General features: G+C 37.5%; 1 protein-coding gene across 3 annotated transcripts; it reads right to left on the reverse strand.

Moving 5' to 3' along the window:
* Positions 1-11,937: 11,937 nt before the first annotated feature.
* On the reverse strand, positions 11,938-55,263 carry NOX3 (NADPH oxidase 3). Of its 3 annotated transcripts, XM_035322455.1 has the most exons (14): positions 54,871-55,263; positions 54,100-54,195; positions 53,767-53,877; positions 51,911-51,995; positions 42,568-42,713; positions 39,425-39,606; positions 36,537-36,666; positions 33,436-33,528; positions 32,010-32,263; positions 28,494-28,656; positions 20,321-20,467; positions 17,464-17,588; positions 15,133-15,262; positions 11,938-13,086 (listed from the first exon to the last, which is right to left on the reverse strand). In XM_035322455.1, the coding sequence occupies exons 1-13, from the start codon at positions 54,913-54,915 to the stop codon at positions 15,136-15,138; spliced, it is 1,704 nt and encodes a 567-aa protein (XP_035178346.1). In that variant the 5' UTR covers positions 54,916-55,263; the 3' UTR covers positions 11,938-13,086; positions 15,133-15,135. The 3 variants fall into 3 exon arrangements, with proteins under 3 accessions (XP_035178346.1, XP_035178345.1, XP_035178347.1); XM_035322454.1 differs by lacking the exon at positions 11,938-13,086 and having other exon boundaries at positions 14,955-15,262; XM_035322456.1 differs by lacking the exons at positions 11,938-13,086; positions 42,568-42,713; positions 51,911-51,995 and having other exon boundaries at positions 14,955-15,262.
* Between the last annotated feature and the right edge of the window lie 16,826 nt (positions 55,264-72,089).

A 72,089-nucleotide genomic window follows, 5' to 3' on the forward strand; every position in this document is an offset into this window, starting at 1 on the left:
ATCTGTTCTAAGAAGAAAGAATTACATTTAATGTTAAATTTTACATAATTTCTTTCCTGATAAAAAAATAAGTAAAGTATATTTTACAGTATTATACAACATGTAGAATAAAATGTAGTGCCTCTGCTTGAACTTTGACTTGCTTGCGTCATGAGGGTTTTGTAGCTGCCCCTGTCTTCTGACCATGCATTTCTGAGGCAGCAAACAACCACCATTACTGTAGTGATGAGCGGTGAAGAGTACAGCTAACTGGAATGATTTTACTGTCAGGACAAAAGGAAGTGCTCTACTGAAATTAAAAATCATCCACAAGAAGTTGCTCTCCAACAGTGTGAATATTCTCAACATATATTGTGCTCGGACTTTTTACTGCTGTAAATTGCTACAGTTCTGTTAAAGCCATGGTGACTGTGGTGATTTTCACCAGATGGGAATACATTTTAATTCTTTTATGTCTTGTTGGTTTGATTTGCTTTTAAACCAAGATACTCTATTATCTTTGAAAACATAGCATTTGTTTTGCTTTGCTTTTGATTTGCTTACTTCTAGATACTTGCTGTCATACTGTAATCTGAAAATTGAGGTAGATAGGGTAAACTGATTTCTTTCTTTCTCTTCACTTCCAGAGCTTGTTTGAAGTTAATTTGGAGTCACATCTCCATTCAGACTGCTAATGAATGTGTCTGTTCAGCCTTGTGTATTAAATAGACACTATTCAATGTTGTGTTCAAAACTTAGAATGAATTTTTTTTTTATATTGCAATTACACCCAGAGGCCCCCAGCAGAACACCAGCATGTCAGACTGGGGTCTAGCACAGCAGAAAATATAAACTCTGTCTGGAAAACCTTGCTGTGTATGTGTAAAAGAATAAAGAAAATGTGGATAGTGACAGATGAAGAGAATAAGTTAGTCATTGTCAGTGTGGCAAGCTGTGGCCTCAGCAAGTCAGCGTTTTTCTTACTGCATCACAGAAGAAGGATCTGAAGGGCACGATAAGGGATCTTTGTGGATGTTTACAGGGAAGGCAAAGGGGAGAAAACATCAAGGTGCTTCACTGAAACATGGGCTGCTCTCATGAACCAGATGGCCCCTCAACAATGAGTAGGTTTTTGGGAAGCAGACTCAGAGAGCTTTGTAAAGGGGTGAGTGAATGTGAGGATACACAACATATGCTGCAATATAAAAGAAGAGGTAATGGAAAATACAAAGAAAGGAGGGATCTGGCCAGAGTGAGAGGTTGAAAGATGAAGGATGAGTAATTTTTGCTGGTTATGACAAGTGATGCAAGGAAGCATTTAAGAAGGCCAGAAATCAATACAAAATGCAGATACTATAAACTAATGCAATTGGGAATTTTCAAAGACGCTTAAATGAACTAATTTCTGCAACTATTTCTGGATTGTCTTTGATAACCATCTTGCAAGGGGCTTTCTTACACTTAGGCAGTGATTCTAAGTCATACACTTAGAAAGATAAGGTGCTTGCCTTGCCTCTTTATAAACACATCTGGCAACTTCTTAACTAGCCACGTTGCTTCCTCTTTTGGATCTATGATAGGTTTTCTCTGAGGAGCCATTTAGGTCCTCTACCAGGATACAACTTTGAATCCTTATGGTTAGTTTGGACAGCACTTTTCCATAATTTCAGTTGATTATCTTGGCCACATTCCCCTACTAAACAAATGATATTTCCAGCTTTGCATCTCACCTTGGTATTTGAATAATGGTTTAAATAAACAATTGGATTTGGTGATCAAAGAGTTTTTTGTTGTTGTTGTTGTTGTTGTTGTTGTTCTTGTTGTTGTTTTTCATCAGAAAGCAAAATCCAACCACATTTTTGGCAAGTAACATTAAACACTGAGTTATGTTATTATTGAGAATACTACATGACCTGTAGATTCTTTTCAAAGTATGCAACTCCATCAAACATACCCTTCAGACTGAGGGTATATTCACATTTTCACTTTTTTATTTTTTCCCCTGCATCTTCAATATTTTTAGTGCCCCTGTATGTATAACTACAGAAAGGGAGAAAAGTCCATAGATCACCCTGTGACTTATTAAATGCCAAACGAAATACAGCAACATCTTTACAGTATCACAAGATTGTGTAGGTAAGAAGAGAGCTCTTGAGATAATTTAGTTCAACCCCCCTGTTCAAACAGGGTCAACAAGAGCAGGATGCTCAGGAGCATGTTGAGTCAGTTTTTAAATGTATTCAAGGATGGAGACTCCAGAACCTCTCTGGTCAATCCATGCTAGTGTTGGACCACCCTCACAGTTAAAAAAGTTTTTTTCTTGTGTTTAGAGGGCAATATATGTGTTGTTTCAATTTGTGTCTTTTGCCTCTTGTTCTGTCACTGGGCACCACTGGCTCTCTTGTCTTCATTCCCTTCCTTCAGGTATTTATACATGCTGATAAGATCCCTCTGGGGCTTTTCTTCTGCAGGCTGAACAGTCCCAGCTTTCTCAGCCTGTCTTGTCATGAAAGATGTTCGAGTCCCTTATAAATGTCTCTGTGGTCCTGTGTTGGACTCACTCCAGTAGCTCCATATCTGGGTAGCCCAGCACAGCAGACTGAGCACTCCAGGTGTGTTTGAACAATGCTGAGTGGAAAGGAAGAATCACCTCCCTCAACCTGCTGGCAGTAATGCAGCTTGGGGTGTTACTGCTTTTGAATGACCTTGTCTGACTAGAAATCAAGATCTGGTGTTGGGAAGCCCTGATCCCTTCCTCATGTGCTATCTTCAGTGGGACGTTTACCTAAGATACTAGGAATCCTAGATGAGCGGGCATCCCCATTGCTGGTCATCTGTAGAGTGACCTTAAAGCCTGGTGAGCTCTCTTGGAATTTTACCTGCCCCAGAAACAAGTTGTTTTCAAGTCAACCTGCAGAGACTGTTTTTTCTGGGGTACACCTCCAGTGATCCACCATTTTGGGCAAAATTTTAACTATTTTGAAGAAATATGAGGAAAATTTGCTTTCTTCTAGGCAGTCTCTGTGGCCACGTGATAGGGTCCACAGCTGCACCTCATAAACTAGTGTTGGGCTTATTGTTTAGGTTTGGGAGCCGAATTGTCTGCTACCCGTGTCCCTCCCATTGTAATTCTAGAAGCTTTCCAACAACCTTGGTGATACAGATAAATGTATACAATGTGATGTTTGTGACCTCTTCACAGTGAAATAAAGTAAGGATGTCTCCTTTCTGCTAAGGTGCTTCCTTCTATATCTCTTCTGGTATCTGCCATGACTCTCAATGTCAATGTGGACATTAAAAACTAGACACAGCTCAGAGTGGAGCCCAGCTTAGGAGTTCAGGAGGAGTTGACAAACTTGAGTTAAGGTTCTTAGTTTTTTGACTCTTCTGGTTGTCTAAAGACCAAGTCAAAATTCCTAGAAGTTTTCTGTATATTATATCATTTCCTCAGGGCTAGAGACATTTCTGGAAGCAAAACTTTTTTTGTATGGTGCCAGACAGAAGTTATTACAAAATCACTGATTCAACAAGGAAACATACGTGTGGGCGAGCTGCACAAATTTCTGGGCTGCATTGATGTTGTCCTGAACACAAGTCTGAAAAACATGTTTTTAGCCTAAATTATCAGTATCTTTAGTAAGCATCTTCACTGGCATTGCTACAGGAATAGATGGCAGTGTTATACCCTGTGCCATTCACTGTGTCCATCACAGAGAGAGAGACCGTATATGGCTGCTGCATTCATGGGCCTTGCAAATCACTTAAACATCTGTAGAGGAGCTGCTGCCATATTAGTATTCACTTGTGTGTGCCACTACCTTGTGTATCTGAGCCTAGTCCAGTTAAAATAATTGTTGCTCAGCGTCTGCTTGCCTTACTGCCTCCTGGAACTCCTGCTAACCTACCACCCATTTTGCCACAACTTTTGGAACCATTTTGCTCACCAGTCATACCCTCATTGCCCATATTTGCCCCACTACAGAACTGATCTTATCTTCAGACTATGACAAGTGACTGCCAAAGCCATGTTGGTTTGAGTCTTACAAGCTGGCAGTTTGCATGACTTGTAATAAATTCTAAGGTAATCCACACACCAGACAGAAGAAAACAGCAGTGCTCCTTCAGGCAGCACAAGCAAGCCTTGCAGCTATTCCTGGTTGAGGGCAAGACCACGCTTCACTTAACAGTCGGAACTACACATTCTGTGTCCTCTTACACTTCCTCTGCCCCTCCTTTGCTTAAGGCCTTTGGCTTTTTCTCAGTTCAAATGTGCTCCTGCCCAACACAGTGAAAAGCTTCACGCCTGTGACATGGGTCAGTATTGAAAATACTAATCTATATGTCACATATTTATGTCACGTAGATGCCTACATTGTGTTGAAAGTCAATGTGATTTAGTCTCCTAACTCAATTCCTTTTGAAATGTTACCATTGATAATACCATGTATTTGATGAAAAATCCAGTTGTAAATATAATTTTGATTCAGTTGATAACATAGATGAGTAAATGTTATGATTTTAAGCAGCTGTAGCATCATTTAAAGACATTAGCAGATGTGGTTTTATAGCCATATACATTTGATCATCGTCTCCCAGCCTAAACACACATAGAAATCTCATTCTTGTCTATTACAGAAAGCAAAGTATACAAACAATAGCAAATAGGAATTCATATAAACTGGAAGAACACAAAAGTGCAGCCATGGAGAACATCCCAAGTTAAAGCCATTTTGTAAAATGTAAAATTAACTTGCAAATATTCCAAATTTGTATCCTCTTTAAGAGTGATCTCAGCTATTTCCTATTCTAAAAGTAAAGGCATCAGCTCCATCTACCCTTGGTTTTCATTTCCACGTCATTCCAGATACCTGCATGAACAAATTGCTCTGATTTTAAAAAATTGCATAGTTCATGCTGTCAGCTTTCTGTGTTGTGCTTTAATATTAGGATATTCAACTTTGCTGAAGTGGCTATGTAAAAGTGAGATGACAAAGGTGCTTTTTCTAGAGCTTCCAAATGTATTAGGGCAGGACTAACTCTGCAGATAATTAAAAGATTTTTTTTTTTTTTTTTTTTTTTTTTCAGAAAGCGTTTTGCAAGTCAGTCTGTATTTAAATACTTTAGGTCAGCTTTGTTTTTAGGAGATTTTAATTGTTCATCTCTTCCCTTCCCAAAGAACAATTTAATCATGTGCTCAATCCTTTTAAAGTGACTGGGTGGAATTTTAAGTGGCAGAATACTAAAAAAGTAATTCAGCTGTGGAGCTGCTATCATTATGATGGTTTGGGTTCAACCCTACATGAGAGCATTAATTAGCTTCAGTTCATGAAGCAAGCTCTCAGTGACTGAATTTCTAGATTGATATTGTCTTTTAGAGTAGTTTTCATTCTTCTGTTTAACAGTGTGTTCCAGTGCCTTGTGGACTTGAACTTACCTGGTAAGGTATGAATTACTTTTTTTCCCCCTACGGATGGGAAATTTTGAAAATTCATAGATTCATTTCCCTAGATGAGCTTTGGATATTTTATTTATTTATTTATTTATTTTTCAGTAGTTAACATCAGAAAAAAAAATAGGATAAGAGCAGTATAATAAAATTCTTTCTGTTCTATTCCTCCTATCACAACTGCAAGTGTTCATAAATATTTTCTGATTACTTCTGCAGGACATGAAGTGTACTAAATCCTTCCTCCCCTAGCATTAATTTAATAGAAAATATTAGTGAATGGAATGAGAAGGAATGAATTTACTCTTGTAAATGGCATTATTGCAGACACAGCTTTAATGTACCTTTAAGCAGGGCAATAACTAAATACCATTAGCTTGGATTACTATGGAGCCAATAATGCAGAGGTGATAAAGAGTCAGGATGAAGACATCATCTCTGTTTCTGTTAGAACTTAATTTATGCTGTTAATGGGAGATATAAGAAATAAACGGGTCCACCTTTGCAATCTCAGAAAATTCTCTAAGTATGAGCAAGGTGGCAGAAATCAGAAAGCAAACAAATGCAGTGTAGGCTCAAATAGTCATAAAGGGGATAAGTGCATCCCAGGAAACTGAAGCAGACTGTTATTTATTTACCTAGCTTTATTCTTTGTTATTGTTTGCTCTTCACATGAAGTATTTAAAGAGGAGCTTTAAAATTTTCTGATCTATTGTACTTGAAAATGAAATCTTGGCCTTCCTGACAGCCCATTACTGTGCCATGCTGTGCTGTGTGGTGTTTAGTTGGATCCCCTTATTATGTGAGGCAACAGGCATTTTCTTGTGTTCTTTGCTTGTAGTACAATCAAGCTTGAGTCCAGTATCAAAATCTGTACTAAAATATTTGGACACTATTGCTTAGTAGAAAACTCTAAATCCTGCTTCTCTTTTGATACTTTTTTGATTTTTCTCTTAAATCTCCCATTTAATCACAGAAATCACTCATTGTATGTCAGAGGACCTACTTCTCATGTAAATACTTTATATCATGCATGCTACTCTTAGAGCAAGCAAGCATGTATCATCCAATTCATGGGAATCAAAATATTTGCCTTTCAAGTTGTACTGTCTAACAGCGATGTTAATGATTGCCATTAGTAAGAAAATCATTCATTTCTGTTTCATGGTCATTCAGAAAGCTTGCTCTGAGATATTTTTAAGGGCCATGTCAAATACACAAAATGAGTTTATAGGAGAAGAAGATTGCTGTAGCAGTTCAAGCAATAGTCTTGGTCCTGGAAGCTTGTGTTTTTTTCCTTGTTCTGCCATTTTTTTGAGAGCTGAAGTAAATGTCTTAGCATTTCCATGTCTCAGTCCCCCATCTAAAGCTGGAAGTCCTAATTTTTCCACCTGACAAGGATATTGTGAGAAAACATACATTCAGAGCATATTGAACACTAAAAGGACCACTGCACCTTTTTCCTTTGATGCTTAAGTAGCAGCAGCCAATATTTGGCACCTTGTTACTCAGTTGCAGCAATACACCCATTTAATTGAGCCTAACTTGTATCTGTCCAGTATGAAGATGTACAGGATCTTCTAGAGTTGCACCCAGACTTGATGGGATGACAACAAGAGATAGAAGTTTTACCAGGTCCTATGACAGTGTCTTTCCAGTAGCTATACTGCTTGTCTTTTAACAGTACCCACATTGTTTCCTATATGAAATTGCTCATTTTGCTAGATTAAAGAGCCTGCTGGTGCCTAGATTTCTCCACATGAAGGTGCTTGCACACTGTTATAGAGTCAACTCTTAATCTAAGTTTTCAAAGGCTAAGCTGATTGAGCCCTTTAATTGCAACGTATTTTCTGAAGTCCTTGTGGCTTTTTCCTCTACCCTCATTTCTTAACATTCTAAGATGTACAACAGAACAATTTGCAATATACCAATACTAGTCTCATCCCTCCTGTGTACGAAGAAACAATTATCTCTCTTGCTGCAATACTTTAAAGTGAGTGTGATGGGATGTTTGTCTGGTAAAGCTTTGATTTCTTCTTTAGAGTCACTAATTCCCACGATGCAGTACTATGCTATGAGCCTGGAATGCCTTCCATACTCTGAGGTATGCAGCTCCTCAGTCAGGGGTGTTCAGACACTTTGTTTCAGTGACTGCTCAGTGGCATTGCTCACTTGTCAAGCTTTTGAGGTATTCAGACCATTTTGGTTATATAGATTATATAAGAGTTCAGATTAATATTATATATCTTATATCTTGGTTGAAATTGGTTGGTAAATTAAACAGTATTTGCTGAGGAAGAGAGAGGCTGGAAATGGAACCAATAGGCAGGCAGACAGACAGACAGCATAGCTGCATGAATCTTTTTTCTTTAGGGAACCATATTACAACCAGTTATTACAGGAAAATGCAAATCTAAAAATTGAGGTTGGTCCTACTGGATCCCCAGAAAAGAGGACAACCAATTTCATGCCTGTCTTTAATGATATGATTTATTTGGAGAAAAAAAGCCCAGGAGAGTCACAGTTTCTTCAGTAACCCTGTGAGAAGAGTCTTGTATTTTGGAAGCACTGCCACATGGAGGCATTTGGGGTCTCACTTGAAGAAAGCTTTCAAGATATGGATGAAGCCTTGAGCATGTGCTAACCTCCTTGAAACACGAAGCCTTGAGCATGTGCTAACCTCCTTGAAACACAGAACCCATCTTGTATGCCTTTAATTAAGCATAAGCACAAATGCTTAGCTGAACTGGAGCCTAGTGCAGTAACAGTAATGTCTGGATATAATGGCAAGCTTCCCAAAAGAGATGTCTTCCCTCTTACGGACTTCATTATTGATGGCTATCTATACCTATAGTAATAAGACTATCAGCATGTAGTAAAGCATTGGCTATGTAACTATAAACAAAGCAGACCACTTGAAGTGATTTATTTATTTATTTATTTTTTAAGTTCAGCATTCAATATTAGTAGTATATAATTTTGCATTGGCATTGACTATCTGAGCCAAATTATACTGTCTTCTTTCTGGCAAAACTCCAGTTAATTTCATTGACTGGACTGCAAAGGTCTGGTTCTGCAGAATGCCGAGCAGCTACAATTTCTTTTGGTTTTACTAAAAGCTCTTACAACGCAGCACCTCCCAGCACCAGGCTATTTTTAAAGTGTTTCAGGCTCCTTTGTGAATGCACATGTTATAGAAGGATGAGGTATTTGCTGTAATATGCATAGGTGGCCAGTGTTTGTGATTATGCCTGATGGCTTGTACTATAGATACATCTTTGTAACGACAACTACTGCTTCCATTAAATAATAAAACAGGCAATGCATATTCCTGTCTGAAAAATTGTACTTGGGCTTGTTTATGTTACCCAAAGTCCAGTTCAGTCAATTCTTCCTGTTCTCTACATGTTTATATTTAAAGTAATTTCTATGTTAACCAGTATCAGAGCATACGTTGTTTGTTTCATCCTCAGACCTTTGATATTACATTCAAAGTTGTCCAGCTGTGCCTCCTAACTATCTTCCTCTTGCCTGCATGGTAAGGGATCTAATTTTAAAGAGTGATCTTAAATAGATAGCTCTGCATTGATATGTGTCCTTTTTTGCTCACAGAGTTCCACTTAGTTCAGTTTTTGACAGTAATGATTTCTGTGTGGGTTTTTGCAGCCTTGGACAGCAGGAGAAGGAAAGATGTTGTTTTTATGCAGAGAAGCTAGGGCACAAACCATTGAGTGGGACAAGAGATTTAAAATTCAACACAGCAATTTTGGGGAATGGTCAGACATAGGCTGGAGACCAGGAATGCTGTTTCAGAGGACAGACTTGTATCTGCCCTCACTCCTGCTTATTTTTGTATTTCCACAGAATAAAATGTACAGATTTAGTTATTCATCATTTGAGAGGGAAAAAAAAAAAAAAAAAGAGGAAAACTCTGAACAGCCACATTTTTTTCCTTTCAAGAATCTATGAGACCACTGAAAACCAGGACTTTTATTAAAGTGCATAAATGCAATCTTATCTGTGTACCTCAAGGCGAACATGACTGTAAATTGTCTTTCATATTCAGAATTACTGCACCAGAGAAACAGTCTCTACCCAAGAATCAAGACAGTCCAGTAGTTTAATAGCTGAATAATACAGATCAGCCTTCCGGACCCAACCTTCTGCCTGACATCAGTCTTCTATGCATGAGCTTCAAAGGGAACCATATTTAGTCCTCTAGGACAGTAAAAAGATTGTTTGAAGTTAGTAGAGCACATGTGTAAGTATTGGCAGGCTCAGGGTTTTTATCCTCAATGAATATAAATGTCTTACCATGTTAGAAGGCATTATTGTTTAAAAATAATAGTTGCAAATATTTGAAGCAGCTGGCCTTTGAAATATGCTTGTTTGAGTGGCTCATTATACTATACAACTTTTGTTTGTTCCTATGTATTCTGAAAGGATAGTAATATTTAAGCCTTTTAGTCCTTCCTTGCTTTTGATAGGAGAAAAGGTATGTTTCAATGTCAATTAACACATTTGTTCACATATATTAAAACCATTGTGCAAATGAGATTTTTTTTCACTGTAAGACATGATTTGTTGAGGGTCAAGAAGGCTCATGTTAAATAGACTATCTGGCTAGAGCTTCAAAGCACAGGTCATCAGTTTGCTCTTGTTTGAACATGTTCAGCAACATGTAAAAAGGCATTCCTGGGATATGTTTCTGTTCCTGTCTGCAGCTTTAATGCAATGGACACCTGATTTTATTTCACAGACATAGAAGTGCAGAATTTCTCAGAAAATTAAATGATCAGACACAAGGAGATGGAATTGCTGCTATAGAACAGATACCCTGACTGATGGAAGAAAGCCTCAGCTCAGCCAGTTTTCAGCACTCGGAAGGTTTAGGCCAGCAAGTCCCTAGTGGAGTCTCCACCCTGCGAGGGTCGTCTCTCATGACCAAGGCAGATTTGTGCCTGGCATTTGATTGTCTAAGAAGTGTTAGGAGAAGAGAGAATGGCCTGGAGACGATTAGCCTCTGCTGCATGTGGTCATGCACCTTCTGGGCTATCTCCTGCTATACTGCTTTGACCACCATGGGTTTGCATTCCCCAAATGCACATTTTATTTTAGCTTTTGGTACTCATAGGACAAGCTACGTGGAAGTAGTGTCACATTTTTCTTTGCCTTTTCACTGTTCCTGAAGGAATTCAGGTGATTTCCCCTCAAAAAAATAAAATAATTTTAAAAAATCACTGAAATTGTTGACCTGCTGGGATTATAAAGCCACCATGTCATTTAAGTTTATTACTTTTCCAGAGTGGCTGAGCTGCCTTTAAGGCAGTTCTCATAAGATCTCCTGCTAATCAGGAATACTCAAACATTTGAAAAGTTTTGCACTTTTTTTGCACTTAACATTCCCTCTTAACCCTTTTATTACATCTGAAAGCAGGAAAGAAGCAGGAGATCCTCGTAATAGTATGGTACATGTCCCATATGATAGACATCCTGTTAAAAGTGATGGTTCCTGTTTAACCTAAGACACACACTTGCTTAAATAATACATGCATAACTTTGGGGGAGGGAGAAAGGAGGAGAGCCCAAAATGTATAATAAACATATTTAACCTTATGCTTACTAGTGATTAAGCTTAAATTATCATAACACAACTCTTATTGTAATACCAATATTTTTATTGTTAGAGCCAAAATAATTAATCTGTATATTTATGATCCTTGTCTGTGATTAGTTTTCTGTCACAGGATGTGATCATCTTGTGTTGTTATAACTATATTTTATTTACTACTATTTTCCTACACAGTGCTGAACACTTACTGCTGAAGAAGCTGAATGGACAAATCCATGAAGATATGTTTCATTTTCCATGACAGTGAATGATGTTTCCATATATAAACATAATAATAGAGTCATTACATATGCACTCACATTATCATAGCTGCTGTGTGCTCAGTGCTATTCAAAACAAGGCAGGAAGCCAAATCTTCCTAGTTTCCATTTTGATTTAAATTGTATTTGTAATAAAGGGATTTTCATTCAACCTAAATGCAGTTTCATCCTAGTCCAACAAACCTTCCCACTTTTTTTTTATTATTATTATTATTATTTTTCTTTTATTCTAGGTCACTCAGTCCTGATACAAGTGAAATTCTCCTCTGGTGGTGATAACAGCAGTGCTACTCAACTATAACAAGGGCTCTAAATGCATCTCCTGTAGCATACCACAGTGATTTGCAAAAGTGGGAATAAATCAAAGCAGTGAAGAGATGCCATGTTGAGCCAGAAGCTAAATGTTACATCTTGTTGCATGAGGCTAGGGGGAGAACAGATCCTGTTTTTCTGGCAGCACAATATCTTTGTGCTTGTTACCTCCGATCCAACCCCATTAAAACAATCATTCAGAATCTGCAGGAAATTGTCACCTCTTTCTTTCATGCAATGGCAGCTGGTATTGGTGCCTACACACATTTCTCATTTCCTTCAAGATTTTCAACGCACATAAAAAAAGAAGCTTAATTTATATTAAAAAATGTGTCAGCTTACCCTGAGGCTCAGCACGGGCACTAGGGAAAAAAATAAAAGATAAATGCCTCTAGGTGAACTGGCAGAGGCTCTAATTCTCCACTCACTCTACTGCTACACAGTATGCACCACATTAATCATTTCACACAGGCAGGCGTTTAAGAAAACTTCAACAATTTTAAAATAAAGATCCATTGCCCTAAACTTAATAATAATACAACCGTATCTTGTAGATCAAGCTCACTTCACACATACCATTAACCTCCAATAAAAAAGATATAAAATAATCTTGTAGTCCTCTGTGACATAATTTTTATTATTGTTTCTTTTGTCTATAAAGCTATGTCCCCTCTAGTGGGCATTTCCCATGCGTGTATGTATAAGCGTACATATATAGCGTTGTCATTCATCTTATTCAAGATATACACAGGATGTTTTCTGCCTCCCACCTTTATTATGTGGCTGGGTAAATGCCTTATGTGATCCTAGTGAACTTCACTACACCTCAGGCCAATTTGGGTGTAGTTTTTCTTTAACATTCTGTGCTGAGGGAGCAAAGTAAGGAAATATTTTCCATGGTTTTCTAGCTTGCATGAGTCCCACATTTTTTATGTTGTTTCCCCCATCCTTCTAAAGTGATCTGATGTTACACATGCTTAACAGTGCTGAAGTCACAAAGATAAGTACAAATAGTACTTGAAGGTGCAAGACAACATCAGGTCTTGAAAGGCAGTGATTATACACTCGGGTAGACTTGGAGGATGAGCAATGCAAAGCTACGAGGGAAGCACCTCTTTTGGAGGACAGGAACTATAGCAATGGCAGCTCTTGTGCCAATGGGAGACATTAGAAGGTGGGAGTAAAGATTGGGCTCTCATGAAGGCCATAGTTTCATCACTTTGACACACAATGTGCTGCAAGGCTGGCTCACCGAACCAGCTGGAGACAGTCATCTCTTGGAGACAGCACCATTGGTTGAACTGTGGCATGCACAGCTTTACACTAGTCCCACCACGTTAGAAGATGTGACTCCAGGGACTGCTGGCCCCTGGCTGGTTTGTTTGCCACACGGTTGTCAGACAGCTCAGTAGCTGGCCTGAACTGTACACCTACACCAAGCAGCCACCTCAGAAGGTCTGCAGAGGTGAAAAGATGACTTATTGTTTTGTAACTACCTCTCAGAGCTACATCAGCATATCAGAGAACAAAAAACTGTTCTGGGTAACAGTCTGTGACCTGTGAAGAAAGGCTGGATCAGTTACAAGACAAACTGAAAGATGAGAAATGCAAATAAGACGGCAGAAGGAGGCCCACTGCAAGAATTTGCATGCAAACAAGCAAGTGCCTGCAGGACAGCATGGTGAAGGAAGTTCTCATACCTACTCTGGAAAACCCACATGACAGGATGCCTCTCTAAAGTGCTGTACACTAACACACATGGCATAGAGGGGACAAAGGAAGAATTAGAGGTTTGCATACCTTTGAAGGGCTACGATCTCACTGGGAATATAGGAACATGGTGGGATAATTCATGTGATTGTAGAGCAGCAGTGAATGGCTACAGGCTCTTTGGGAAGGACAGGCTGGGATGATGAGAAGGGCAGCTGTCCTGTAATTGAGAGAGCAACAGGACTGCATGGAGCTCGGCCTAGGGATGGATGAGAAGCCAGCTGAGAGCTGGTCAAGATTAGTGGGCAGACCAATGTGGGTTATGTTGTGGTGGGCATCTACTACAAACTACCTAATGAAGAAGAAGCAGATGAGACCTCCTTCAGGCAACTGGAAGTCTCATAGGCACATGTGTTGGTCCTCATAGGGAACTTGAACCACGCTGATATCTGCTGGAGGGACAACATGACAGGGACCAAGCAATTCAGGTGATTTCTGGAATACAGTGATAATGGCTTCCTTATGGAGGTGTTTGAGGATCTAATTAAGGCAGACACTCTGCTGGAGCTCACACTTACAAACCAGGTCAAGTATGAAAAGGTTCAGGGCAGCCTTGGCTGGTGTGACCATGAGATGGTGGAGTTCAGGATCCAGAGAGAGAGGTACAAGGCAAAGAACAAAATCCTAACAACCCTAAGCTTCAGGAGAGTAGACTCTGCCAGGGACCTTATTGGAAAGATTCTATGTAAGGTCCTGAAGGAAAGAGAGATCCATATAGTTGGATGATTTTTGAGAATCACCTCCTTCGAGAATCAGCTCAAAAATGATCCATCTGGCTTTGGAGGACGTCAAACAAAGGTGGCAGGAGGCCTGCACAGATGAACAAGTCTCTCATTAAAACAAACAAACAAACAAGTCTCTCATTATAAAAAAAAAAAAAAAAAAAAAAAAAAAGGAGGCAGAAGAAGTGGAAGAAGGGACACATAACACAGAACCTCCAGAGGTCCCTTCCCACCTCAGCCACCCTCTAATATCTGTGAATCCCTATCTTTTAAAGCCTATTCTTCAATGCCCATGAAGCAGTGTGGCATTTAAAGGACACCTGTTACTTTTTCCCTCAGTTTCAGTTGCCTGTCTCAGGAGATCCATTTGCTGAGAGCAAAAAATTCTGGAGTCTACTTAACCTTCAGAAAATATTAGATTATTGAATGCACCACCAGTATCACTGCAGAAATGGTGGGTTGAGATGGTGCCTGTGTTGGTAGGTCAAAAGGAATTTGTTAGGAAGTGTATATTTAAGCAGTATTGCCAGGGCACAAAAGACGATGTAGATGTGTGCTCAGTAGGAGACTAGAAGTGCAAGATCAGAACACCAGGAAGAAAAATGCTTTGAATGACTGGGCATGATTTAAGCAGCAGGAATGGTAGTATTGCCTGCAGTAGTAGTTTGATCATACACAATAGCAACATACAGATCTAAATGGCCATTTTTCTCACACCTTTTTCTTTAAGGTTTAGTGATTTGTATTTGTTTTCACAGAGGTTTGGTTGGATTCGCAGCATCATTGACTAAGCAATGAAGAATCAGCCCTTTGGTTCTTTGAAGGAAAGGTTAAGGATAGGGTCCAAAACTTTAGTTGGCATAGGATGGCATTTTTCCGCTGTAGTCAGTGCAGCTGCTTCAATTTACGGTTCTCAACATCTGGACTGATTGCTGCAGAATGGGACAAGGACAGGAGAAGGTGAGGAAAAATGCACAACTTGGTAATACCTATTACAGAACTGAGAAGTACAGCCTAGAAACTTTCTTCATTGTAGTGAAACTGAACTCCTCTTGGATCAACTGATGAATAAGAGCTGCACATCTTTTGAAGGATCTTAGAGAGAGTCTTGGGTCCACAGAAGAATACTCCAATACTGTTGCTGTAATCACAATAACAACAATGAAAAAAAAAAACATAAAAGCAACAGAATAAATAGATAAACTGCACTTTTTGACAGCCTCTAGCTTTGTTTGTATCCTTTGAAATGGCTTTTTGAGAAATACATTTGAAAAGTTTTGTGCTACTGTCACAAAGTATTACAGTATAATTATTTTAATACTTCAGTGTTTATTATGTCATATTGCTTTATTTATTTGGATTGCTATATTAGAGGTCACAAATTATTTTGAATCATAGTTCTTTGGTTTTGATTGTCATACTTTTTTTTTTTTTTTTTTTTTTTTTTTTTAATTCAGAGAAACAAACACACTGCTTGGCCTGAAAATGTTTGGTGCTTTTTTTCCAGGTGAGTTAATTTTTTTCCCCTAAAAATGCATAAAATATTCAGTTGTTTCTGATTATTTTTCTTTTGTTGTTGTTGTTTGTTTCATTTTAATACTGATGGCTGATTTAAAAAATTAAAAATAAAAAGGTAAATAGTTCTCATAAATAACAAGAACCTGATGACCAATGTTACAAACAGTTGTGCTTGTAAGTGCACAAGTGTGTTGAAAGGAACTGGAAACCTGGTTTCTTGCTGCAAAGGGCTTTAAAGAGTTTGCTTTTAACTACACAAGACATGTTCTTTTAAACTTATATACGTGCACACAGATGCACATGTGCTGTGCTACTGGGGAAAGCTGAGTCTACTTAAGCACAATGCAAGTGACAAGTAACAGTGTGTTTCAAAAAGTTTGTTCCAGGAAAGGAGTGGCTGTAGATCTGATTTTGGTGCCAAAGTTGTAGTCCCCCCATACTGCTCTAGTTCTTGATCGCACTCAGGTTCAACCTGAGTGATATATTCCTGCTACTGTGCAAAAAGACACTGTTGCACCATGGGAAACTTGGTGGACTTAGATGCAGCAACCCCAAATTTAGTCAGTTCATACAAACTGATTGTTCCATCCTACAGTAGAAACTCTTGAATTTCTTCACCTCTTGAAAATTTTGTAACTCAGAGCAAGAAAAGGTAGGGTGTTTTTTGATTCAGTGTGCACAAGGAGTGTATATTTCGTGCAGTGTTTTCTTTAAGAGGTTTGAAGTTGAACATCAACATGTACATCTAGGTTCAGAAGCAAATACAGAATTTTCTGTCACTTGAGCACTGGTTTTCTAAGGAAATATCACAAGATCCAGTAAAGAAAGCAAACACCCATCTCTTTCCCTGAGCATCAGAAAACCATACTTTTCTCAGCTGTTCTTAAAAGAACTAACAAAATTATAATGTTTAAGCTATAACTTTAAAAAGCTCTGTTTTTGCAGTAGAACTCCTATAAAAGGTCTTTCAAAAATCATATTTTCTGCCCTTGGCCACTTTCTATTTTTAATCTTCCCTTATTTCCTGATTGTATTTATTTTGACCTCTATCAAGTGGTTTCTCTATTACTGTTATTTCTGTATTTGTATGGTATTCTTGTAGCTTACTGTATTCTCTTTGATCTCCTCCTTCTCAGCTTTCTCATCTTTAAAAAAAAGTTTTCTTCTTTCTTCTTTTTGTATCTCTGTCTCCCAAGTGCAAGCCTTTATTTTGCATTACCAGGTAAATGTTTGGAAATCATAAAGGGTCCCAAAGATTCTGGATTTTTCTACCGCTGAACACAAAAATATTTCAAATTCTTGCTTCAAAGACTTTCAGGAACAAAGAAGCTTTTCTCAGACCACTAGCGAATCCACCAAGTTCAAATGAACTGTCTTTGCCAGCAGAGATGAACTAATACCAGAACAGCATAGTCTTGCAAGAGTAGCCAAATATGTTCAGGGAAAAAACATATCCTTGACATCATAAGAAAAAAATCACAGTTTATCTCTTTAATAACCATCTTCAAGGGAAATTAATGCTACTTTGTCCTTTGTGCAGAACAGTAATTGGATTGTGTGTTTCAATTATATCTGGACAAAGGCCAGGATATTGAAATACTTCTAAATATTAGATTTTCTTGTCCAAAAATTAGATTTTATTGGCATTCTCTTTCCGAGATTTCTTCATTAAAAGCTTCATTAAGCATAAATCTTCTTTCCACACAGCTAAAAAAAACTAAATTATTTTAAAAGGGTCATTTAGAAAGGTTTGCCCTCCCCTCCTCCCACTGTTTATGCTTAGAGACAAGTTACCTAACAAGGTTAGGAGCCAACCTGCCTTACCTAGGATGTTTTTCGGCTAGCTGCTTGAACTCATTGTCCCAGTTTGGCCTTCCATAGAAGGTCTTCTGTCTCAAACCAGTAATTACATCCATCGTGTCATCATAATGTAGGGCTATGTGAGTAGCCTAAAGGCAAATTTACAAGATAATCTTTTTAGAATCAACAGTGTATACTCCAAGTAATAGGAGAAAGCAATAATACAGCTTCTCAGTGAAAGACATAAGTATTAATAAGGGAAAGAAAACTGTAATTATCAAATGGCAATGAGGAGAGGATAAGAGAGGGGAGGAGAGGAGAGTAGGGGTACTCATGAAGTCTGTTTTTACTATGCCACTTTTACAGGCAGGATTCCTAAACTTCTCCTCAGTCTTTGAATATCACACCTTACATTTCATTCTCTGCAGAGAAGGCCAACTTTAAGTTGGCCTTAAAGTTGGAGTTTAGGAAAGGGAAAAAAGTGTATTTGCATTATTATATGCATCATTATAGCATTTCCATGCTATCTGAGTACCACTAGATATAAAAACAAAACCATCAGTTCTCTTAATTGTGCTGCTATTCTGTAGGAGTAATACACTTGTTTTCATTACAGACTATCTCTGTTACTATCACTGTCAAGAAATTACTGGAGGAGAGCTAAGTTAAAAACGGGCTTTGCATTTAGTTCAGGCCACTATCATCTCTTTCAGAAGTGGCTGCTGAAATTTAGATCCATTTCATGGTAATATTGCATATTTCTCATGCTAATGAATCTTATGAGTCTTCCATGTTGATTAACAAATCTATTATTCTTGTCAAGTTCATTTGTCACAAGAGGTCAAAAAAACTCCTTGTTAGTTTGGACCAGTGTCATGGAGGTCTAAGAAAGAAATCAAAGTATTTGGTAGGAGTGGGAGGCAGCGAACAACATAGGATATTTGAATTGCTTACAGCAAAATTGTGCCACTGAGCAAAGAGGGCATTTCCGTTCACATCAAGTGGAACTTTTCCTGGATTTTTGGTGTCAGTCCTTTGTATAGCTCACAATGTTAATGAAGAATCTCAAGAGCATTACAAGAAACAATAGGCTGAAACTTAATTTCTTATCCAGGAAGAAGCAGACCTGTGCCATATCTGTTTAGCCATCCAATACCAAGAAAGAATATACAAAGAGCCTGAGACATTGAAAAAAACTTATGTCTGGGGAGGGGGTAGGGAAGTGGGGGGCAGGTAAACACTCTCCAGCAGTAGAAGGTGCACTAGAAGACGTACATTTTCCATCCTGCTTCATTTCAGGATGAAGTAAAGTTAGGCATCATCCAAATATTACTGGAGATGAATTTCAAATTATGAGTGACGAACTAGAATTTTGGAACAATAAAGAAGACCTATAAGAGGGAGCTCTGTGGATCTCTGAAGAAGGGGGGGCAATTACGAAGCACAGTTGGTCTTGGGCTTTGTTTGAGATGTAGCCACTGAAAAGCAATCCTCTTCTGCCCTAGCTCTTTGGAGGTGGGGTGCTGAGGGGCTCCAGGAGCAAAAGCAGTACCAGTGTAGAGGAGAGGCAGCATGACTCCGGCGATGCGTCTATATCACCTAACCAGCAGCACCAGATAACACAGCAGTGCTGACAGGAGACTGTACAAAGGGGCTTGAAGGGAAGGAGAGACTTCAGAAATGTGCGGGGCACACAAGTGAGGAGAGTCAGGCACCTCAGCAAGAATAGTTGTCTGCCTACCTGACGTTTGGTCTGATATTTGCCCAAGAGGGATGTGAGATGTCGACAGCTAAGAGATGAGGACAGCTTTGTTCTTTGTTAGGTTCATGAATAACTTCTTTCAAAACTGATTTTAGGTAATACCTCGTGTTATTGGTAATGCAGAGTAGTGACTTCTATGACTGCTTTACTGCTTTCTTCTATGACTACTATACGATGGGAAGAGATTTTTCTGAATACATTTTTTTACACATACCTCATTACTTGATCAAATCCCTGAAGAAGGCAGAAAGAAACTTTTGTTTTGTTTTGTTTTGTTTTTGTTTTGTTTTGTTTTGTGGTAAGCAGCAAGGGGAAAGATTTCTGAAATCTGATTTTTAATCAGATTTTAATCCTTGCATTCCATAGAGACAGCAGGAAATAAAACAGTAGAGCAAAGACTTTTCTGTGAGAGATCTTCTGGCAGGTGCCTAACTGATCACAGTGTGATCTGAGAGATCAGTTTAAAAAATACAGAAAGAGAAAATCAACTCTTTTATGTCTAGGTAAAGACTAAAGAAGTTGATTAAAAGCCACCCAGTCTAAGAATTAAGTACCTCATGGTGGGATGACAACTTGAAATTATAAAATATTGAATTTAAACTCAATCAGAGAAAATATATTTTCAAACAACATAAATTAGTCTATAGAGTTTGTTGCCAGAATGTTCTGAATGCAGCAGGATTCAAAAGTGTACTGGACATATATGTGAACAACAAAAATTATAGTAAATAATAAGAGTAAACAAAACCAATGCTTTTTATACAACCCTCCATATTTCAGTATAAATATGCTATAATATATTTAAAGAATGTTCCAAAAACATGGACAAAATGTCCCTTCACAAGCTCCCAAAAGGCTCTCTGCACTTGTGTTTGAAACGTGGTAGTCAGGGCTGCCCAAGAAAAGAGACTGGGCTGAAGGCATCACTGGCTTGATTTCTCTGTTCCTGGTTTTCTAAATGTGAGATGGAAATGGAAACAGACAGTCTGGTGTCTTTATATTTACATTTCTTTGTCTCTCTGTTTCATCCATCATTCATTCATCTGTTCCTGTTCCATATGTTACCATACTGGAAAAGCAAGGTACATTAACTCAGACTCATAAGAGTTTCATCATTACCTGACTTTCATCCCAGCCAGTAAGAAATATATGATAACTTAGAAAATCATTTTTCCCTTTTTCAGCCATTTTTGTTTCCAAAAGGAACAGAAGATCAGCAAACCACTCAAATGCAGATGGGTCCCGACAGATCCAGTAAAAATAAACCTGTCAGATAAAAGAAAAGAGATTAAGCCAGAAGAAAACTTTCAATAAAACTTCCTAATGATTAGCTCAAGTCATTAACCACAGTGTGTGTGACTCTTCTCCACTGTAAATTTAAACAGAATCACACATCATTTTGATGACGAAGAGGCTCTGTAATTAAAAAAAAATAATAATTCATTCTCTTCTTAAAGATTGAGTGAAGATTGATTTATGTGTCAGTGAAGCTAGGCAGTGCACAAGTTTCCCAACTTCTGCCAGTACACCTTTAACTAAGACTACCTAATCCAGCATTTCTTGCAAGTAGATTGAAATCCTTTGAAACTTTGCATTGATTTTCAGTTATGATGAACAGGGAAATTCAATTTCACTCAGCACTGACGAAAGGAATTCTTGGTTCTTAAGACTTTGTACCATAGCTTGACAGTTGATGTGGTCAAAAGGTATTGGTTATGTACTTTAAGTTAAATACCCTGTATAAAAAAGTCTACAGAGTGTCCCTAGTTTTTTTAATGCATGTCTTGTTTAATTTGGAGCATATAATTTCTAGAAAAAAAAATTAAACTGTAACTGTAAAGTTGCCACAGGGGTCTAATGAACCACAATCCCATGATTTTGTTTTCTATTGGTTAAAGACCTCCTCTATATGAAAAAATTACAGTGTTTTTTTTTTCCTCTAAATTTGTCTAGCTTCATCTTCCATATGCTGTATTTTTATTTTTTATTTTATTTTATTTTATTTTATTTATTTTTTTAATGTTGTAGGCTGGATTGGAGAGCCAACTATTAAAACTTCGTTTCCCAGGCAGAAATTGGAGGCTGGGATCAAGTTGTCCTGTAATTTACTGGGATCTTGGCATAGTGTAATGCTTGCATAGGGAATCAGATTGTTCAAACCAGAAGGTCAATCACTGTCCATATGATGATGCATGTTTCTATTTTAAGAGTCCTCATTGTGCTATCTTCAGCTGGATCAGGTGAGACTCCCCAGAATCCCTGTTCAGCTCAATACTTAAATCCAGGTCGCCCAGGGACCTCTGTGACCACTCCAGCATGCATATGATCTACTGTGATCAATTATCTTACCTACATACAAAGCATCTTCAAACTAATTAACTATGTATAAAAGACTGTCCTGCATGTCCATATCTGCAGGAACAGTTCCTGCTGGAACTGTTTATTTGCAAGGGTGCTGTCCATGTACAAGTTAATCAAATTTTCATCTGGAACCATCTGTGGAGTCTCAGAACCTGTGAGATTCATTTCCCAGGATCTTAATCAACACACTAAAACATACAGCTGGCTTAGGCAGAGCAGGAGCTGCCTCAGGGAGTCTTCAGAACAGTTGGAAATTCCCACCTGGAAACCTCCTCCACTAACCAGTCAAATGCTGAGCTGTGAAGGTGTCTGGCAGTGCTGCCCATCACCTCATTTCATCTCAGTCCATTGTCTCAAGCCCATCCAGCTATGCACAGGACAAGAAAGGGAATTCCTGAACCACTTAGGGGATAAATGTCTGAAGTGCACTTGGTGTCTGCCCAGCCACTGCCACGAAGCACAAATGAACCACAATTATATATACCATTTATATATACATATGTATATATATATATACACACAAATTGATCACCATTCTTATTACTCAAGTTCTGGAGCTATTGCCATGCTAATGCAATCCATCATTACATTCGAACAGAGGGCAGCAGACCTTGAAATACCCTGTGTGCCAGGCACAGCTGCATGCAGGGACAACCATCTGGAACCAATATAAGGTCTCTCAGTCAAGAGTCTTGAGCATACATCTCCAAGGCCATTATGTCCTTCCAAAAAAGATACCTGATGTCCAAGCTTGTGTGGTGAGGTGGTCTGCATATACTGAGTGGAGAATTTTTGAAGGCTAACTTCAAGACCTAAAAGTTCTTCCTCAGTTATTTATAGCCCCATTGCACGCTTAGGATATGCATTCAGCTAATGTAAATTTTACCTTTGGGGAAATGGATGCTTCTCCAGACCAGCATGAGGCTGGGCAGCAAGACCTGAATGCAAGATGTTATGTGTGTCTTTATGGTATAATGGCAAAAGGATGAGACAAAAATATAATGGAAAAGGTAAAGAGGTAAACAAAGATAAGTAGTGTAGAGAAAATTAAAACTGACAGAAAGTCTAAAGAAATTGTGGCCAGAAATTTGAGGAGGGTTACCGAAACTCTGGGAAAACAGACCACCAGAGGGAATGAAATGTCTGAGGCATATGGAGTGGGACTGGAACCAGAGATAAGAAACCAGTGATGAGATCTTAAAAAGATTGGTACATCAATTTGGAAAGAGAACATAGGGTCATATTTGCAACACACAATTTTCTTCCCACAGTCCTGGGGTTGAACCCAATGTTCCCAAATTTCATAATTCCTCTGCTCACCAGGAAGTAGGATCAGGAAAATCCAGTGATGGAAAGAGTGCTCGTTGTTCTGTGCATTTCTTTGCCAAGGACTCAAAGACTGACTGGTGTCAGTCCTTTCAACAGCTCATAGACAGCGGTTCTCTCGACAATGTAATTTTGAGTGTAATTTATATAATGCCTCCAAAAGGATACATGGAAGAAGCTTAGAAATACACAAATTCAGATTAAAAAGGAATGACATGGAGGTCAACTATAAACTTATAATGATGGGATGGCTGGCACTATTTTTATTGTCACTATGATTTTTTATATTGCTGCAAAATCTCTTAATTTCCTCCAACACATCTCTATTTGTGCTCACCAGGCCCTTCTGTTTTTTATTATATCTCAGTATAAAATGTAATCTAGAAAGTCTGTCCCCAAGATGATCACTCTGCGGAGGTCTGAATGTTTGGAAATTATAGATCTTTTCCATAGGATCAATGAGCTAAAGATGCATATTGGACATTTCTGAAGTGAAAAATCAGAGGAGAAACCAGGAAGCTATAAAGAGATTTCCCAGAGTTTTAATATAGCAGGTTGTCAGATTTCTGGTAAGGTGGTGGGAGAAAAATGTGGTAATACCATGCTTCACTGGAGATTTGGTGAAAGAGACTAACAGTAATTTGAGATGTTTCCTAGATCTGAGCATGCCGTAAGGGACCATCTGTGGTTTCTGTAAGAAATATAAATGAAGTATGAGCCTAGTAAGCAGAGATAAATCATTCAAGGTTAAATAGGGTATTTTTACTGCCTAGGAATAGGACTGTCTGCAGAATGTTAGCACCAACCATCTTTGCTGTTTGCTTTTTCCTATTCTGTTTTAATGTTTTACTTTAAATAATGCTTTATATGGGTTCACTGCTGATTTACACTGACATAGGTTATGAGGAAAAAGCAAGCCCACTGACTTCATAGCATTTCATTTTTGTGACTAACAACAGCATTATTTTAAATTAGCAGAAATATATAATTTATAGCCTTAAGCTTAATTTATTTATTATTTTGTGGATGAATCATGAAGTCCTTGCTTGTTCCACACCCACTGCACCTTGAAAATGAGGCCACAGAGCGCTGTCAGTCTGTATCACACTGTGGCTGTTGATTTGTAGTGAGAAATTTCTTCTCTCTCTACTTGATCATCTCATTTCTCAAGTCTTTTCAGCAGTTCATTTTATGGAAATATATCTGTAGTATGTGTGTATGGAGAGGAGGCAGGTGCTCCTAAATGAATAATGAGCTGTGTTCAGGGTAGTAACTGGGAGCAAGTGGGCAGGACTGGGCTCCAAGCACGTTCAGGGAAAGAGGAAGAAAAGCCAGCTGATGAGCTGAGACAATGTGGTCCTGGAAATGTAGAAATACTTTCCAGAATATCAGGCTATGGAACTTGAAGGAGTGGTTTTAGCTGGTTACAGACCTAGCTGTCACGGTAACAGCCAGTTCGACCGAATTAGGTCAAGCTGCCTCTGGCACAATCCTCTTGAGAAAGGATATCACTTCCTGAAGCTGCAGAAATTCCTTAAACTCATTGCTGGTGCAGTTCTGCTGAAGCTGTATCCAGTGCCCTGCCTCTAATTTTCATGTTAGCAGTGGAGAACACTGGCTAATGAAGAAGGACTGTCATTATAAAAAGTATTTTCAACCATGACTATAATCTTAGAAAGAAAAGAGCTTGTGGAGAGGGCTAGCCTATGGATAAAAAGTTTGCTCTTCCCTTAGATCAAGGAGGAGTTCCGGTATAATATGTTAAAATAAATGCTGTTTATGAAAGAGTCTTCCTTTCTTTGCACCAAGTGCCCATAATGTAGCACAGCATATTACATATATAATTAAAATCCAATAAACACACCATAAAATTCATCCTTATTAAAGCTGTAGAATAAGGCCAGAATCAGTGCATTTCTATAATTAAACAATTATTCTGAATCCTGTATTTTTCTTGTAAGCCTGATAATATTAACTGACTGTGCAATTATTTAGAACCCTTAAAATCTGTTTTAGATTTATGATTCATTAGTCTCCACCCACCCTACCCCCATCAACTACATTCATCAGCTTGATGGCTTGCCCAAGTAAACTGTCTTAAATTTTCCAAGTGCTCTTTTTGCAAATTGAGTTAGATGCAGGATTGCTATTAATCAGAAATGTAATGCAAGGGCTTGAGTAGTTGCTTATTTCTATATTTCTGTAATATTCTACTCCCTTGCAATGCATGCATATTTATCATTCATTTTCCCCTATTCTTAATTTTGTACAACAGATGAGGAAAAGCTCAGATAGTTCTTTCCTGTAAGGTGAAAGAATATACTGTGTAAATCATCTTCCATCACGCAGAAAGTCATTAATAATTATCTGTTGGTGACCATCTGTCTGTTTCTCCCTGCTCCCTGAAGACAGAAGGGGAGCTGTGGCTCTGAGCAAACCCATCTTTCCACCAATGAGGTGTAAAAGGTGATGAGGCCAGGGCTGTCAGAGAGACACCTTCATCCCTGGATCTTGCTGCTCCCCCTTAGACATGAGACTGCTCACTGCAAAGCCCTCCTGTATCTGCAGTTGGAAACCTCCCTGAAAAACCCCTCCTGCTCCTGGATAAGCCATGCTGCCCATGGGCTATAGCATATCAAAAAGGATCAGAGAGCTGCTTCAGCCAGTGGGCCTCTACAGGTGAGCTGCAGCAGTGCCGGCAGCCAGGGGTATGCACAACAGGGCATTGATTTGGAGCTATGGTGGCAGCAGGCAGCCTTTCATATAAGTGCAAGATGAGACTAGAATTCATACCCCTACATCTGATGCAAGAGGCCAAAACTTCTCTCAAAGACAGCTGAGGTCACATTTGACAAGTAATATAGCCCAGTTTTTCAGGCCAAAATGTTATGCTGAGGAACTCACGGACTGGGGTGGACTTTAAAGCAGAAGATTACCTCAGATAGGTACGGTCAGTCTCAAAGCGTATATATGGTAGAGGGTATTTTAGCAATGAGTAGTTGGACTGCTGTTGAACTTACTGCCATGATATTCTATAGATGTCAAAAGTCTACATGGGTTTAAAAAGCAATTAGAAAAAGTCATGGAAGAAAAATCTATTAACGGTTATTAAACGCAGAGAGGCAGCTCTTGTAACAAGTCATTACAGAACTGCAAGTTGCTCAAAGGCAAGAAAGTGTACAACAAAGAAATATCACCGTATGATTTTCCATTCTGAACATTTTTCCCATGGCATCCATAAACAGCCACTGTTGGAGAAATGATATAGAGCTAGATGGGTCTTTGGTGAGACTCTTTCTTATGTCCTTATGTAGGGTAAAAGAGAAAGTAGATGTTTGCTAAAATTTGCATCTGATGAATCTGTACAATTTAATCAATTTCAACAGCATTTGGTCTGAAAAATTATATCACTAATGTGAAAAAAAGATATTTTTGTGCTCAACTACAGCCAGTAGAAACTTTCTAGCCATAACTAGTAGCAGTTCCCTTCCTCATCATGAAGAATGATGGGGAAATGAAGGCTCTAAGGCTACTTAATTGTGAAGAATCAATTAGATAAATGTGTACTCATTTTGATTTGCTGTGTTTTATTTATTTAATTATTTTTTTTAAGTTATACAGCTGCAGACATTATGGCAGCTATGAGTATTTATATCTCAACTGTATGTGGGCAACACTAAGACATATTAGTTCAATAAGCATAATGATAGCTGTACTCAAATCAAAATGAAGCTGTTAAAAAAAGAAAAACCTCTTATTTATTTCCTTAATAGATATTTCTATGGTACTCATCATGGCAGAGAGTGATGAATACTTTGAAGAAGATTAAATTATTTGTAATTATACCACAAGTGGAAGGTTTTAACCAATGGAGGGGAGATAAATAATTGTTCTTGACAATGCGACTGATATTTTTATTTTTATTTTTATTTTTTTTTGGTTAGGAATGCTGTGAACTTCCCCAAGAACCTTTCATCCAGGCTTTCAAAGTACTTTACAGTGATGAAGTTTAGCCTTATAACACGTGAAAAATAAGCATTGCTATTCCCACAGCACCAATATGGAAAACAAGATATAGAGAAAAGACATACAGAAATCATTATACTTTTGTATTTCACTGGAATTCTAAAAACTGAACTCTATAACCGAAAACTGTGGCAGAATGCACCACACAATTTTCCTTGTAGACTCACTTACCCAATATTCTCCTTGAGCTATAGATGAACACCCTGGGGTATACTATTCTCTCAAAGTATATTTAAATTCAGTTCTTTTCCCATTAAGACAATGACAGCAATGATAATAATAATAATTTTATGTGTTTGCATATATAACGTTAAATATACATTTGTAACACACCTATGCATATATGTAGCTCTCCTTCCACTGGAAATAATCATTCTGGTACAATGGGAATGTTTGCAAGTACACTTTTCACATCTAGCACATATTTTCATTTTTATTTCCCTCCTTTCTCACAGCTTTTTCTGCCTCAAAGATCCCCCCTGGCAATTTGAACCTGTCCTCAACTCCTCAGTTGCTAAAATCCCAGACGCTTTCTCAGTGGCAGCTTGTCATTAAGATGCCAGCTTTAACACTCTTTCATTTAGAAAAATCAGCCCCTTGGCCCCACAATCAGCTCCGTATGTACTGACCCTCTCAGAGATCTGTCCACTCCAACGCAATTTCAACATCTGTCCTTAAATGTGAAATGTTGAACAGTTCCTGATTCAGCTCTTACATTGAAAAAAAGAGCTAAAGGAAGCAGTAAGATCTGCAAGTTACCACTTGCCATGGTAGATAGGGAAGAACACATTTAACACTTTTTTTTTTTTTTTTTTTTTTTTACCTTCTTATCCCTCACACTGCCTCACCCGTTTTTTTTTTTCACCCGTCCTCTTGTGCTGCCACACTATTCTTTAGCAGAAGATGTATAACAGCTTCTCCCATCAAGAGTTTGTTATGTTAATTGGTGCCATCCATGCCTTGGAGCCCATAGTATAGTTTTTCAATGAAATTATTAAAGTGGTTTACAGGCAGCAATATGCATCTTGATATATGAATCTCATCCAGAGCTTAAATGCCTGTTTTCATTCCTTCTTTCTTGCTAATGTCCCTCTGATTCTGCAAGGTGAGAAAAGCAGCTGGTGGTTGCTGAAAGCAGCTTTTTGGGTAAGGACAGGCACCCCAAGGGCCCGCGTGAAGCCTGTGGCTGGACAAGGAACAAGTGTCATCAGGGCTCCCTGAAATGACCCTGCAAGATTTGTTTTATAGGAAAGAAGACAATTTTGTCTTCTAGCTCTCTCTATATCAGTCTAGTTATGAAAGACATTCTGCATTTGTCTCCAATTTCTATGGAAAATCTTATTCTTCACCTTTTACTAAAAACTCTGCAACTAGGGCTACTTAATTCCTCAGGAAATGACAGGGATTTTGGGAGACCTTACCACACAATGGCTCCTGAAGCAGCTGGAATGTGAATGACTGTTTGAGTCACTTGGTTATAGCACTCAAGTGAGTCTCCAGCTCTGAATTGCCTCTCTACCCTGGCACAATTGGCTTATTTGTGGAGTTTTTTAATGGCGTGATAAACTTTCCCACCTACCTTCTGCAGTGCCAGTACTGTGTTAGGATTGCAGCACTTGTACCAAATGGATTTTAAAACAGAGGCAAACGGTGTGACTCCTATCCCTGCAGCAATGCACACACTCACTCCGTAGTGAAAAACATCTGTGGTTGCAGATCCATATGGTCCATCCACAGCTAGCCTACAGCAAGAAAACATTTAGTCAGGGATCAGTAATGTATAAAGTGACAGAAAATTTAAAATGTGTTGGGCTACTTGTTTTCAAAATTGAGCTTCTGTTAAAATAAAAGAGGAATGATGTGCCTAAGTTGGCATGTGAATAACCCATACAAACACATTTAATTTTCATTGGATGTCATTTAATAGCAAAGCAACTGTTTTTTTTTTTTTTTCTGAAATGAGAGAACAAGAGCACCCATGTGGGTTTGGGGCCTGGCCATCTATTTAAGCATGGAATTGCAATTTTCTGGCTTTCTGAAATGTGATTAGTCATATAATTGCATGTCCAAATTTAGCTGAGGAATTTGCATATTTAATTATGAATTACTGAAAAACATCCTGTTTTAAAGCTTTAGTTTCTGTATTGTATATATCAAAGTAAAGACAAACTGATTATGTTAATCATTTTGAAAAGTTCTCCTTATGTATTAAAGTAATAAAAGAGAAAACAAAAAGAGGTCATCATATGCAAGAAAACTAATATTTTCTCATCTCTTTCAGAACAACTAATATTTCAGAAATTCATTTTTGGCAATAATACTGTACTTAGTATCTGACTTAGAGGTGAAATTTGTAAGGAGAAACATTTATATTGCTAGCCCCTATAATCAATGTTTCTGATGTTGAAGCATTCATTTTGACCAACATTAGAGATGAAAAAGATTATTACATAATCTGATTCATTCCTCTAGAAACATGAAATGTAAATACACACTATGCTTTGGAGTACTCTGTCTAGTCTGTCTTTAACGTAAGTGCTCTGGAAGATTGTTTCACAATCTAACACCAAGTCTTCAGAAAAATTGACTTTTCTCCTTCTTTCAGTTTTTCTGATGTTTTGTGCTCTTTCTTGCATAAATCATCTTAAAAGTTCAGTTTCAACAGTATGAACAAATATGCAGACATGGGGACAATTAAATGTTTTAATAGGAAAGGAAAGTAGGATCACCAAGCAATGGTACACATCAATATAGGGACACAATGGATCTGAAACCTGATTGTTGTTTTCCTGAAATGTACTTGAAGTCCTAGCAAATGTTCTCCCTTTCATTCATACTTGTCACATGGCTTATTTTAATTTCAGTATTCCAAATGCTCTGCAACTGCAGTAGCAGCAGTGAAATGCTGAATGAAACAGCAACTCAGGGATAACTTTTGAAAATCTGGCCTCAGATATAAAAAAAAAATAAATATTTTTAATATATGTCATTATTCAGATTACTGTCAAGTCCTGTGCTTTTTGAGCACTCAAAATTTCTTGTAAAACAGGAATGATTTAGGTTATGTATGTAAAATGTTCTACATCGTTCAATGTGGGCTTGGTAGCAATTCTCATTGTTGTTAGTAGATTGAGAAGAATTTGATCTGGAAGGAATTTCAAGATATTATTTAATCTGTAAGCACGCTATAAACCAGGATCAATTATATCTAAATAATTCCTTACAGCTATTTGTCTTGTCAGTATGTTCCTAAATCAGCAGGTGACAGAGATCCCATCATTGGTTTGAATGCCTTGCTCTGCAGCAGCTAGAGATCTTAGCCTAATACAAAGACTCCAAGAAGGCAGGGAAAGAGAAACTGAACTATACAACCCATGCATTTGAACCAGAGATTGTGTTGGAAGGTAGGACGATACTAAACAAAGTAACAAAAATATATTTCAATTGCTTATGCCAAGAGAGGACTAGAGAATAGGGATATAGACTGTTCCTAGCTATGGATTACAAATATATATATATATATTCTTTCAAATATATGTATTATATTTATTATATTATATTATTTCAACTTTATTTTCTTTCAAATAAATTTCAAATATATATTTTCTTTTAGCATTCCTTTATTAATTGCAGTATGCATACTTTGTTTTTAGAACCTTACCTTATCATGCAATTGCTAAATGTCTTTTGTCTTCTGCTTGGTTTCTGCAAGATGTTATTTCTGACTATAGCTATCAGCTTGGTATTTATCTTTAGATACAGAAAATGTGAAAAAGACTTGTTTTTTTGCTTTATTGCTAGCTTAACTATTAAAATAATCTTTTTAATATATTTCAAGAAAGCACCTGGACTGTGGTATTAGGCAGCCTAACAAGATTATAAAGAAGAGGTTTTATATATGAGAGTGTTCATTTCAATGCTGCATTGTGGCTAGCAACATTTGATGATATTTTTCTCTTTCTCCCTTGCCCTGGCTGTCAATCACTTCAGACCATTTGTGCTCCAGTTCTGCTGAAATAGCATAATTCTCATTCCAGTTGCCTTTAACAGAGGCTCAACTTTCATTTCTAATTCTTATCAACTGATAATGCAAGGACCACACTAGACTTTCTTCTCTGCCCTGACAGTCTTTTTGCGTCTGGAGCTTAATGGCATCCGTAAGCTTTCTAGGGGAAAGTTCACTAGCATCCAAGTCCCACTAAATTATATAAATGTAGTTAAACAAGTGCCTTTTGCTGTTTAGTTTTACTGGAACCGCCTCATCAAAAGCAATTTTATTGGGGGGAGAAGCAGTCACTTCAGTGGCAGACCCTACACACTCCCCTGCAATTGAAACGATCTTCTGTCGGGCTGTTTTCTGTGGTGAAAATCTCCACTATAGCTGCGAGTAGCTAAACGGTTTGAATCCATCACATGTAGAGCCAGATATTTAGCAGGTGTAAGTCAGGATGGCTCCATTAACTTCAGCAGATGCCTGCTGTTTGCAACAATGAAAGATCAACATTTTGCTTGGATTAAGATGCCACATACAGAATATAAATGCCAATAACTTTTATATATTAGGACAGGATTTGGGCATCAGAGACAGAGTTGAGGGAGACTGTTAGAAAGAAATAAGGTTCAGTCAGAGGTTTCTGCAGCCACTAAATATCTATGTAACCAAAAGAGGTAAACTTGACATTCGGATGGCAGGTGATGTGAGCCAGAACATAAGCATCCAAGCAAAAATCTAGCAGATATTTTCTAAGGTTATTTTAATTTAGCTCACAAGTACCCCTATATCAAAATGGATATCTATAGATATAGATAGTGAAGATTTAGATGATAGTAATACTGATCTAGGTATCGAATAGGACTTGAAATCTTGGATTATTCATCAGGTCTTCTTGATAGCTACTGGTCTAAGCTCATGACTCTTTTTTTTTTTTTTTTTTTTTTTTTTTTTTTTACCATAATGGCATATTTCTGGATCCAGAACTATGATCTAATACAGTGCCATAAGAAACACCCACAGAATTAATTGAAATTAAAAATTTTAACATTTATTTTAAAATGTAAAATTAATATTTTAAAATGCATTGTTTGATATTCAAACCTTGGTAACATCCCCAACTCCTTTAAAGCTTTTTCCTCTGCTCCAAAAGCCTTGAAGAGGGCTGCAGTCCAGTCCCCAACCACCCTGATGTGGACACTGAAGAAGTCTTCCTCAGGAGCTGAGGTGAGGGTGAAGGGGTGCCACTCCAGCAATGACACTGATGAGCACTGCAGAAAGATATACTGACCAGCTTCCATTTTAAAGCCATGCTTCTTCATGTGAAGCTCAAGGACTCCAGAAGAATGTGTCACCACCTGAACAATAATAAAAGAGAAGACTTTGTTTTCCTTGAGAAAAGTAATAGTTTGTTTCCATTAAGCTATAGCTGATGTTTTAATCATTTCTACTTGAGTTCAGCTATGAGTTAATAAAAATTGGGATGCACAGTAATTTTTAAAAGTCTTGTAGGTAATGGCCTAACCTCTGTGTTGCAGTGCTGCTGCTGCCCAATAACTTGCAAGCATATGCAGTATGAAACATGCAGCAGCTTGCTTTGTGAGTCTGAGACAGATTAAAGGCAGTAACAAAGCAACATTTTGTCAACTTTCCATCTTAGTAGAGCCTACGCAGAAGTACTCCTTGACATGCTAAAATAATTTTCCAATTTTCCTCTCATGTAACAGAATTAACTTGTATGTATGGGTAGGATTATTGTTGGTTTGGCAAGAAGAATCAAGCCCAGTAGACTTCAATCCTAAAATACTTTTATTAAGAGGTAATCTCAGTTAAGCAGACAGTTTTATATGTCACACATGGCATACTGAGATGCTCAGATCACAACCACCCTATGAAATCAGAGGCACGACTTATCCTGGATGCTTTCCCCCTCACACAAGATAAGCCTGCTTCTGATCACTGGCTTGATATGTGTGGACACAGCTGCTCCAACAGCCACATCCCTGATTCATTCTACTACAAATTAATCGGGGCCTCAGCACACAAAGGCATTTACAACTGGGATAAATTGGCACAGTTGTACTAGTTTTAATGATGCTTTGACTATTTATGCTGACTGATAATATAACGCTTAATCTACTTGGAAGCCTCCAGATTTTAAAGTAAAAACTGTATCGTGCTGAAGTCAAGGGCCTCTGTGCCGTTTACTGCAGTGGAAGATGTGCTTCAGTTCACTGAAAGGAGATAGCTTCAGCACAGAGGTTTGTGATATACTGGTGTAGCCTTATAAGTCTGGTATTTCATTAATCAAGTTTGGTCCCATATAGAATATTCTTATGGACTTGCTATTGGAATAAATGCAAAAAATGCTAAAATCAATACTTGGCTGAAACCATAGTAATGATGAAAGAGCTGCTGAAGCTGGAAGTAAAAAAAATAAGGTCATAATATAGAGAAGTTATCTATAAAAGATAAAAAAGTCATTGGCATTGTGTTCTTTTTACACAGACATGCATGCTATGTTACATACCTTAGTAATGACCACCTCCTGTTGAAATCTCCAGAATCTAACAATTCTTTCACAGATATACAACACCACAGGACTTAAAACCCACTTCCAAGCCTGCAGGAAGTTGCATATTAAAAAACAACATTTATTTCAACTTCTACAAAAATGGTTTGCATTTCTGGTTTAAATCAGCAGATAGCCTAAAATGAAAGTATTTGCTTTCTCTTCTGTGATTTTTCATTTGCCTTTCTCAAGAGAGTATTTCTGTTGCTGCTGCAGCAATTCTGGCGTTCTCACAGAACAGACATATGGGACTCCATCACAGGCACACTCTAAAAGCAGTGCTAATATCTATCTGTGTTCTGGCCAAGAAGAGTCCTTTAAAATCCATTCCTACTAAAAGGCAAAAGGATTAATCTGTTTAGGAGTTATATAGAGAGATCGTTGGACCTGGAGGAAGTATAGATGCATACATTGATACCCATTATAGCCTCACTGTTTTGTTGCTCCTCAAAGTCTGAAATATTTCAGAAGGGTCGGATAAGAGTACCTGTAATTGTCAGCTGTGTGTTTTCTGAAGCTGCATGAGAAAACATTCAGTCCCAAATATGCAATAACAGAAATAAAATGTATTTCTATTTAATCAATTAGTCAGCTCTGTATCCAGAAATGTATTTTTTCCATCTAGGTTACTAAGATGGTTGTACTTTAATTGTTGCAGAGGATTGCTGTACTTGTACTTGCTGATTGTACATCCTGATCAGAAGTATGATCCAAGGTACTTGGCTATTCAAGGACACTAGCTGATGATTTTACTGAATTTTACCATTACAGCTTAGATAATTAGATGTAATAGAATCTTCAGGAAAAAAAAAAAAAAAAAAAGACGTTTGTTTTAGGAGATACAGTTTTATTTCCAGTTCAGCTACATGCATAACTCATGTTAGCAATCTGAGTACTGCACAATCACATGGCTTTTAAAATTTCCAGAGTAACTTTACTTGCTGAAACATTGACTTTGCTCCACAAGCTGGGTAACATGGGTTATAAAGTAAGTTTTATGAGAAGCGAGCCATAAAATTATGTGGCTTCCTTAGAACATGCTTGGAGGATGGAGTAGCAATTTCCCAAGGTTAAGTCTTGAAAATTAAAAAAAATAAAAATAAAAAAATGCATGATTTAATAATGGGAAGAAACCATCATAAGCCTGAAGATTCTGAGTTAAAGCAGAAAGCCAACACATCCGTTGTCCCTAAATACTACAGGTGTCTCTGCACAGTGGGTAATCACACGTCTTGAATATATTAGCATACATCAAGGCACAATAATGATGAGACCTGTTTTTCCTCCCTTCCATTTGTGCTACCTGTAAATAAAACCACATGACAGGAATGTTAAGGCTGCAGGCTCTCCCATGCAAGAGCTCAGCTGAGATTTCAAACGTGCCATTGCTCCCGTGCAATGGAGCATTCAATCCAAAATATCTTGTGGCTGGTTTCCAACAACAGGGCATCCACCAGGAGGGGTGGGCTGCTAAACAACATGGCTTCTGGCCGGAGATATGAGATATGGAGCAGGGTGGGATGGCTGAGAGAGGGGCTCTACTGCCTTAGCCTCCCCCAGGAGCTGTAGTGTGCACACTGGTGCCATATTGCACAATTCCAGCTGTGCACAAGGCTGTCCCCCTCTGCTAAGCCACATCTGCCCCAGCCCTGCCAGTACTGCCATCATTTCTGAGCCTCTGAATGGATTTGAACCCACTGCAGTTCCTAGCATGTATCTCACCATAGCACACCACCCATCCAGCAAAGCACTGTTCTTACAGACAATCTATATGCCATATGGTATCATCACAATTCATTTAAAGTAATGTAACTTTGGAAGTACGGCCTTGGGTATGCAGGAGAGTGTGGCAAAGTGGGTTTAACATGGAGAAGTGGAAGTTCTCTCCAGTTAGCTTTATGATAATGAATGTCAAAGCATTCTGTTGGAAGAAAGTTCTTGTTTGTATTCACAGTGTTTAGCCATGTATTGATTTTTATGGTGACATGTAGCTGAAATTTTTAGAGAGGCATTCATTTTCTCATTAATATGCAGGTTGGGTTATGGCTAACAATAGTTTAGTTTAAGAAAAATCGATGTCAGCCATTAAAAGAGCTGCAAGATACTGAATGCTAATTTTTCTCCTTTACTTTAAGATTTCCTTTCATATGTTTTCTCTTTCTGGAAGAAACAACAAAAACTTGCATATGAGCAAGCTAAATCTTGAGCTGTAAATGTTAAATGATTTTGTTTAGATGCTAGACATCTGACACACTGTACAAGTCTGCTACTTAATTACCCCCTGTGGATTTGCAATCTTGTTGTAGCAAAACCACCCTTCCGTGGGACATTTTTCCTGCCTTTTGCTGTCTCTTTCATAATTCATTGTTTCAAATTCTAACCATTTTTCCCAACTTAAGACATCAAGGCTGGACGACAGGAAGTATGTGCCCCAAAGCAAGGACATAATTTTATCTCTAACTTATTCTCCCTTGGTGTTTAGACTATTCATATTAAAGCACTATTAGTTAAAATAATAATAATAATAATAATTTGAATCTCTAGCTCTCCTGTTCATTGTATTTGCTGTATCTCTACCCTTATAAGATTTTCCCTTGGAAGCTATTTTCATGCAATAAACACATCAAGGATATTTGTAATGCTGAACAATAAAAGCTAAATATCCTAAAAAAAAAAAAAAAAAAAAAAAAGAAAAAAAAGAGAGAGAGAGAGAGAGAGAGAGAGAGAGAAAGGGTCCAATTCTGAAATCTATACCCTTCCAAGGGAATGTTGGCTACCTAACTAATGTTGCAGAAATAATAATAATTATTAATAACACCTAATTTTTACACATCTTTACCTGTCTATACAGATTATATAGCAGGTATATAGGAGGTGGGGATCATTGTCTTCTCTGGGCACATGGAGAGGTTGTGGAGCAGAAATATGCAATTACTCTCAAAACATGACACTAAATGCCAGTCTTTAGCATTGTCCACTCCAGCCCCCCACTATCTAAGACACACATTCTCTCAGGGAAGGATATTAGGTTAAAAACAGAAGACAAACATCACTCTTACCACAGGTTTCTTGCCGGAAAACTGCGGCAAAGGGCACTGAGTGACTTTCTCCCATTCCAAGTAGTGATCTTTACAGTAAGTGACATTATGAAGCAGCAGACTCTGGGATGTCTGACCTCGGATTAGCTGACTTCAAACAAAAATATTAATCAGTAATATGCTTCTTTGCAATGTTTCTATGCATCTGTAGGTTTTGTACTAGTACTTGAAAGTGGACATAAAGAAAAATGAAGTTCAAGAACTGGACATTTTGTGCCTATTCTTTTCTCTTTACATTTCCTTTAAGCTTATCATGACTGTTTGACCAAGTGTAAGTATGTTATAGTATTGGTATACATCAGTGCCAATGAAGGATGGAGAGTTCTTGCATAGAGCATGTATGTTTTACTTTCTGTGGCAAAATCAGAATGATTTCCAAGTTCTTTGGAGCAGACACTTTGACCCCCTCTATATATGAGCATCTGGTATTGTTTAGAAAAACAATAAAATTGTATACTGACAGACCTTCTCTTTCCTTTTCTGCTTTCTAAATGCATTTTTAAAAGCTGCAAATAAAGTTGGAGGACCGTAATTAGATGTGTGCTTTCTAAACATATTAAATTCTAGCTTCTTTACTTCAGAGAATGTTAATGATGTGAATTTTCCCAAACATATCAATCTTGACTGTTCAGTTTAAATAGATTTCAGCTGGTGTTGATTATGGGTAGAAAAGGAAGATTTTTATGAGAAACCCTGTGCGTTTCATATAGTTTCTCTGAATCTTCCTGTACTTACTTTGACACTACAAGTTTAGCCTCTCCCGCTCACTTGTCTTACAAAAGACAAGGAGACAAGAATTGCTGCCTTCTATGACATGGCATTGTCATCATCTGCTACCTGTTCAGATGGAAGGACAGAAAAAGAAGTAAGCTCGAGTGAGCAGTTGCTTTTCTGCAGTCAGCTGGAAAGGAGGAAGAGAAGGGAAGTGGATGAATTTGTCTTGATTGGATGACTTGAGTCTTGATTTTTGACTCTCAACTTTTCATAAAACAAGTGGTGTTAGAGATGTGTTAGGGCAGCAGGGGCTGCTCTGTTGCAGTGCACTCCCCACTTGGTGCAAGCATCAGGTTCATCTAATCCTATTAGTAGAGCTGCTAAATGAGTGTCCCCTTTTCAGGGAAATCTATTGCTGGGAAATGTCAATCAGCTGGCTAGGTAGAGGGAGCATACAAAGCCAAAGAGTTCTGAAGGGCCCATTGTAGTTGTTTGAAATTGGATTCTTAAAGACTTAAAGGTGAGAACTGGGGAGTGTTTTTAAATCACGCCAGGATATAGTTTACGGCATGTACTTGCAGCCATGACTCTGACACTTGGGACTAACTAATTAGGCCAATTTCAGGAACCCTCAAGGCCAAACTAAGTGTGGCAAGTCTCACATTACAAGGAAGGAGGTGGGAAAAAACAGACCTCAAAGCATTGAACCAGTCTGTTACCTGTGCCATGGTGACTCCATGTACCTCGCAGAAGCAGATGTGCACAGACTGGGTGGGGGCTAACAAATTCCTGTGAGTCAAAGAGTGATGGTCTGCATGTGCTTCAGAGGTGGGCAATACCATCTGAATGTTTTATGAAATGGACATAAAAGGATATTGTCATCACACCTGGTGACACAGGCCTTAGACCTGAAAAGCATTACAAGAGCTTGAGGTCATGTGTACACTAGGTAGTCAGCAGGAAAATGTCTATAGAACAAAGCACTTTTTGTTGAGGGCCTTACACTGTACACGTTTTAGCATTACCAAAGACTTAGAACTAGGCCTAGCTCTGTGCCATGAACGGATCATTTGTTAGTGCTTGGACCACAGAGACAAGCCTGCTGGTACAGTTTCATCCCCAAACTCTCCACACAATACAGTTCGAGGTTGTGCAATAATGTGAAACAAAACATAGTAAGTGAGGAAGAGCATGAGATTTGCCTCAAAACTGTACTCCCTATCTGAATTAAAAGAATGTAGAGGCACTGCTGGAGATTCATAATAATGCTGTTTCAGAGAAATGAAAAAGGGAAATGAGGGGAAGTGCACAAGGGAGAGGAAGTATAAGATGTCAGTGGAACTGGAAACAGGAGACGGAAATGTTTTAATTCCCAGTCTCCTCCTTGCTCTCACACTGTACAAGAGATTTATCAACCCCTGAGTTTCCTGGGGAGGCTCTCCCAACATGCTGTCCCTCAGCATGAGAACCAGGAGCCCCATACCAGCAGGAAGGACCTTCCTCCCATGCTGAGTGGCAGACCACCAGTGACCTGACAGTCATTTCTCTCCATAAAAGCCACCTGACTGGGCTAGTCCTAACCCTGAGTTGCTTAAGCCTGGAGAATGACTGCGGTTCACAGTGTAGTGCCTACTGTTACTGCAGTGATGAAATCTGGGATTCCTTCCGCCACAGTGAAAGAGGGGCAAAATCACTTTATATTTATGTATGCAAAAGAGATTGTTCTGCACAGGAGCACTCAGTTCTTAGCAGCTGAAGTGCTGAAAACCTGGCAAGTTTGTACAAGCTCTCTTGAAAATGCATCTCAAGAGTTATGAACATAAGGATTACTCCTTATTAGTTTGAGCCCATTAAAGCCCCAATTCTCAGGGATGAAAGTTCATTCAGACTGATGTGTTGATAAGCTGCAGGTCATAAGGAAGGTAGATGGCAGAAGAGTGTTTGACAGAATTAAAACACAGAAAAGTCCTCAGAAAAGTGGTGTGTTTTAATTTCAAAATGTTTTCATTTCACAATCTGTCTCCAAGCAAAGATCCCAGCAGTTTGTTAATAGAAAAGCACAGAATGAAAGATTTGAATCATGTTTCATCTCAAACTGTGTATGCATACCCCGTGTTGTTCATGAAGATACTTACCCCATACCATGGATTATTAAACCAATAAAGAAAACCACAAAGAGGTGGTGGGTATACCAGAACACCTCATAGCATGACCTTCTGATGAGCTCTGTGGATGAAGTCATGATCAAAACAAGAGCCACAGTTATCACAACTCCAGTTACTCCAGCTATGGTGGTCAGCACCTCTCTTGTTGTATTCTAGAATGAGCATATATTGTTACTATTACTATTGTTGGTGTTGTTACTACTATTTTCACTGTTAATATTGTTACTGTGGTTACTATTATATATGAAGTCAAATTCTACAATGTATTTTCAGCATAGGAAAAAAAACATAAGACACACAGGTAAGGCAAACTTCAAGATCATGGAAAAACATCCCCCTGTTCTATTTCTATTCAGGTTTATCCCAAACAGATGTGTAAATATTTGCTTCCACTTATTTGTTTCAAGAATTAAAAGGAGGAAATTAAGCAGTCTCAGTTGTACTTTTATCTATTTATCTTATGCAAAAGTGTCTCAGAAAAAAAAAAAAAGAAAAAAGAGAAACAGATTAGAGAAAAGAGAAGATTAAGCTTAGAGATGTAGTAACCAAAACAACACTACAAACTGTCCTATTCATATGAGGGTGAAAAGTGAGATGCTAAGACACCTGCAAACTGTATGGCTTTTCTGTGCTTTTTTTTATCTCAAAGCCTGTGAGTTTTTAGCAGCCCTGAAATGGTGCATAAAAATGGCATGCTCTCATTTATTTGTTCCTTACATTTACCTGTATAGTCATTGGTTTTTTACTTTTTTGAAAGACAAGTTTATGTCTTATATTTATATACACTTTTTTTTTTTTTTTTTTTTTTTTTTTTTTTTGCTTTTCAGCATTGAAAAATTAATATTCTGGGCTACATCAGGTTTCTTTTTTGTTCATGACTCACAGACATCAGCACAGGTCTGTTACATCTGTCTAAACCCACCAAAATAAACTGAAGTGAGAATGAAGATGTATTTTGAACACAACAGTCAGATGCTGATTTCAGAAAGTGCAAATCATGAAGAACAGCAGTAAAAATCTCACATACAAGATGAGACTCAAGCTAAATATGCCAGCAGAGTGTAAATGAAGTCTCTATTTGGCCTGCAAAGCATATATGTGTATCTGTTTTTTTTCTGGGGCTGATGTGCAAGAATGAGGGAACTGAGCATGCCTACTGGATCATGAATTGATTCTACAGCTTAATACCTTAAGAAAAAAGAAAAAAAACAACACATATTGTGCTTCAAAGTGCACTCATCTGATATGGAAATGCTAGAGGTGATAAAATTCCACAATATCATTTTTACAGTTACTTTTTACAGTAAAATCATTCTTTCAAATGTTCACACTTGACAGCACACAACACATTTTCAAATTGGTGCCTGTGAAGAGTGTATTCAGATTCTTCTACATATTAACAGGATTGATCTAGGTGATATTTTGAACATTTCCACTACAGTGGCTAGTTTGAATGTTGAGATGAAACAAGGAAAAATGTCAAAGACACTTAGTACATCGCTACTGGAGGGTTAAAATGGAACAGAAAAGAAACCCGAATTGTTGTTCTCAGAACTTTCTTCTCTGAAGTTAGAAGAAATCTTTTCTTTGCTTTCCTTCATAATTTATTAATTCTGAGTATAGCTACTAAGACAGAAGTGTGAGATAAAAGAAATATAAATATTAGAGGTTAGAGTATAATCTAGGCTGTAAATTAGAAAGTAATTGTGGGTTCTATTCCTATGAAAAATCTGGGAAAGAATCTCAGAAAATGCTAGCTTTCCTTCTCAAAGGTGTTTAGGACCTTAATGTTAATTAGAAGCCTACCTATCAATTATATTACCATGGGAAGACATAGTGGAGAAAAAAAATGCATACTAGAAGTCAGTAGGTTGCAATTCAGTACTGTGAGCTCTGCTATGTTCTGGGGGAGCATTTCAAATGTAAGTGGTGAGAACAGGCACCGAGTATTCAGAGAGACTAAGCAGCTTTGTCCTTCCTCACCGTTCTGCTTTGGCTATTTTCTCAGCACTAACATCCAGACTTTTGTATTCATAATCTTGAGACCATTGATTTGCTTATTTTTCTTCAAACTTAAGAAATGTTTATTTGTTTGTTTTGAAAGATACAGAAGTCACATTATCTAAACTGGAGAAGAATGGAGAAAAAACAAGACAAAAAGCCTTGTAACTGAAAAGCACTATGAAATCTTCTGATGGTTGTCCAGCCATCATCTAACTTTGTTTCTGATTGAAAGGCCCCCAGTCCATGATGTTCAAACAGCCTTCACTATATGCTAGATATGCAGGAATTTCCTCAAGAGCAGAAGCAATACATATGGGAGTCTTGGCAGGACACACAGCATACAGCAGAGTACACAGGGAAACAGATAGCATCTGATGTACAGTATAATGTAATAACGAAAAAAGCAGAACAACTTTTGCATGTTTTACACTCATGCATTGCAGAAAGACGGTGTTTCTCTTTACCTCATGAGTATTTTAAGGAAGATCTCCACCCATGCTGAGAGCAATCAGAGGCATTTGTTTGCAGGGCTGAAGTGCCCGTAGTCCTGCATGCACTGTCCCTAGCTTCCCAAGACACATAGACAACAAGCCTCTGGATGTTGCATATTATTTTCCCTGGGCAGCCACACTCTACATGTAATGGGACAGAACCAACCCCCAGACAGTGAAGATAACACTTGGGGAAAGGCAAGTAAAAACTATGACAGAAATGTTATGTACTATTGCTGTTTTTTTCCTTTGTTTGCTTATCTTTCTAGAAGGAGGAAGAAAGAAAAAGAGAGAAGTTCTGTTTGCTCTATGTATTTATAGTTTACTTTAGTTCTTTAAATTCCTTGCAGGTTTATTTCATTGTCTACTATTCATGACACTCCTTACTCTCCCCCCAAGCTGTCTCCTGACAAACTAATTAAAATACTATAGACATTTCTTTGAGCTTAGTAACCTGAAAATTGCAGCTCTGAGTAAGTGTTTTCAGCTGAAATTGAGGTTAACCTCTGGCAGCACCTTCTCGCTCTGGTTATAAGGCTTTGAAATATAGTTTTCCCGACAATAGAATACACAGAGGAAATTTTTTTTCATGAGGAAAACCAAAAAGTGGCAGCTTACCATTTCGTAGGTTCTGATTGGGTTCAAGTAGCTTTCATTTGGGCTCTTGCCAAGGCCAGAAAGTTTTTTCTGTAACTCCCCTGCTTCTTTTGACTGGCTGTTATGATACCGCTCAATGTTGATCAAGTGGGCAACAATATGGATGGCTGCATTAGGGAAGAATGGGGCAAAATTAGACTCGCTTGCATGTGTCTGCTGCACCAGAAGGAGCTTCATTAAGCACACTCCAGGCTATTTGAAAAGCCTGTGAATGGATCAAGAGCATTGCATGGAATAAACTGAAAATTTCATCTTATATATGTTTCATAAGTTGCAACTGCTTCAAACTGGAGAGGAAAAGAATTGCTCCATGGTCATCTCCTATGTTTACAGTCAAGTGTCCTTCAGGCTTTGGTGTCACTGAAGGTGAACCTCTTGAGAGATGACATAAAGGTGGTTGCTTCTCTTTTTAAAGAGTATGAAATAAACTAATTAAAATGTTTTGTTTGTTTGTTTGTTTTAATTTATAGACTAAGAAGTGTCAAGGCCTAATTTTGGTTCACAAGACTCTACCTTGCCCATTTCAGGCACAGACTATGTTGCAGCTTGAAATAAGAAGATTTCAAAATTCAAAATCTTCCCTTATCAATGAGCCAAGCAGATATAGTATCATGCTATGCTGGTGGAGCCTGGGAAAACCATAGCAACTACGATTTTTAAGGAAGAGGTCTGAATCAAAAGATTAGCTCTGATTTGCCCTGAGATTAATATATCACCTCTACTTCTAGCCTGCTCCCAAAAGGGATAGCAAATGGCCAGTTTAGAAAAGTGTCTGAGTGAAGGAAGAACTCTCACATAATCCTTTTCCTGAGTAGGAAGCTGATAATTTCAAAAGAGGAAAAATTACTTTGTTTTATTATTAGCTAACATAGATAAAGTCATAATCATGCTAGGTGTAGGATTTCACAGTTTTCAGTATGAGAGATTCTCAAATCCATTACAGGCAAGTTGTAATTAAGGCAAAGTATTAAATGGTGAAGGATGAAAAAAAACATGAAAAACAATTATGTGTTTACAGTAGAGCTATTAGGATACACTATTTCTAATTTTTATAATTAGTTTCCCGTCACTATCTCTCCTTCAGTGTTTACCTTTTACTGTCCCTGACCATCAAAAAAAAAACTTTCTAAAAAACAGTATTTGTAGCAAAACCATTACAATCTGCTTCCCTGAAATATATTCTCTCTAAAGAAAAATATTTTTCTCTTTTTCCTCTTTTCCTTTTTATTTTTTTGTTCTCTCCCCTGTTTTAATCATTACTCCTTGCACAAAAGTAATACCTTACTGCACTAGTCATTTTGTAATTATAGTTGTAAACACAGGGTTTAATACATAATAATTTTGGTATTGCAATTCTTTTAGATGCCTATCCACTTAGTGAACTCTCTCACTCCCTATGCAGTTCCTACACATCATGTGGAAAGAGCTACAGGCACAGGTATATAAGTTAAGGCAGGATGCTGGCCATGGAAGTGCTTAAAGCATCTAGGGCAAAAAGGTGGAATATTGCACTCTGTCCCCCAGCGGCATCTGTTCAGGCTGGAGAGAGGTTATTTACACTCTGTTCTGATGGGATCCTTTTAGAGCACTGGTTGCTCCAAACATGCTCTGATTATCAGATTGTCATACAGAAGGTATGACATACAAAATGTACATACAAAATGTAATGTCATTTTATGTGAAAAACCTAATTTAAGTCCTTACTATATGCAACTTAGAACCAAACCAAACTGGGAACTTAAACCAAAGCACATGTTCTAGTCACCAGACTGACTGGGTATTCTCTTCTGAGCTATTTCTGATGAAACCCGTAATAAAAATAATCAACAATTTATTGTCATCCCGAGTGAATATCCTGAGCACCCACAATGCAACACCAAAACCCCATTTTTTCTGAATCTTTGTTCCAACAAATAATGAATTCATACAAACTAGAATAGCTTCAGCAGTATGTAGACTGAATCCAAAAGGGTATAAACTGCACAGATATAAAATGAGACTGAAATTAGAAGACAAGTTCAAGCCACCAAAGGAATGAGACTCTAAAATAACCTTTCAATAAACTGGATAATGGGATCAAGCAATCTAAGAAGCTTTAGGCTGAAGGTTGGTCATTGTATAAAATAAAGTATATGACGTGACTGCCAGCATTAGAGGATATTGGGCTTGTTGACCCAGCATGTCCTCTGTACATCATAATGTATTAGATGTTGCATGCAAAACAGCCTGGCCACCGCCAGGCTTGAGGTGCTTGCTGCAGCCGTGCCCTCAGTATGCTGGAAGATTGCATGAGACCATGAACAGGGAGGGAGATGTGCGGATGCAGACTGGCAGAACCCAACTGCTTGAGAGTCTCCAAGCTGCAGGGTTTAGGTGGCAGCTGTGTGGGGGCTGTGGCAATCTGTTCCCAAGAGTACAACTGATATATAAGCAGTATATAAACATTGTTTATGTATTTAAGTGTAACAGCATTTTTAAATGCTGAGTGGGAAGGAGGGAGCTGTTCCTATGTGGAGCTCCTTTCTGAACAGATGTTTTGGCCTGGTAAGGATGTTATCAGATCCAGCTGGAAGGGAACCAAGTCATTGCTTGATGCAGACCCAATTTCTCTGACATCTGAAAAAGCTCACTTGGAGGGTAGAATTGAAGTTGTGGAGCTGTATGCTGCTTGTAGTCCTGTGTCTGACCATGGGAAAGAGGAGAAAAAAAAATCCAAGGTTGGGAAGCCCTGACAGTGAATCTCTGAGTGGACTTCCATTAAGGAGTTTTATCTTGGCATCTGCAAGTGATTACTGGAGCAATCAGTAATGGTACTTGGACTTCTTTTTCCCTATACCTGGGCTTTAAAACTCTGACATAGTGTAAACAGTCACCACAGCCTTGAGACCACATGAATTTCACACAGTTCTGATCCAAAGCGTTGTCTTACCAAGGGCTCCCTGCAGCAAATAAACTACAGGTTTTGAACTACACTTTTTCACTTTAGAATAGAAACATTGACTAGATTGGAGGTTTGAATCTGTGCTCATAGTATATTTTGTTTTGCCTTCAAAATATCTAAATCTAAAAAGAATGGATATTGCACATTGTGAAGTCTTCATGCAAAATGAACACATTTCTGTTGTTTAAAAAGCTGCCAAATTGTGCGCTTTCCTCAAAGTGCAGTGATGTCTAGTCACATGAGCAGTGACAGGAAACTCAGTGCTACCTACAATATGATGAGTGCCTAAAATGAGATGAAGTGGTACTTTCTGCCTGAACAATAGAAGGCCATGCTTTTTAAAGTATTTGTTATCCTGCACAAAATAAACAAATAAATAAAATCCCATGGGTTGAATAGACATCAGTTTGCAAGAAGGTCTCTAACCCATGATACATGGAAGGGTAATTATGTGGCAACATATCCCTGGAAGAAGAAATCTGTTATCTGCTCCTTAACCTAGCATGATTTTTCTGTAGGTTATTAAAATACATGGGTTTACTTTTTTTTTTTTTTTTTTTTTTTTTTTTTTTTTTTTAATCCAACTGTATTTTGTTTTGCTTTAATTTAAATGTTACTGTCAATGAAAACATCATCCTACATTCTTCTTAGGGACTTACTCCATTTCCCTTCTGGGTAATATTCTCTCCAACTTTCATCTATCAGGTAGAGGATATTGCAAGTGTGGAAGACTTATGGAAAGAACAGGATAGGCCTCGTCTGCAACCTATTCTGTAGTAGCTGTTAGTGTATAGAATATGGTGATATAATGAAAAATATTAATATTCAAACTAATGTACTGAATATATTGGTTTACCTCTATCTCCCATGATCTTGAATTTTCCCTTGAGTGTCATTAGATTAATATTTCTGTTGTTGTTTTTCTGTGCTGCTAGGAAAAAATGACGCAGTCTAAAAGTGAATTGTAGCTGAATGGTAAGAGTAATGCAAAGATCTAATTCCATTTTTCAATGTGGTTCATTTAATATATAATAATTGTAACAGACTAAAAAATCTGGCACTGAATACATTGCCATTAACTAAAATATTTTGCTTTCCAAAAGTATACTTTCTGAAGGTCTTTTGCATCTGCAGTGTATAGAAATTACAAAGTAATTCCAAAACTAATATGCAAATTTCTGAAATCTGAGTTTACAGCATTTTTGTGTCTTTGTGTGTGTGTGTGCATTTTTTTTTTTTTTTCCTGCATTGCTTAGATAAGCTAATCATGAGAGCAAAGTGTCAGTGTCAGGTACTACATCTTAGGATTTTCAGTTTAATGTTTTTTCCACATTCTGCATGACTAAATATAAAGTACAGAATAAATCATGTAATCATTTAAATAAAGTTTTTTTTTTTTTTTTTTTTTTTTTTTTTTTTAAATCAGTGCATGAAGACTGAAGGATTTCAACCATTGTTTTTAACATCTGGAACCTGTGAAGCACTTAACAAGCATTAATTTGTATTTGACCCTGACATGTTCTATGCAGTCCACCTCTGAGATCAAATAAAAGGTTTTATTGGAAAGAGTGGGGGAGGGAATGTGTTGCTATTAGAGCATGGTGTTTACATATTCTTAAATACAAAGAGAAGTAATTAAATTATCTTGAAAGTCTGGTCAATTTAGCTAGCCTTATTCAGCCAATTGTGCCTTCAGTGAAGCGTGCACAACTCTCATTGAACCAAACAAAAATTGCATGTTTTTATCTGAGGACAACATTTCTTTCTGTCTTTTTCTGCATGCCTGTACAGGATAGTAATCAAATTGAAGCTTGCTGCTAGCAGTTAAATGTTTTGGTTAAAAAACCCATTATGGTCAAAGGGTCAGATCCTGGCCTTTATGACCACAATGAAGAGATCAGCTCTGCAGGAACCTAAAACAAGCACAGGCAATTCTGCCCCTGACCAAAACTGTACTCTTTCAAAACTCAGTGCCTTATGCCATTTCTGGTTACAGACAACACTTAATTCAGCCTTGTGCTGTCTTTGTGGATCAAAAAAGTACAGATTAAGTTACAAGTACAAGACTGACCACACATGAACTTTCATTAGATTTTTATTTTTATTTTTTAATGGTTGTAAACATCAAATGAGAGCTTGACTTGGACCAGTTTTTATCTTAGCTGGAAGCTTATAATCTTTGATGTACTTTTTTTCCTAGTATTTGCACTAGGTCTAGAGCTAAACAATCTGACTGAAAAAAAAAAAAAAAAAAAAAAAAGCTTAATGGAAATTTGATTTTCTGCAATTTCTGGAAGCACGATACTGAGATATCAGCTAAAACTCTTCTGAAGATAAGAGTCTGTTTTCCTGAAAACTTCCTAGTTTACACAAAAAAATGTTACTCAGATCACCAGAGCCCTCCACAAAGGCTCACTACCAAACAATGGTTAAAAATGGAAAAGTGTTCTATTTATTTTTTATTTTTTAATTGTAGATAGTTAAGATCTTGTCAGAAGCCAAACACATCTGGTATCACTGTATTTCTGTCTGCATCTAGCACATTTTTAAAGAGAAATGCACTATGGGAATTTCTAAGGAACAGGAACCACCATTTGAAACAGACAAACTATAAAGAAATCTTCTGTCCTTCCCCTACTTTCCCTTAATTGCTTAAGCTTTATTCATTTCATAATTCAAACACTGTTGCAGCAATATATCTGTATAACCTTTCTGCAAGCATCAAAACAATACAAGGAATGGGTTGTTCTTCAAAACATGCACTGTATGCTAAAGTAAAAAAAAGTTCCCCCAACAGTGCTGGCTTCATAAAATGTATAAGTATACTTTCTTATGACAGTGAAGCCAAAACAGTGAGAGAAAGGAGTTGTAAAAAATGTTATTTACTATCTCTTGTAGATATCTTTAGGTTCAGTGTATTGGCTCTCAACTGCAAAATCCCTTTTTGAATTAGAAAGTATAAAATGATTTGCACTGATTAGACTGAGTGCATGAAACAATGATTTTATTCTAGCAGAATTAGAGGTCCATAAGGAAGATTTATTAGTGGGTGAATAACTCCCAGACAGCTCTTATCATAGACAGGCATGCAGGAAGCCAAACTAAGCAGAATTCCCTTTACTGAATTTTCAATGATGCCCTTGATTATAGATAGCATTATTTACCCTCTCTTCCCTCCAACTTTCCTCTTCCACTAGTCTCTAATTATATCCCTTTATGACCTGACCAATTAAAGCCCGATCTTGAATTTGTATTAGAGCTGATGAAAAATTAAAGATACAGATGTACTTTTTCCAAGGCCACACACACCTCAGCTGAGCTGGCAGACTGCTAGAAGCCAGACAATACTAACGTCACGCTGACTATTTTTAGCATGCTATTAAATAAATATGCTGGAATAACACCACCTGGCAAGCTGAGATGAATGCATGTTACTTTAACAATAAAGAAGTCTACAATTTTATATTGTGAGGATAAGCTTACTGATCTATCTGCAAATTGGTTTAACTTCTTGCTGCCACATTTAAGCTATTGATCATACAGGGGAGAACATTCATTTAACTAAGAATTACTAAATTGCAATAGCCTAATATGAGTTGACTATGCTTCTGTGTAACAAAAGGCAATATTGGTAGTACTTGGATAAATAATGTGTCATTTGAGAGAAAAATGGCATCTACTTATACACCTTTTTAATATTGTTAGATTTTTTTAAAAGGGTCTTGATATACTTGTGGGTATCTCTTTTCTCTGAAAGAAAGAATGCTGGTTTTCTTTCACAATATGTGCTGTAGATTGATTTATTATTATTATTATTATTATTATTATTATTATTATTATTAGTGCATTTGAAATTTATTTCAGACAACTGAGCTTCTGGTCATTCTTTACCCAAGGCTGTCTCTACAATGATGTAGTGTTTTCCCAAACAAGATACTTGCTTTCAACTTATCTGTTAGAGAAGCATGAGTTCATAAGTTGTAGTTTTATTTTTTTTCATCAAATTTCCCTGTATTTGATTTTCTTTCTCAATTATCTCATCAACTATCTGTCCATTTTATATTCTGGAAAAACAAAACAAGCAAACAAACAAACAAAACAACAAAAAACTACTAACATTCAATTTCTCTCTAGAGAGTGACTAAATTAAATAATGGTGTTTTCTGACATTTTATATGAGCTCTGTGTTTGTTGTTGTTGTTGTTGTTGTTGTTTTCTTGGAAATACTGAGGCTATAATGTAATCACCTTTCTGATAGACTTGCATTTCCAAAACGGTCTATCATGGTGCACTAACCAACATTTTTATATAAATGTAAAAAACAAACAACATTCAAAAAAAACAAAAACAAAAACAAATGCACACACACACACAAAAACCATAAAGGCTTTGACTATGCAGTTTTGCTTTCTTTTTGGAGCATGACAAATTATACACCAAGTAGAAGCTGCTTAATTTACATTCCTGGGTTGATTTGTTAATTAGAGAAGCAATGTTGCATTCTGTAGGAATCTGCTATATGCTGAAACTGAATTCTGATAAATGAATGGACATGACAGATAAGTAAATCATCATAATGTGCTATAGGATGCACATTTTCATCCCCCAGCTTTCCACTCTGAATTCTTTAATGCTACATACAAAGGCCAAATTTTAGCTGTTGGTTCCTGATAACAATCCTGACTCCAGATTCTTGTCTCTCTACATGGGGATATTGACTGTCCATATATGCAAAGGAAAGAAGCTCCTAAATACAGACTGAAAAGAATCAGAGAATCAGAGAATCAGAGAATCACAGAACTGTAGGGGTTGGAAGGGACCTCGAAAGATCATCGGGTCCAACCCCCCTGCTAAAGCAGGTTCCTCAGAGCAGGCTGCCCAGGTAGGCGTCCAGGCGGGCCTTGAATATCTCCAGAGAAGAAGACTCCACAACCTCTCTAGGCAGCCTGTTCCAGTGCTCCATCACTCTCACTGTGAAGAAGTTCTTTTGCATGTCAGCGTGGAACTTCCTGTGTTATATCTTGCAGCCATTGCCCCTTGTCCCATCCCCACATCCTTCTGTCTCCCACCCCTCAGATATTTCTACACATTGATAAGATCCTCTCTCAGTCTTCTCTTCTCCAGGCTGAACAGACCCAGGTCTCTCAGCCTTTCTTCATAGGGAAGATACTCCAGGCCTCGTATCATTTTTGTGGCCCTCCGCTGCACTCTTTCCAGGAGATCCCTGTATTTTTTTTACCGGGAAGCCCAGAACTGGACACAGTACTCCAGGTGAGGCCTGACCAGGGCAGAGTAGAGGGGGAGGATCACCTCCCTTGACCTGCTGGCCATGCTCCTTTTAATGCACGCCAGGATCCCATTAGCCCGCTTGGCCACCAAGATTCTTGGTCCAAGATATTGGGGCCAAGATTCACCTGATAGCCCTGGGGTAGAACTTTTACCTTCCGATGTGTTATGATTGTAAATAATCCTGATTAACTCCTGTGTCTCCTTCACCTTTTCTAAGAGAACAATGCTGTCTGACCTAAATCTCTCTCCATCTCTATGTGCTTATGTCCTTCCTCACATTGCCGTTTGTTCTTTCTTTTCTGCATATTGCTCTTTCCCATGCTATCTCCTATTCCCTATATGCAGTCTAAATTCCTCCAAACTTCAGTCCTGTGCAGGTCTTTTAACCATTTTGGGAACAGGAGAGCACTATGTCTTCTTCCCAGCCAGGTGAACGAACACCTATAGATGAATGGTCACAAGAACAAGCAGAACAGAAAACTTCAGATCTCAAGGTGCAGGTTTTCCGTCATAGGGGCAATGAGTTCCCTTTACCCATAACCCATTTTTAAAAAATATTTAGGAAGGTAATATTTTTGAGACAGTTGCTTGCCTCAAAGTCAGATGAAATGTATTACCTGAATGAAAAGTTATAGAAGAAGAGGATGCAGCAGTGGACGGATGAACAATGTGACTTGTAAACAATATTTCCTTAGGAATTCAGACTATGATGCTATTTCATCTACCCATCTACTGTTCTTGGGGATTTAGTGGAATTTACTTACACCAAATATTAAGAACACACAACAAGCTGGTCGCATTAACTAAAGGGCAACTAGTAGTTACTATCCAAATTGAAAGTTTATTAACATGTCAAACTTTTCTCATGGGAAGGAAAAAAAAAAAAAAAAAGGTTACAAATCATTAATCAGCTGGGACTCCAGCACCTATTTACCTATTTAAATTTTCAGTCACCAAATGATTGCACTAAAATAGCACACATCAGAGCAGATGGGGACTACAGAATCACTGTGAAATTCAAAACAGTTCAAAGGCAAAGAAGAAGAACAACAAAGTAAATTAAAGAAAGCTTACTTGCATTTACAGATATTCCATAGGCAACCATCTTGTGAAATATGATGTTTTTGTCAAGCTGTCTCCTCAGTGCTCCTCCACAGCACTTAGTAAAAAAGCAAAAGTTGTTTTATATCATTCCTATTACTACTTGCAGTTCACATTCTGGAGAGGAGAGCAGAGTTCAGTACATTTCAAAATCTAATTTTGAAGGAATTTGGTGGAAGTTCTGATTCAAACTTAACTTTGGGGTTTAAGTAACTGTTTTCAGCTTAGTGACACTCCAGGTTTTCTTAAAACTATTCAGTCTATGAGGGGCTCAGAATCAGGTTGGGCAAAACTCTGCTGCTTTTCTCTGTGACATTTATGTGTTTTATCTAGGCTTGGTACTCATTTGCTGACATAAAAACACAAGACCTGGCTGCATGCATAACCAGGCTGGGCCACCACTGCTTGCAAGCTCAGAACTTACAATGAAAACATTCTTGTTGCTTTCACGGAATGCAGACCCCAGGATGGTGAGACTGTCTAGAGTTTGGGTGGTTGCATGCCTGTGCATTACTGAGCCATCTTTCCATTACAGGATGTGCTAGACGCTGGCATGCTGGTGGGCAGCTGAGTGGCTCTGTGCAGAACCCACCTGGGTGGGCTGCAGTGAGCCAAAGCTAACACGCTCTGCTGGAGCCTGGACAGCACTGGCAGGTCTAACTCAGCCTCTGAGGTGTATGCTGGCTGTCTGGATTGCTCATTTGGCCTGGCAAATTGCCATGCCAAAGATCCTGATATGTATCCACGTTGCTTCCCAACTAACAAATGATCCAAAAATCTGGAGCATGTGGGGTGGCAATGATTTTTGGAAGGTCATTGGATCAAGCCCTGAGCTGACCATGTTGAAGCCAGTCACATTGCTTCCTACCAAGGGCAGAATATTGTTCAGAAAATCAAAATTCTAATAATCTGTGAGAAGAGTTTCAGTTCTCCAAGTTCTCAGACAGCATTTAAGTGGGCATGGAAATATTTTATAATTCACAAAGTCCAGGAAGATTTTTTTGCTTAAATTCTCAGGTCTTAGACTCAAAAAGTTATAAAACAGTATGAATTCCAAACCCCTAAAGACCATTTGAAATGTAACAGCACTCTGAAGAAAAAATAAAAATAAAAAAGCAGAACTGAAAATAATAACAAGCTTACAGTAAAAGAAATTAATGCTATGATTTCTAAATTCCATTTGCTCTTTGAGTCAGGAAGTGATCAGTGATTTTTTACCTAAAATAGTGGTATTGGAATTGCTCTGACTGTAATAGTTCACTGCAAGCTGAAGCTATAGCTAGTAGAGATAAAGCCATAAGTACTTCCTATGTGTGATGCCGAGGTTAATGTAAATGCCTCTGAGCAGATGACAACTCAATTACAAATACTCATGTTTACAAGAAGAGAAGACCTAAATGGTGGCCACTCAGTCAAAAGGGTTTAAACATGTTCCTTATTATCCTTGTGACACATTTATCTGTACATTTCCTCTCACTGATTTTCACTTTGCAGTTACACAGGATACTCATGATGGATACATATTGTCTCCATTTGGCGGAGTTGCATTCTTATTCCCCTTTTTGTAGCTCCTCACTTTTCACTTCATGACACCATGCTATGCAGTGGCTGCCAAAATCAGTGTTGCATTCAGTGCTGTGTTAAATAAGCCATTTGTTTCTCCTCAGTCATGAATACTGACAATTTAAATAGTAATAGCCAGGCAGCAATGTACAAACTTGTCTATCAAAAATTAAAGTTCCTTGGAAATTGTTTGATATGGACAATATTGCTGAACTGCAGAAGTAAAAAGGGGAGGATAATATGTCTATTTGAGAAATGGTACTTACAATGTTTGCTCCTCTTAAGAATGAAATAAGATTTCTACTGACTGGTAACAGGATTAGCATGCAGTTAAAATTAAGGCACGTTGCAGAAGCTCTTGCCCAAGCCAGCGTTGACTGTGTATATAACAGTATAAAGAAATTAGATTATAAGTTTGGTACAGTAAGAAAAAAAAAGAGAAAATGAAAAGGAAATACTACAGTAACTACAGCAATACTTTTATATGTGAAAATTACTGTTGAAGTATCAAAAAAATACTATCACGAAATCTGTGAATAAAATCAAACTATGCATACATTCTTCTTGTGGAGCACTTTAACAATCAAATTTGTACTTACTCCCAGCATAGTCCGTGTATAAGTGTAAGCATCTTCATCTTCATACCAATGGAAGGTATCAATAAACAAATATAAATTCAATCCCAGCCACACCAACTACAAAGCAGACAGGCTGCAGATTAGTGAGTAGATTTAGAGTATTTTTAGTGCATATAAAACTGGTTATGGTTATAGTTTGAAAAGTATCTGAGAGATACTTCAAAATCAGTGTGCAATGCAGCTCTTGATCACAGATGACAGAAATCACAAATGCCTGCTGGAATGAGGCTATCTTAGCAAATGCAGGATTATAGCCCTATCCCCACATCCCCAACAGAGGATATAGATGACATTTACTGTGTGATGGTAAACTTGATCTTAAACACAGAGCTTAGTCTGGTCTCTAAAAAGGCAATAAAAGCTAAAATTAAAGAATTCCAGAAATGGAGGGAGTTAGGAGCTAAGGAAATTCCTTTCTCTTCCCCCCATGCTTTCAGCAAAGCCCCTGAAAATGATACAGAATATAACTGAATCCCAATTCCAAACCCCAGTTGCCTTTATCCGAGGAGTAATGTATACGGACTTAGAAATAATTAAAAATAAAACAGTTAGACTTTAAATTGTTTTTAAGACTAGTTATAAAAAGGCTGCTGAATATTTTATAGCAAGTTTTACATTTAGCTTGGGAGTATTACTGTAAGCAAACCATAAAATGTCTTTTAAACAAGCTTAAAATATTTATATATATCCAATTATTTTTTTTCTTTTCTTTTTAATACTAAAAATACTCACTAATAACAGGACAGAGAGTTTTTCATTCAAAATCCAACATGCCATCCTGAGTGCCTCTTCCTATGCTACGAGCAGGTGACTCTTGCCTTGTAGTGTAACCTGAGTTCTCTATCCATTCCTCGGGCTTTTCTACTAACTCCTTTTGTCTTTAGGTTTTAATAAGCACCTAGTAGGAGCAAGAGCTCTCTAGGAATTTTCTAATTAAGGACTCTGCAACAAGAGCAGATCACCCAAGTGACGTGTCTCGTGACCTGTGTAAATAAAATGCTGGTCATTGTCCAGTCCTTCTCCTCAAAGTTATTTCTCAGCAAATGAGAGATGCTGTCACTAAATTGTCCTCTTGTACTGACATTGTCCTGTTTGCTTTTTCTTTTCTTTCACTTTTTTTTTTTTTTTTTTCAATTTGAGCAGAATATCACAGTTCTTTGTGATTTTTCTTCTAATTTAGCAGCAAATGAGAGTATCCCTTATGTGTGCATAACTGTACTCAGAACTGCTAAAACAACAACAAACAAACAAACAAAACCCACCACACAACAAAAACTTGGAGGTGGCAAAGTCACCCAGTCAGGATTCAGGAATTGTCAGAATAAAAAGTGCCCCTGTAACATTCATCTGTATTTCTTGTGACTATGGTAATGTTAAAATGCATGATCATTTTTAATTAAGTTGACTGCAATGAAAAATAAGCAGTTACTTTCTCCTATTACTCTTGGGTATAAGGACACAAATCCTGCTTCCTTCCCTCTCTTCTAGGAGGAGAGAAGAAACAAATAATTTCCTCCCAGGCTTCCCTGTCAAGCCTCACAAACTTCAGCTGCCTTCATCCATTATCTGTGAGGGGAGGATGCCTATTTCAGAGGTCTGAGCACAGAAGGATTAGGAAAGCTATATATGTGGCTAAATCAGCCTGGCAGGTGGCTCTTCATGTTCTCCTGACCCTGCTCCCACAATTCGTCTGCTGATGTGGTTTTGGCAGCACTTAAGGTACTCAGAAAATACAAGCCTCTTTCAATGCAATACACAAATACTGTCCAGGGCTAGAGTTTTCTTGTTTTTCTAGGATTTGTTTTTATTTACAAAACCAGATGTTTCTGTTCCGCCAAGTTTGTCCTGAGGATGTTCAGCTATTTCCTTCTCCTCAGAGCAAGTTCCAGCAAGGATTTAATGAGCCACCTGCAAAAATGGGTGAGCAGGACTCAATATCTATCAGAAAGATCAAAACCTTTTGGCAGGTCAGTTTATCGGAGAATAAGGTTAGTCTATCCAGGACTTTTTAGTAGGTGGTTATTTGAACAGCCAGCGCCATAATTTGATTCAATGTGAAGAACTCATTTTCTGATTTTCCCGTACTAAGAAAGAATAATAATTTAGTGCCTTTTCTGCACTTCTCCAGAGGGGAATCCCTTCCCCTTGGCTCTGCTTATATTATGGAACTGACAGCAGCTGATCTTACTGGGGGAAGGAAGCTGAGTTTTCTCCCCCAGGCTGCTTTCGAATGTGGTCAACAGCCTCTGCAGGAAGGTCCTGACCTGGTCTTAGCTCCTTTTCTGTTCTGTCCTGATCTGCATTTGCCCTTGGACTCCTTCCCTGAAGCTATGCAAACTCTGCCTGTGGTCTCCTTCCTTACCCAGTAAAAACAATTTCCTTGGGACCTTCCTGACTTGGCCCCAAAGATCTTGTGGTGACAACATAGCTTAAAATTATTATTATTATTTTAAATTCAGTTGCTATTAAGCTCAGCTACTTTTTAAACTAGTACTAATGACAAATACAAGTTACCAGAACCATGGAAACATGATTATGAATATTTTGAATACAAGCATTTACAATAAATTTATTTTCAGCTTTATTTTTCTTAGATGGCACAATTATAGATTCCTTATCAATAAATTTTGTGACAACTCTGTGCATTATTTGGCCATTGTCTATTATGTGACTTGATAGAGGCTATTCCCCAAACCACCCTCTTTATAGTAGCTTTGATAACGGAGGAGCTAAGATAGCAAGTATTGCTGTATTTTTCAGAGGTCAAAAGAAAAGGAAATAAGGGAGAATGGGAGAAGAATGTGTAGAGAGTGAGGGGAAATACTGGTAAGGTCAGATGCCAATTTTAACTACTTAAAAAAAAAAAAAAAGAAAAAAAAAGAAAAAGAAAAAAAAAACTATCTGGATTAGCTGCACTTCAAAGGGAAATGCTGCACTGCGATGTTCTGCTTTGAAGTTCAGCCGATCCAGACAGCAATTTTCTAAAATGAGTCAAAACTGGCATCTGAAATAGATTTTTTTTTCTGAGTACAGCAGATTCATATGCTGGTTTAGGCTCCAAAATTTGTCTGGATCAGCAGCTGTACTTCAAAGCAGCACATCTCAGTACAGCATTAGACTTTGAAGTGCATGTGGTCCAGATGCCAGTGCTCTTAAAGGAGCCGATGAATCAATTGCACTTTATTTTTTGTCTGTTGAAACAGCTATGTTTTTTCTTATTTATAACGATAACGTGTGTGGTCTTCAGTATGGTATCTATCAATAAAAACATAATGCTAAAACAAAAGCACTTTATTGCTTCATTTTCTACAAAGGAACTGGCCATCATCATTTTATTATACTGATTTGTGGTGATCTCTGCCAATTTCTAGCACAAACTGTTCAGACAAGACTCAAGAAAGAATATTTTATTGATTAAAGAACTAGCTGTCTTTCATTTCTATATTGTTTTATCATTATCATGAGATACAACTGTCCTAAAAAGGATATAGAATAAGGATGAAAATAGGTTTGTTCTGGCAAACTGGGGAAAAAGCAGTGATGAGCATGCTAACTTCCTATGGAAGAGACAAGCAACTCTGTCATTAGCTTTGAAAGGTCAGTTTTTGCATGGAAAGAGGTTTATGAGGTGCTGAATTCTTCCATTTAACTATCTCAACGTTAATGTCAATGTTTATATCAATTACTGCTACAGATCTGTATTGCAGTTAGTTCAGTTTGACAGCAATCTCTGTCTGAGGTTGTTAGTAATTTTTTTAAAGTACTTTCAACAGTGCTTGCCCTTTACAAGACAAATTAATTATTATCATGAGACTGTATGCATATACCTATATGTATTTCATTTTGCTAGGCTGTCCTAATTTTACTATTAGATATGCATGCCTTGTTTCTCAAAGGCAAAATATTTTCAGTTGACTCTGAACTCTGCCGTAGACCTTTCACAGTTTTTCTGTGTTCTTGGCTTTATGTCTATTAGTAACCTCAAGGAATTCAATAAACTTCACTATGCTACATAAAGAGGTGGATACAGGTAAACAAGTGACCTAGAGGATCAGGGTGCTCTAATTTTGCTGACCTTCTACCAATCATTTGCATGCTGGGTATATCAGAGTGTATTAGACTCACTTTGTATTAGACTATACCAAATGAGGATTTGGGTTCTCTAATCGTTACATTATGTTTACAAAATACTTCCTTATAATGCCTAGGAAGTGAGAGGGATATTTGTCTTAATTGAATGGGGGAGGAGCTGTACAATACAATTGATAAACCATTCAACTTTTGTGGAGGGAGGGAAGCTCTTGAAACTACAGTGCAAATTTTTCCTTTTTTTGTTTGTTTGTTTGTTTGTTTGTTTGTTTGCTTTTCTTTTAGAGACAATTCTGAAGGAGCAGAGGCCAAGGTTCAGCTTTGGTTATTCTTCAGTGCTCTAACTCCAGCTTTGTAAAGGGAACTTATTGAATATCTATAAACAGTGACTGAGTGACTAGTAAGAGAAAAACAGCTACATCATTTTTAGAGATTTTCGTATAGTTTTTTTAAGTGCATCATTAATGTTAATGGATTTTTTTTTAATGAACTGTACTTCCATTACAGATGAGGAAACTGTTTTGGAGTTTGAGAGCATTCAAATAATCCCTAAAGATCTAAAAGCCTAAAATAATATTAGGCTCATCAGTGCTGAAGATTCAAAAATCATTAGATTGTTCTAAAATTTATGAAATTAAAAAAAGATAGTGTGGATTTTGGGGGGACTTGCTGAGTAAGGAGACTTCAAGAGTATATGGCCCCTCATTTGAAGCTTTTTTTTTTCAGTAAAAATATGTTTAATTTTTAATAAAAAGCATGAGTTTTATTTAAAAATATTGGCCCAAAAAGTAGGATTGGAAAGAAAATAAATGCAATTATCAAAACATTTGTGACACATCTGCCAGAATTAGCAATGATAGAACAGGTTTTGTACTTGTGGTCATCTCTCTACTCTGCTTATGATCAATTGCCTGGAGCAGGGCCCCAAGAATTTCTTAATTTCTAAAACTTGCTTTTGTGGAACACAACTAAAGATATTTACATCCATAAGCAAGGACTATGTCTACAAGCCTACTCATTGGTTACAAAACACAAAATGGAGAGAAAAGAAGAACAAAGTCCTTTAAAAGGAGGAAACATATTTTTGTGGTAGGTCCAGCTCCTCTTGAATTCCATGAGGCAATGGAATAAAATGAATATGCAGGTGTAGTTCGTTTCCCCATGTTATGAGACCTGATATTGGTGTCAAGGCTATATTAAATGAAGGGCAGTGCCTGGACTGGCAACTGCAGCTTACACCATATACACTCAGGGGAATCAAGATAAGGAGCTGAAACAATGAAACATAAGGGATCTGGGATTAAAATCAAACATCATGTTGAAGGCTAAAAGGAAGATTGTCACTGACCAGTGTGGGAACCACTATTGCTACTGCCTGAAGCAGGGATCACCCCATTTATTCAGGGTAACCCCAATGCTGACTCTTTCCACAAGCTGGCAGAAAGAGTTTATCAATGAGAAAGTGTTTAACAGCTTTAGCTTGGGAAATAATCAGTTCCCAGCCAAGCAATATTAATATTTGAATCCAAATCTTTTATCTCTCAAGGGAGTCCTTTATTACCATGCTCACACTGTAATCAAAATATATTCAGGAGTAATTTCAGATGTTCAAAAGCTATTTGTTTCAATAAGTGCCAAAATCTCCCAGCTCTTGACTGTACATCTCCAGAAATAGAGCATCCTACCTTCCTAATTATATGTGTAAAATGCTGGTTTTCCCACAAGAGCTGTTTTCCAGCTTAATAAAACAAAACAACCTCTCAAAGCCACAGAAATCTTGAAAAAAAAAAAAAAAAAAAAAAGAGAGAGAGAGAGATATGTCCATGGCTTATGCAGATGGATTTTCCCTTTAGCAGTTTTGTAGGTAGCAAGCTGTAGAAAAGAGGTTAAAAATGAAGTGAGAAATGGGAAGAACAAGGAGCAAGAAGAAAACAAAAATGAGATGACAGTAATATCCATGTTTTCTCTTGTGTCAAAGACGTGAAAAATCCCATAATAGAGAAGATATTTTTCATCTGGCCTTGTTCCAATAGAGCACAACTAGGTTGTGCATCAGCTGGCCTTTCTCCAGCTTTTCATCTCCTGTACCAGGTGCAACTACTAAGTCCATTGATCGTGACACATTTTGCAGGACTGTTCTCACAGGATCCCCCTTATAGTTGCAGGCTCAGGCTCTGCCAGGGTGAGGATTACCCAGGGTAAGGGATAAGCAAAGGCATAGCCCTGGCAGGTGAGGTTACAGAGGGGGATGGTGTCCACCCCAACTGTATACACCTTTCCATGTGGGGTGACCAGCTGTGCTTTATGTCTTACACCAGGTGATGGTGGCTGGAGGGAGAGTGGTGCAGTGCCCTGAGATGAATGAGTTGCTGGCAGAGCTTGACATGGGGGTGCTGCTCCCTTGTGTCAGAAGGAAAGCAGAGACACGGGCTCACCACAGCTCAGAGTGGCTGCAAGGAGAAGGGAAGCCAGGGACCGGGATGAGTGGGGCCTGGGATGCTGTTGGCTGTAGGGTTTGTGGGCTGTTGGCAAGGATTAGTGGGGCAACCAAATCTGCATGGACTGGGCTGAAGGCTGCCAGCTGGTTATTCACCTCCTCCAGAGCAAGGGCATCACAAACATGGTAGAGAAGATAGACTCCACTATGAGAGAAAGACTCAGTATGGGCATAAAATAATTGTTCATGCCCCTTGTCAGCACAGAGCCAATTCCCCTGCACTACTGCACATGCATAATACTCTTCATGCTCTCCAGTGCTGACCAGGTTGCTCAGCTTGCAGCACACAGTCACTTCTCATACATGTATTTTCCTCTCACACACCCTAATCATACCACAGCAGCAACACTAACCCTCCATTACACCTTTCTTGTACATCCAAGCTGTCATTCCAACTAACATGACAAAATACTTCCTGACATGACAACATGACAAAATCTTCCTGCTTCTGAGGGGAAAAGCCTGCTCCTATCAAAGCTAAGCCTCAAACTTAGTTCAAGCACTTAAGTTATTTGGTCAGACATCTTGCTATAACAGGCCTTTTCCAATGAAGCAGGGTTCTAGGCTTCATTTTTATACAGGCAGTAATTCAGGTTTTTCTCAGAGAATTAAAAAGTAGTAGAGTAAAATATTCTTAGCAAAAGGGCTAAAAAGTGAAAAATGTATTCTAAGGAATTCTAAGGAATTGTAGCAACATTTATTTGTCTTTACAAATGCAATTTAATTACTACTTACACCAGTCCACAGGACCTGATAGGATGGCACCCATGAGCGCTGAGGGAGCTGGCTGGTTTCACTGCAAGGCCTCTCACTCACAATTACTCTGAAAGCTCATGATGACTGGAGGAGGTTCCTAGGGACTGGAAGAGAACAAACATCACTCCTGTCTTCAAGAATGGTAAGAAGGATATGGGGAACTGCAATCTGGTCAGCCTCTGCTCAATTATTGTGAAGGTGATGGAGCAAATTTTCCTGGAAAACATTTCCAGACACATAAAGGACCAGAAGGTGATTAGGAGCAGTCAGCATAGCTTTATGAGGGGGAAATGTGGTTTAACATCCTGATAGCCTTCTGTGATGATAACAGGTTTTGTGTTTAGCAGGTGGAAAAATGAACTGACATGAATCTGGTAAGTTCTACAAGGGGAAATGTCAAGTCCTGCATCTGCATTGGAATAAATCTATGGATCAGGACAGTCTGGGGTCTAGTCATTTGGAAAAACCTTGGCAGAAAAGACACTGGGGGTTTTGGTGGACCACAAACTGACCATGAGCCAGCAAGACACCCTTGTGTCAAAGAAGTCTAACAGCCTCCTAGGTTGCTTGAGGAAGAGTGCTGCCAACAGGTGATCCTTCCCCTCTGCTCAGCCCAGGTGAGGCCACATTGAGTCCACTGCTAGGCTGCCCAGTACAAGAAGGGTACTTAGAGGAATGAGTCCAGCAAAGAGCCGCAGAGCTGTTCAAGAGTGTGGAGCAACTTTCATGGGAAAACAGGCTGGGAGAGATGAGATTGTTCAGCCTGTAGAAGAAAAAAATCAGGGGGATTTTATCAATGTGTATAAAATACATTCAAAGAGGATGCAAATAAAATATAGACAGGCTCTTCTCGGTGGTATCCAGACAGAACAAGAACCAATGGGGACAAAATGAAACACAGGAGGTTCCCTCTGAACATCAGAAGACACTTCTCTATTGTGTGTGTGACTGAGCACTGGCATGGGTTGCCCAAGAGTTTCCATCCTTGGAGATACTCGAAGCCTATCTGGGGACAAGCTTGAGCAACCTCCTGTAGGTGACCCAGCTCTGAACAGTGAGGTTGGACTAGATGATCTCCAGAGAGGCCTTCTTACCTCAGCCTTTTTGTGGTGCCAAGATCTCAACTTAGTTTACTAGAAAAAAAGTGACTGGAGCATTATGAAGTTTCTGAACCTAGATTATGAGCATTCTTATTTTAACTAAATTAATTTATCTTTTGTTAAAATTTTCATGAAGAAGTTATTAGATTTGTCTGATTTTATTTCTGGCTCTTATTCAGAACTTTGTGATCCCATTAGCTGTCAGTTTTTATGAGGATGAAATGTTTCCAAGTGCTGGACTGAATATTTCCATTGGAATATTTTATGGCAATTTTTGATTGAGTCAGTCTTAGATTCTTTCACTGGATATATCAAAAGAAATTATAAGGGGGAAACACAGATATTTAAGTGACTTCATATACCCTTAAAATGAGTTGCAATGACATGAATAAAGACTTTCATTAAATTAATGTAAGGCCTTGTACATAGGTAAGTTTTAAAGACTGTTTGCCACAAATCACGTTTTTCCAAAAAACACATCACCATGCAAATATCTCATTTGCATAGCATTAAACTATATGCTATCTGAATGATTTTTAGACAGTGAATGACTTCTCTTCATTTGGACTTTATTTTCTTCCCAAATTCATTCTGAGATGGATGTTAAAACGTATTCTATATTAAATTAAAAATAAAATGCAGTTTGCTTAACACAGGAGGATTAAGGGTTCATTCCTATGTACTCCTTGGTGTCAGTTATAATATGCACTCACAGGAAGAGCAGCAATACTTACAACCTTTCCAGATGGCTATTCACTGCTGCGCACAAGAAGAGGGGTCAAGAGCTAAGAGTTCACAGCATTTTCTAGCACGTTCAAAGTGGAAATTGTATTTTAAAGGAATTTCAGGCCATAATTTTTAACACTGCAGTATAGCAATATATAAAGGCATAAGCTGTAAGTATTCTGGAATCATTTCTCTGCCACTAAAATATTATTTGCTTCCATTACCTTAAATTCAAATAAGCCGGTGGCACTGTCTATAAACTATCTCTCTGTTTTGAGAACAAGCCATGAAGAGGCATAGGCAGCAGGGGAGAACAATGAACGAATACACCAAGAAAAGGAGAAGATACAATGAATAAAGACAAATTGGGAAGATGACACATTAAAACAATATTTTCATAGTCTAAGCAATAGACTTTTGAGCAAAGATTTCCAAACAATGCCTGCTATTTCTCCTTTCAACATTTTCTCCTCACATCTTCATCTCTTCCCCCCAACTTTTTTCATCTCTTCCCCCCAACTTTTTTTTTTTTTTCCTAAAATCTCTGCAATTTTTAGCAACTAAAACTAATTAGTTTTATGTCAGACTTCTCCAACATCTCACAGCAATAGTGTGTATACATAGGAAAAATGTCTTTTACTTACAGTCTGTGACACATTTGCTTTAAAGTGCTATGGACAAAACAATGAAGTATTAGGGCATCGGATCCATTCCAAAGAGCCAGATCATTGTTCTTAATGTATCTCATGATTTGACCCTCAAAGTTGAAATTGTTTAGCGATTCCTTTTAAATAAGACCCCAAGCTCATTTCTTCCCACCACAGTGATGAGTTCCTAGTCAATAGAGGTCTGAGGCTGAACACAGAGAAGAAAGCAACAGACCAGCTCATGCCCTTTTCTCACCTCCCCTCTCCTTTAGGCAAGGCACTGGGAACTCTTCCTACTCTCCCTGTCATACACCTGCTGGTCTCCTGCCATGGTGCTTTGGGAAAGCACCACGAGCTGCACAATCAGCTCCCCTCTGGCAGTAACTAGCAATGTACCTTCTGACCCATCACCACCCCTTCACCCAAGTCCCGTAGTCATACTACAGCCCTGCCTACTTGCCATGGCATCACCTCATCACCAGGTCTTGGGGAAGTCAGCACCTATATTATTTCATGCCAAGCTTAGATGAGTTCTCCAGCTTTGAGCTGCCTCCAGTTGCTGTGAAGCCATAAATTCACCTTATTTTTAGTAGGAAAATAAAGGTAACTGCAAGGATGTGGTGATTAAAGTCTTTAATGTATGCCTGTTTATATTGTAGTTACAACTTAATTTAATGAATTCAATTTTATTAAAGGTTTTCCCAATATAGTGTTTTAAAACAGAAGAGATTAAAGTAAGTTTATATTCAAATATTGCTCATTTCAGATCTCATAAAAATTTGAATAACTGATTACGCTTTGAGAATAGAGAAATTAAAAGACACTTAAAGGCCTATCAGTTAAATGCTATTAATTTAAAAGTTGAATAACATAAAAAAAAAAAAAAAAAAAAAAACTTGAAGGAACTGTATTTATAAATCATGAAAAAATTGAAATCATTTTAACACAGGTTCAGTCAAAATGTTCTATTTGTTGCATATCTCAGTTGGTATGGAGAAGTAATATAGATTTCATTTGAAAAAGCTACTCAGTTTTTTGGTAGCTCTTGTCACAGTTAAAGTACAGTACAAATATTTCATTTTAGCCTTTACATCAAATACTTATGCAAAAATTAAGATTATAAAAAGAAAAATAATCAGAAGGGGACATGACTTGCCATAGGAGGCATGGCAATTTCTAGTAGGCCTTGAATAAAATTAAGAATTCTTAGGCACCTCTCATAAGCACTTCACAGGAATTTTACTATTTTGTCTATAATTTTGGGGAAAAAAAAAAAGAAAAAAAAAAAAAAGCATTCTTCATGTACCAGAATATTAAAACTATAATGTAAAATAAGTAATGTTATTTTTTATTTCAGTGTAGAAAATGATGTGTGATCACTAAACCCAAATATGTTTTACTGCTATTTGATAGACTACTTGAGAGTATAGAAGTGAGAAACAGAAACATAAGAGATTTATAATGTAATTCATTATTTGTCTTCTAACATCTTTCCTCCTCACACATATTAGCAATACTAGTTCAATGAGAAACTGCTGTCATACCTTGTTGTGAGATCTGCTCCAGCAGCACTGACATTATGGCTGATGCTGGCTTTGATAGCTGGACCAGTCTGGACCAGCGCTCAGACTGCTCTCTGTAGGGAGCAGCTCTCTCCCCTGCCCAGCCTGATGGAGGATATTTCTGAATGTTTGGAATGAACTCTGAATGTGTGAAGGAGTGACTTCAGAAAAGTTCTTGGTTTTGAGCAGAAAGTGGGCTCATTCTGAATTCCTGTTGCAGTGAGTTGGCAAAGTGAGACAATGACTGTATAGCTGTCAGAGTCCTGGCTAGGAATGGGAATATGACGTGCTTCATAGCATTGTTAATGGTAACTTAAGAAAATGCATCCAGAGACAGTAGTCAAAAGTGATGTAAAAGAGTTGGGAATGATAAAGAAGATGGCTACAAAGATCAGGGCTGAATTCAATGCCATCCTTTCAAAAACCTTTGTGCACAGTCAGTCTCAAATATTTTTCACCCCTTGCCCAAGAACAGTGCTCAAGAGTCTTGGATTTAGTTGAAAAATAAATAAACAATGTCCTAGACCTTGTTATTGTGGTGACAGCCTTGAAAATATAAATTAAGTGTAAACTGATCTAGTGATGTTTTCCAGACCTTAAAGGCATCATGGGATGATTGCCGAGGAACGTGAAGTGTCTTACACATATTAATGGACTGTTAACTCAAACCTAAAAATGACAGCCTATGGTGCATTGGAAGCTGAAACAGCCCAGACAGTATGAAATAAATGCAATATCAGACGTGCTATATAAATCATGGTCTGCACTACTGTATTTCATCAAATGAAATAATACTTAAAGGTAAATATTTACTGCCATAAAATTTCCACTGCAGTTTCACAAAGCGTGGGGAGCTTGCCTCAGACTGTTCTTCCAAGACAGATAAATCTGGGCCGCAATAAGTGAGCAAATCTTCCATCAAAGCTGGCTCAACTTTAGCAACATCATAAGGACTGACAAGCTGCAGACTGAGCCTGTCAAGGGATGGGTGTATTTATTAAAACATGTAATTTATCCCTGGTGTCATGCTACACCAAGTAGTTTGAATGAGAGGGGGCAGAAGTGCCTAAAAGAGAAAAAGCAATGATGAGGGTGGCTAATTAAAGTTCTAAGGGAACAGATTTTGACTTACCCTATACCATAATTTGCTTTTCCTTTAATTACTTACCTCTGTCTCCTATACATATAAATTACACTGTCTGAATATACACTGAATATCAATTTCTGTCTTTTTTTTTTTTTTTTTTTTTAATTCCATTCTCTTTCATCCATTTTCTGATCCTCAAAGCCATTAGAAAATTTGTTGATACTCAATTTTTCAACATTGGCCCAATTTATATTAGTCAAAAATATGATATTAAATCTGGAAATATCTGTTTACATTGGTAGTTTATACTTTAAGCACATTAAAACATCCTTTTATATTTTTTGAACTTTGATTTTTTTTAGTCTTTGAAAAGAAAGATTATCATAAATTAGATTAAAATAGTTATATAAAGCTTCTTGTATTTGATATTAATAAAGTAGTTTGACTGTCCTAAGTGTCCTGAGTGTCCTGAGTTGTTTATCATTAAAACGGTTTCATTATCTCAATTTTGAAAAAACAATTCAGAACCTGAATTTTCATGGTATAGAAAAGTTTGATAAAAGTGAGACATCCACTAAAACTGTGCAGCAAGTTGCCTGATAAAGATTCAATAACCATGACTATGTGTTTACTTACAAGTTTATGAAAACAGTTTTTTTGTGTGTTTGTTTGTTTGTTTTTGTGAAAAATGTGTAAAAGTAGTCACGATAAGAAGTTATCTGTGCCCAGTATTGATTACCTTCCTATCAATACTGAAACGGTCTTAGAAAGCTCCCATCATTTTCTGAACATTTATCAGATTCAACATGAATATTTTTAGCTAAATACATACAAAAATTACTATGCAGTGAAGGGATTTTATTATTGCTAGAGATGGACTGAAGGTGAGCTATTTTGTACCTCATATACCCTTTGCCCAAAGGACAGTGAAGGCTGTGAAACTGAACTCACCCAGACCTGATCAGTGATTGGCTTGGGGCAACGATTTAAGGAAACTCTTCATACAGTTTAGAAGTTAATGCTAATATTATGAATTTTTTAACATATTATCTTGAACATAAAGCCAGATTTTTGACCTGAGTCATTAAGATTTGAAAGATACCACTCACCCTTTTTTAGTGGATGACAACTTAAAGGTTATTTATCTGCAGAGCTCCTCAAAGAGAAAAAATATCACAGTACTAGGAAGAAATCAAGTTATATGAACTTTCTTTGGCTTCCTACTTCTCATGCAACTACTTGCTGGAGGAGAATAGGAGACAGAGTAAGACCGAAAAGGCAGTGGGGTGTGCAGTGGCAGTTTTATTTTTTTTTAATGTATTTTTTATTTATGATGTTTGCTCTTTGGAAGGAGAGGATTGGTTTAGATTCAAGATTGTTTTGTATTTTGGCAAGAGGGAATGCATCTGATACTCTTAAGGTTGTGAAAATGAATACCTTTATCTGCGTATGTACTATGAGCTGGGAGTGTTTTATGTTTTAGGCAAAGCTGAGTATATCTTATTGGCTTCCTGCAACGGAAAAAAAAAAAGGTGATTTTGCATCTGATCCACAGAAAGGTGTCTCAAAGGACTGGACTGAAAAACAAGACTAATTGCAATAGTAAGAATAATAATCTCAAGGTGGCAGAAAAAGAAGGGTGTGGGAAACAACTGGAGAAGAAATCATGCAATAGTTTGACCTTTCATTTTTTTGTGTGTTTGTTAAGCTGCAAGTCTCTTCAAAGACAAAGCAGACAACCATGATCTTGCATGTATCCTTAAACATAACTGGCTAAACTGAGAAGTCTAAAATACCCCGAGCAGCACTGTTTTCTAGAAGTTTGTGTTTGAATGCTTAGTGACTTTATCTTTCTGAGAAAAAAGTAATGATGCAAGCAAATGCAATGCATTATGGCAATCTATTGTGCATTTGTATCTACTTCATTTCCCTATACACTGCACATTTATGGTGTACCTTCTAGGGAGCTGAAGTGGAAACCAGACAACTTGCAGGTTTGACAGGAATAATGGGAAAAGACAAATCTATATTACAGTGAAAAAGTAATAAAAAACAATGAGGTGATAAGAACAAGACAGGAAGGCAAAGTGTCTCTGGAGATGAAGCTCTATGGAAGAATCTAACCAGCACAGCAGCATCCCCTGAGTGATCAGGGACATGAGACAGTGTTTGGGCTCTCTTGAAACTATTGAGACTTAAAATATTTGGTTGATACCCTCCTCGACAGTAACCTGGTAACTAGCTGACAAGGAGTGCTCAGCCAGATGTTCCCATAGAGGCATTTTCAGTGTCATTGCAAGAAGGGTGCACACATTTAATTAATGTGAATTGTTTCGAAAGTTGACAGTGCATGCACCCTTAAATCTTTATTTCTATGCCTTTCATAAATATATTGCAAAAAATTCACCACATTTTTTTTTTTTTTCCTGATTAGGGATGGCATTTGCAACTTACTTTTTAAAACAATAGTCTTCTCATGGGAAATTCTGAAAACATTTTATAAAGAAATAATTCTGTTTCTACAGCATATATGTTTTTTATCACTTTTTCCTATTGATTACTAGAGATATTTGCATAAAAAATACGCACATAGGAATTTATCTGTTGCTGCTGTTTTTTCCTAACTTGAAATCAAAATCCCTGTGGAACAAATGTACTCCTAAGCAACAGAAATTTCTATATGAGTATTTTTTTTAATAAAAACAAGCAGAGAAAAAAAAATGAAAATATTACTTACTACTTTTGGAAAATACTTTTTACTAATGGCTTCCACAAGCTCTTAATACAATAAACATGCTTTTAAAGCTCTCTCATAATTTAGTTGCAACCAGTACATTTTAATGCAGAAAAATTGATAGCTTGTCCCACATTAGTATTGTTGTGGTTTGTTCTGGAAATCTTGTTCTACTTGCAGAAATGATCTTGAAATTAAATTTTTCTCCTACATCTAAAGCTGGTCAAAAGAATCATTTCATAAAACTGCCCATGCTGGGTGTATAAATGGAGCTATGTTTTATGAATACTTTCCCATGATGTATCTTTAGTATTCTCACGTAATCCATAAAGGAAAGTCATTAAATTTATGTGCAATCATTTTCTTGTCTGAGTGGCCCTAGCTCTTTCTAGCTATTTTAGTTTTGTTTCTTTAATAATGGTTAGCACAATATTAAACAATCTTAACTATCCAAGGTATTGTCAAATCCTTTTTCCTTGTCCCTTGTTACCAGGTTTGCTTGTTTGTTTGCTTGTTTTTCTTACCCTAAACCTCGAGATTCTTATTCAAGGTCCTAGACTAAAAAAAAAGAGGAATAAAAATCCAGAAAACATTCAATTCTGAAGAAATCTAAGGCTTTAAAAAGAGGATTAGATAATGTATGAATTCTAGTTTTGCTTAGCCTGTCTTATTTTGCACACTGACACATGCAAAGATGAGTTTAAAAAGTTATTCCTCCTCTTTTACCCAAGCTTCTGTGTGATTTCTCCACCCTCAGGGCTGCTGTGGGCTATCTCCCAGGCACAATTAGAGGACAAAGTGCAAATGCCACCTTCTGACAGTGTGCATGATGGGGGAATTAGCACTGGTTTGGCACAAGATCTCCAGTGAATTTCCATTGATTAGAAATGAAAGCTGAATCACAGTAACAGTAAATATCACTGACATCACTGAATGGCTAAATTCTGATCTTAGCAGAAATTTCAGGTGTCTCTGCATAATGTTAAAGATAAGAGAACACCACAAAACAAATAATGTATCCTAAGTCTTACAAAAAAGCAAGAGGAGTGATAATGACAAGTGATCACTGTTTGAGTTTATTTCTCAGCTGCAGAAGTATGAAACAAGAGCAATTAGAATCTAACTGCTAATGTCAGGTGACATCTTCAACTGCTTATCAGAGTGATACAGATAGGAAGCATCACTATTTTTCTCTCTTTTAATTTTTTACTTTTTAAAAGTCCTCTGTGTTATTTACATAATGATTCAATGCACTCAGCAATACTGTAGCTAATGAAACCAATCTATCAGACTCTTGAACTGCTAAATATGCCTGTTGCACCAATCACTTTTCCCCTAAATTTATCTGCCTCTGAGGATGATGATAGCCCACAGATACACAGTGTGTGCCTCAGCTGATATCAGTAGCTAGAGCTGAAATTTTTACCTTACAAAGAAGCACCTGTACAGCGGAAAGTGGAAAAGTATCTAAGTTGTCTATTAATTATCATTGCTGATGTAACCGCTTTAAAGCTGTTCTAAGACTGTTGAATGAACTTTTCTATTTCATAGGAAAAGATTATAGGACTTGTAACATTTGAGAACAATACTGGAATTCTTATTTTTAATCAATTCCAACAGCAACATTGAGATAATTAACAATATGCAAAGTTCAAAGTCAAACTAGAAATACACACTACTGACTTTGCTGATTTATGGTACTGAGTGCCAAAATTGGGCTGTATAAGTCCACCTTACTGTGGCAAAATTAGGTAAGCAAATTTAAGTTTTGTTTGTTAATCAACATGGCATAAATTAGACAGAATTAAAATACACCACACCTCTAATCTGGTAGGCAAAAGAGGATGTAGTTTCTAAATGATGAGAAAAAGAAAAAGAAAAACAAACAAACAAACAAACAAAAAACACAAAACAAAGCAACAATAAAAGATGTTAGATCAAACTTGAATAGTTTATACAGTTTAACACTTTACTTTCCAGTCATTACGTTAAATACGTTATATACATCAAATACGTTATATAATTTGGGTACTGAATTATTCAAAATGGATTTCATTAAGATAGCTGGAAACTTGTGGACTTTTGAAATTACTTTTTTTTCCACAACCTAAATACATGATGAAGTGGTTAAGGAAACACTTGTAGTTAAAGATGGGTCAAACACTGGAATTAAATTATTAGGTTAAAACAACAAGTCTAGTTGATGAGAATCACATATCTGAAAGAGAAAAGTATGTAAGATTGAGTTAGGAAGTTATTTCTATAAAAGATCATAAACGTGTCTCACAGCCTTTCAATTTTTTAATTGTGTAGGTGAGCTGTCAAGATGCACTCTGTATTCATGTGTAATATTGTATCACTATTACCATGATTTATATATTGTCAATAAGTCTGCTTATGGGTTCTGCTAATTACTAAATATAAACATTGAATTCAAAAGCATACTACTACAATACAGTGATTGAAATTCTGGTATCTTTATCTTTGGCTTAAGCAGAGCATAGTTATCATCTGGTGACTTTCAATTTGCTATAAAGGCATCTGTGCTCTAAGAGGAAATGGAATTATATGAAGTTGGTGAAGAAATTCCATATGGAATAGCAACTATACCACTATCCACTATAAAAAATAACAATAAAGAAAAGGCAAAATGTGAGACACAAAATTTTATGCCTCTTAATTGTTGAATTGCAAATACTTTCAAGGACATTGGGTAATGTTAGTATGGTTAAAAGGTACTTGACAATATTTCT

This window comes from Oxyura jamaicensis, chromosome 3 (assembly GCF_011077185.1).
Source record: "Oxyura jamaicensis isolate SHBP4307 breed ruddy duck chromosome 3, BPBGC_Ojam_1.0, whole genome shotgun sequence".
In the NCBI taxonomy this organism is placed as follows: Eukaryota; Metazoa; Chordata; class Aves; order Anseriformes; family Anatidae; genus Oxyura; species Oxyura jamaicensis.

Bases quoted from the DNA above. Each gene is read 5' to 3' on its own strand.
- NOX3 (XM_035322455.1), bottom strand. From the start codon at position 54,915: ATGGCATGTTGGATTTTGAATGAAAAACTCTCTGTCCTGTTATTA. The intron at 51,996-53,766 runs GTAAGTACCATT...TTTTTTACTAAG, and splicing joins TCTTAAGAGGAGCAAACATT to TGCTGTGGAGGAGCACTGAG. The intron at 20,468-28,493 runs GTAGGTGGGAAA...TTTATCTGACAG, and splicing joins CAGTACTGGCACTGCAGAAG to GTTTATTTTTACTGGATCTG.